Source organism: Mustela nigripes, chromosome 3 (genome assembly GCF_022355385.1).
Source record: "Mustela nigripes isolate SB6536 chromosome 3, MUSNIG.SB6536, whole genome shotgun sequence".
Lineage (NCBI taxonomy): Eukaryota > Metazoa > Chordata > Mammalia > Carnivora > Mustelidae > Mustela > Mustela nigripes.
In genome coordinates, this window is record NC_081559.1 from 179,583,674 (window position 1) to 179,655,762 (window position 72,089).

At 41.3% G+C, this 72,089-nt stretch overlaps 1 protein-coding gene, 1 non-coding gene and 1 pseudogene across 2 annotated transcripts; 2 read left to right on the forward strand and 1 right to left on the reverse strand.

Annotated features, from left to right (window-relative positions):
• The first annotated feature begins 8,683 nt into the window (after positions 1-8,683).
• On the forward strand, positions 8,684-8,864 carry LOC132014590 (ATP synthase membrane subunit K, mitochondrial-like; annotated as a pseudogene).
• Positions 8,865-13,779: 4,915 nt separating this feature from the next.
• On the reverse strand, positions 13,780-47,207 carry HAS2 (hyaluronan synthase 2). Its single transcript, XM_059392962.1, has 4 exons — positions 46,576-47,207; positions 32,299-32,925; positions 18,588-18,689; positions 13,780-16,652 (listed from the first exon to the last, which is right to left on the reverse strand). Exons 2-4 carry the CDS (start codon positions 32,923-32,925, stop codon positions 15,723-15,725), a joined length of 1,659 nt encoding a protein of 552 aa, XP_059248945.1. The 5' UTR covers positions 46,576-47,207; the 3' UTR covers positions 13,780-15,722.
• Positions 21,969-22,070, forward strand: LOC132014773 (U6 spliceosomal RNA). Its single transcript, XR_009403414.1, has one exon. It is a non-coding gene; the product is annotated as a U6 spliceosomal RNA (small nuclear RNA).
• Positions 47,208-72,089: the final 24,882 nt, after the last annotated feature.

Below are 72,089 nucleotides of genomic sequence, written 5' to 3' on the forward strand. Positions count from 1 at the left end.
CACTCTCTCTCAAAAAAAAATAAATAAATCTTTTAAAAATGCATGCATTCCTTCATTCATTCACTGAATTCTTGTTAAACACTGAGGATGCAAGGTAAATAAATCAGGCAAAATCAATATGAATAATAAAATGCTGCATACTATCTAGCCCAGGGAAGACTTTTCTTCTATCTTAAATCAAGTTCATCTTTATTCTTAGAATGACCTATGTATTCTTTTCCTAAGGCTTCTCTAACAAAGTAGCACAAGCTGGCCCCTTAGAACAAGAGAAATGTATTCTCTCAGTTCTGAAGGTTGGAAGTCTGAAATCAAGGTGATGACAAGACCATGCTCTCTCTAATGGCCAGGGTAAAGAATGCTTCTTGCCTCCTTCTAGCTTCTCATGGTTGCTGATCCTACTTAGTAGCTTTTTGGTTTGTAGCCTGCCTGTAATCTCTGCCTCTGTTGTCACATGGCCATCTTCTTCCTATGTCCCTCTTCTCTTCTTATAAGTCTACCAGTTCTACTGAACCAAGGACTCAGTCTACTCCAGAATGACGTTATCTTAATTTCATTACATCTACAATGGTCCTATTTCCAAATAACCTCATATTCTGGAATACTGAGGGTTAAGATTTCACTATAGCTTGGGGTGGGGGACACAATTCAACCCATAAGAAAACTGATTCTAAAAATTAATTACTTCCATAAAATGTGTGCCTTGGGTTTAGCTAACTTAGAAATATGACAGCTTTGCCTCAGGAACAATTTCCTTTTTCCTTTTTTTTTTTTTAAGATTTTATTTATTTCTTAGAGAGAGAGCACAAGTTGGGGGAATTCAAAGGGATAGGGAGAAGCAGGGTGCCCCCTGAGCAGGGAGTCCCATGCGGGGCTCAATCCCAGGATCCCGGGATCATGACCTGAGCCCAAGGCAGACATTTACCTGACTGAGCCACCCAGGTGCCCCAAGAAACAATTTTCTCAACCTACATTGGACTACCCAGTCTCTGAGATAAGGTCAATAGTATTTAGTCCCTATCTTTCTGTGATCAGTAAGTTCTTGTCCTAATTCACATTATTTAATCATGAAAACATATTTTTAGGGTGTTAATGATGAATCCATCTTATATTGCACAAACATTAAGTTAAAGCTTTAAAGAGCAATCTTTCAGAATTTCATTTAACAATGGATTTATACATCTGTTTAGTGTGAAGTTACCACCACACATAGGTTTCTTGGCAACTGAGCTATTTTTGCCTACAGAGAACTAAAGAGGAGCTGAAGGGTATTTAAAACAACAGATTCCCAACTGTCGGGAATTATGAGTCTGTGTCCTTGTTTAATATCTTTCTGGACAGCTGCCTCCTGCTCTAATGGCTCTGGAGCTCTGCTTTCCACTGACAAGACACTTTCTGAATGGCCCATGGCAGGGCTGGCGGAAGCCATCAGGCAGCATAGACTTTACATCAACAAGATGCTCAATAAACATTTGTCATGTGAGAGAACGTTGTGAAGTCAGGGATGTTGCTTGCCTTGGGAATGCTGTAAGGTTTATTTCAGTTAGTTTCTACCTACAGTGACTGATGTGCACTACAGCAGCATGGCACCATGGTCAAGGATGAACTGTGGCCCAGAGTTCATGGGTGTGGGTGAGGTTTCGCAGCAGGATTCATAACCTCTTTCATGCCCGAATGTCTTAATTGGTGAAATTGTAAAATAAGAGCCACCCAACAAATCTGTGGTCGCAGTCACCTAGGAGAGAGCCTGATTTGGGGAAGGAGGGCAGAGAAATTCTTGCTTTGACTCTTTTCCTTTCTTTCATCTTTCCCATCCTTTTGAAGTAACCCAGAGACAGTGGGAGCCCTTTTTTGGGGGGGGGGTGGATTTTTTTAAGACAGTAGGGCTTTCTTTCTAAAGAGGTGGAAGCTTCATTCCCTTTCCTCCCATTCAAGGGAATAAGGAACTCTACTGTCCTGGATTCCTGTCCTCAAGAAGGTGACACGTGGTTGAGGAGGACCGATTTACATTTCCTCAAACTTCGCCATTGTTAGCATCGTCACATTCCCATAACCGTCATGCTGCCGTCATCATTATCAATAATCATTAGCATTTATAAAGTGTCTACTATGGTCCAGACACTGCACTACAACCTGTTTATACAGGGCTCATTTCGTATCACCAGAACCCTTTGACTTAGGTCCTGTTCCTTTCCAGCAAAGTTGGAGAAACAATGCAGCATAGCAAGTAGGCACTGGGTCACCAGAGCTGAACTTGCTAGGTTTAAAGCCCTGTTCCCTGTATGTAAACCTGCCTCCCAAGGAGCCCTATTTAATCACACAGTGCCCTGTTATTCTCAATAAACCAGGGTGACAATGATGATAAGAGCACCTGCATTGTAGGAATATTATGAAGATGACATAAGTTGGAAGCATATCGTGCTTTGAACATAGTTCACAGGGTAAGAATTCAGCCAATGCTTGCTATTCTCATCTCTCTCTTTTAGATGGAGGAACAGACTCGACTAGACAGAGCTGATGCCATTTTTAAATAGTGGCACTGAAATCTGACCACGGGCAATGTGATTCGGCCGCTCGCATTCAAAACCTCAACGCTCCGCAGCTAAATTGAGTTTAATCATGAAAAGCCGTTGGCCATCAGAGAACTGGCACGGTGCCATGCAAACCTAAGGGCTGAGGACTGGCACAGCTGATCAAGGCTCACACCACATTCCCACAGGCTGGAGTAAAAGTGAAATATGGCTCTGTTTGGAGATTCCCATGACACCCTCCAAACAGGGTGGAGACACACTGGTTTAAAACCCTTCAAATCCTAGAGATTAAATTGCGGGAAAGGTCAGGAGCAGGGATATGGGAAACTCTCATTGGCCTTTTGAAGCCTGAACTCGGCTGCAGTTTCAAGAGGCATGCACACAAAAATTCCTCTTTGCCTTCCCTTTCCTCTTGGGTTCCGTAGACGAAGCCCGAGGACAGCCTGTTCTGAGGGTAGATTGAGAGCAGAAGTTGGGACACCCAGGGTGGCTTAAGTTACTACACTGAATGTGGAACCCGGTCTCTCGATCGGAGCCAAGGCTTGGGCTGCCCAGCCCTGTAATTAGCAGGGCTGTTGAAATCCACAGATTTGTCAGGCAAGGAAATGCCCTAGGCACAAGGATCCCATCGCAGGCACTCACCTTCCAGTTCTTTCTCAGATGCATTTAGCCGCAGCTGTGACAGAGGTCTGACACTGAAGTCTGATGATACTAAAAGCACTGACTCCATATTTTATAAGAACAAACACACAGTCTTTTCCTCTTTGCTATTTTTTGATTATAGGCCGTCTTGAGCCAAACTTTTCTGGACTAGGAGAGTGTTTTTTGTTTTGCTTTTTTTTTTTTCCTCCTTCTCCAATCTGGCACCACAAGTACTACATGACAGAGTTGAATCAGAATCAGAATCAGTCTTGAAATCTTCTACTTGGGGGGCCCAACCAGACCTAAATGAAAACCACCATCGCCAACCCTAGGGGACCCTAAAGTTTGAGCACAAGCTTTGTCATGGCGGCTGGTTGCCAGGGACCTTCCTCTTTGTTACAGGGAGCTCGGGGTACTTATGTGTTCCAGAATGCCATGTTCTCTGCTAAACTTCCAAAAAGCTGTATGCACGGCATATGGATCCTTTATTTATTCATTTATTTTAAATTTTTTTCTTTCCAAAAATGAAGGCAGAGAGCGAGGCATCTTTAAGAAACCTCTTTGTCGAAGCAGTGAGCTCTGAATAAATGAATCCCCCGTCTGCAGAAGGTAAGTCAGAAAGCATTAGTCCTTTCCTCAGACCAGATCCCCTCTCTCTCCTGGACTTCCTTTCCCCAGCTCGTAGACCAGACCGTTTGGCCTTTTATTCTGGGAACTGATGTGGTGGTAATGTTTGAACACTGCTTCTGGAGTTCTGACCCCTGACATAGAGCTCATCTTCAAAATGTACAAATCATGACTCAGACCCATAGAACAGCCAGGCACACATTGACTTCTAGAATCTCAGTATGAAAGAGGGATTTTATAGATACCTCATTCATTCATTTGGCCTTTGTTCCCAGTTCTCCATATAACTGATAAAGACCTCTGACTCCAAAACCCACTCCACAAGCCCCTTTTCTCTTGTGAGTTTCAGCTTTTCTCTCTGAGGAAGATGGGCTTGACTATGTCCGATGTTTCTTTTGATCTGTAATTACATTTCTGATTCATTTTTTAGTATCCCCCTTCTACAAAGCAGCTTCCTTAACCTCACAGAGGAAGTATTATAAATATAGAAACATAGCAGGCAAGGCCAAGTTCTTACAATTCCTGATTCCCCAACTAATGATCAATTACATAGGACTTTTTAAAATTTTAAGTATTGAAAATTAATTCTAAAATTGTGAAACCCCAATCATTAATACTGGTGTTGAGTAGTCTGTGACTCGAAGACCAAAGGTCTCTGCCTTTTTCTTCCCCTCCTTTGAGTTCCGGTCCTTCCATTGCCATCTTCAGAATAACCCCATGAAGGAGTTACATAGATGTCTGTTGTTTGCCAGACTCATGAGTTTTTTGGGTAAGAGGATTTCTGTTACCTTTTGGAGAATGACCTCCTTTTTACTGTGTATAGAATTAATGGCAATGGCTGTTGAAGAGTTCTGTCCAACCTTAGCCAAAGGGTAGTCATAGGACCTATCAGAATAGACTTGTGGACCAGTCAGAATCTCCCTTGTGAGAATTTAAACAAAGACAGAACCTGGGCTGAAGCTCACTCCATGTGGGAGGTGGGCATGGGAAAGAGTAGGAATCAGGAAGAGAATTCTTCCTTAATTATCTAGAACTACTATGTGCCTACCCTCTTCTTTACCTGACTCTCTGGGTCTTTCCTCATTAGAAACTCCAGTACATTCTTTCTCTCCTCTGATTAGCCAGTCATGTTCTATTGCATTCAAGAGAAGGATTAGTTAAAACTGAGAAAACATAGCCTCATTGAATCTGTGTAACCTATCCAGGGTTACCCATCTTATGAATGGCAGAGCAGGATTCTAATTCATGCCTTTAGCCCAATCCAGTGTTTTTAACCATTCCAATCTTAAATTCTTTTAGATTCTCTAAGCTCCGTATTGTTAGATAAACAGATATCCTTTCTTCTTTTGGTAATAGGTGCAACATAAATGGACTCTGTTATTTTAACACCTTCCAAAAATGTGTTTATTGAAATATGACTTGATGTAATGCTATTAGAATTTATGGGGGGGGGAACAATGTAAGGAGGTTATGAGAAATTGGAGAGAGCATCAAACTTGAAGGAAGCAAATCTTTTTAAAATTAATTCTGCCTCATTATAGACTTTTTAAAAGTTTTTTACACTGTTGAGTCCGACATTTTTCATCTATACAAAAGGGTTTTTATGGAAGATGAAAAAGTTGAACAGCAAATGTCATTATTCTGAGGAATATCTCTGTTGATGCCACTTAGCTTGATTTCTATTAATTAAGTTCAATAAAATACAAGTTTGGCCACGTAGCGAACAAATTCTTTTTAAGTGAGACACTTTTCTCCTTCTTAGATCTTGAAGTCGGCACTCGCTCCCTCAAACCTGTTTCTTGACATCTTCCTTACTAAAGAATGGAAGGGTATTAATATTTAATTTATAGGCTTGTTTAGTGTTAATGAAATCATATATTCAAAACTGTCATTTGGTAAGCACTCAACCAAAATTTACTTGTCATTGGCTTAAGGGTTCTGTATTTTTTGCTAAACTAAAGATAAATTACTTTTATTCACTCACTTGATCAATTATTACTCACTTCATCAGCAAATACAAAGTCTTCAGTTGATAAGCATTTCATGTTGGCAAGATATGTTTGCAAAGATGAGTAAGACATAGCCCTCCTCGTGCATATCACAGTCTGTTAGACAGAAGAAGAGAGAAACTTTTACATAACTAAATGTAGTATATTAAGGACATTATTACGGAAAATACAAGTGCCATATGGAAACAAAAAATGGAGTCACTGACTTGTTTTGTCACTACCCAAAGTCTTCACAGAGGAGGTTGTTACTTCACATAGACCTTACAGGATGACGTAATAGGTTGAGGGAACTAATCAGGACTGGTGAACTAGTCTTGGATAGGGACCAGTTGAATTAAAGTGATTATCTATGATTAAAGTGATTATCCACTGTTTTTACTGCAAATCTAAGTCTTCATCCAACTGTACCATTCACACCTGTCAACTTAGTTTAAACAGGAAAAAAATGAAAATATTTTATCAGTGGGTTTAGAGTAAAAACAAAACAAACAAAACAACTGGTCCATATGTTCTCATTCATGATAGTAGAAAGAGAATGAGGGTATAGCTGGGGCTCATATCCATCTGACTCCAGAAGTTCAGCTGGACTAGATCAACTCTGAAAAAATATTCCAGTGTTTATATATGAATTCTCACCCAGTTATATTTCTGTAGACTGCCCGTTATCTGGTCTATGAAGGAAATGACTCAGGCATAGAAAGGAAAGACAGATAATACCTATGGCATCATTGGATTTGTCCCTTGCCAGATACTATCATTCCAACAGAGATGCTTTCTTAACTGGACCTTGTCCAGCCTGGGCGTCTGTCCATGCAGTGAGATATCAGCTCTATATGCCCAGAAGTAATGTTCTGAACAGTTTGGAAAGTGGCCATCTAAGGGGGTCACAGTAACATAAGCAGCCTCAGTCAAGGTCCCAAAAGGTCAATGGAAGCTTTTAGCCCTCTTTACACTCTCTAATCTCTAGCTGTTTCTTCTGCTAAAAATATACTTGTGGAAAATTATTACTGGTTCCAAATTGCCATCCAATGCCTAGATTCTTGGCAATGCTGGGTGGGACTTTCCCTGGGTGGAGCTGAAAATTAGGCAAGAGATAGCTGTGGTCATCAATGCACACAGAATCAGTGTGTTTCCCTTTCTAAAATTATCTTCTCCAGATACCCAGACATTAAAAAAAAAAAAAATGTTGCCAGCCATCAAAGACAGTAAAAAAATGTAAAACCCTGATTTGAGTGCTTAAATACACTTTCATGCAATATTGATTAAAACATGGATAAAAACAATTTTGGATCAACAGTCTATATATAACCAAGTCACACAGTTTTAAGTATTTCCTTGGGTCTCACTTGAGTAAGTTCTTGATTTGTGGAAATGAATAGCAGAGAAGAGGAAAATCCTTTTTCAAAATTTGATTTTGGGTAGGCAGGTAAAAAATTTACAAAAGTTGAACCATTAGCCCCATTATTTTGGACCTGCATGCATTCAGTAATGTTCGTTGGGCACATTCTATCTATCAAGCACTGTTCTAGACTCTGAAATCTAGACTATTCCCCCTGCTCTCTGGATTTTATTGATACTCCAGGTGCTGAGAGAGACAACAACCAAGCAAACATAAATAAGTATTGTTGTTTCCATTAATGATAGTTGTGTTGAGAAAAATCACAGGATACTATGTTGGAAAGTGCCAGGGAATGGGGGTGTCTCTTTAGGGAACATGGTTATTAGAAATAAGGTCTCTCTGAGGAAGTGAACTACATTGCAAATAAATAGCAACAGGTAGTGATCCTGAAGTAGAAACAAGCTTGTCTTGGCTGAGGAGCAGAAAGAGTGCCAGTGTGTACTGTGTAATAAGGAAGAAAGATAGGAGTTTCACAGAGGTCATGAAAACAGAAGGCAAATCATGTGGAACCTTGTGGAGCATGGTATCCCCAAGAGAAGAAGGCACTTGAAGGCTTCTATGCAGGTGAATGACATGATCTCACACTGACCATTCCATGGAAAAATGAAGAGGAGCAAGAGTGGAGGGAAAGACGGATGTCTGTGAAACTAGGGACAAGATGGTAGGCAATGTGGCTGGGAGGTTGCAATAAGTACCCATGAAGAGTTGGGGTCCCAATCCTTCTGCCACAGTACGTAAATGAATGTCTCCTAATGCTCAGAACTCATAACAGGAACTCAAATCTGAAGGATTTTTTTGAATTTCCAATGGCCTTTCCCTTCTTTTATTTTTATTGAGCCTGTCAGCAGCCCTATGAGCTTTGTAGCAGGGGAGTTCTTAGACTTTGACAAAAGAAGAAATTGGGGTTTTCGCTAAGAGTCAACCAGAACACGGTAGAGCCAGGACTCAAACCCATCAGATGCCAACTCCATGCTCCCACTGCCCCCCCACCATGTTTTAGGCATTACAGAACATTTAATTTATCAGACACAAAATTGTATTGAGTTAAGTGCTCTTCTCGAAGACAGAACTTACTAGAAAAATTATAACAGTTTACCTGCTTTGTATCTAAAGGAAAAGAAGATCCCCTGTTCCTAGAAAAAAAAAAAAAATCTTCAGGATGTATTAGAAGGCACCAAAATGGTGATTTAAAATGCATTTTTGAGGGCACCTGGGTGGCTCAGTGGGTTAAAGCCTCTGCCTTCGGCTCCGGTCATGATCTCAGGGTCCTGGGATCGAGTTCTGCATTGGGCTCTCTACTCAGCAGGGAACCTACTTCCTCCTCTCTCTCTGCCTGCCTCTCTGCCTACTTGTGATCTTTCTCTATCAAATAAATAAATAAAATCTTTTTAAAAAATTTAAAAAATAATAAAATGCATTTTTGAGGTAGATTGAATAACACAACTGGTGGAATTGGTGCCTTTTGCAAGACTGAAATCATGGCAGGTCCAGAAACTGCTGTCCCCTTCCATTTCACTGGTATCTGAAAAAATTTAACTCTTATACTTTCGTAAGTAGAATGAATTGTGGACTGGACACATATGGGGGTATTGCTGTGATGGTCTTAGACTTCACGTTAAGTTAAGGTCTAAAAACACATTACCTGTGAAAGCAGCATAAATGGGTTTTATACCTTACTACAGCTGTTGAGTTCCCCAGGCCTGGAGAAGCTAATGGTAGCTCATCATGTGATAGTAATTTATGAACCTGGGGCAGGAGGGAGGAGTTAGGATAAAATGCATTTCTAAGAAGTAAAATTCTTCAGTATTTGAGTTAAATGTCTCAGCCCTTGGTCCAGAAATTGCTACGGAAAGAAATTTTAAGAAAGAAGGAACAAATGCAAGAAGACAAAGATGAAGACGAAAACGAAAACGAAGATGAAGATGAAGGAGAAGGAGAAAGAAACATAAATGAGGTTAGTTGCTTAGGAAGGAGGGGGAAAAGAAAATAAAATTTTATTAAACTTCTATTATGTGGCAAATATCTTTCATAGGGACATTGCATAGGCTACCCTGATTGCACAGTGACTTTGAGATGTGGCATCTCCATTATTATTCAGACGAGGAAAAGAAGGATCAAAGAAGTGGGGTAATTTCCAGTTTAAGTCAATCTCCAACCAAAGCCCAGATATAAAATAAATGAGACCTCCAAACTTGTTCTGGCCTTGTGCACTTCCAAAGTGGGTAGTATGGCAATGATTTGTTTGAGGGCAAGAACTTAGAAGATCCATTTTTGATAGGTTATGAGATTTCTTCATGGTACTGAAAATTTCAGGTATTGTTGTAGACAGCCCGGGGTGGTTTTTTATTTAAAGTCTAAATATCAAAGACCCATAAACCTGAAAAGCTTATAATTTACAACTCTTTTTGAGGGGAATGGATTTAAGCATAGCCTCAATCTGTCAGATTTAAGAGAGTAGCTGCCCAGAAATTGCTAATTTGAGGTTTTCTGCATTATAAAGCAGGCCAAAACATCTGGATAAAAGAGACTCAGATGCTAGCCTCAGGGTTTGTAGCCAGCAGTGCAACCTTGAGCTCGGTGCTAAAATCAACTGGTTTGCAGTTGATTCCTTTGAGATAAGGAGCATTCGCTCTCCCTTTCTTTCTTTAGGTCTTGACTCATTCCAGCAAGGATTTGAGGCAGCTGAGTTGGACTCCTGTGAACTTCAAAGTTCCTTTGTGCACTGATGATACTGATAGTTTCATTTAAACAGCCCTTCAACTTTGATCCCAGAAATCCTTCTTCCCAGATTTTTATTTCCTTTAAACTTTCGTCAGTGTTCTTTGGGTTTTACTGGAAGAGACATATCACGTGTTGTCTAGAAAAGTGGGATGTGTCCTTACATGACACGCTCCCGCCTCCCTTCTTTCTGAGTGAATGTGTACAATTGCGATCCTCTCCTGATCTAGTTAAAAAATGATTGTATTCGATTTTTCGACTTGACAACCCAACTCAACCCAAGATAAAGGCAACTTTTGCTTCAGTTTGTGAAACAGTGTGCTTCTTCTAGTCAGTGCCCTATCCGATGCCAAATTGTTTCAAAGGTTAGGTTCACCTAGTCTTTGCACATTTCCCCAACATACCAGGTTTGAACTCCTGATTGCCCTGAACCGCAGAGCTGAAACAAGTCACCTAGGTTTGCTGAAGCCATAGTGGGGAGAGTTTTGTGACAGCAAATGGGCAAACTGAGCTCCTTGAGAGGAGCCTGTGTCTGTGGCTCAAAGGCCCAGTGGAAGGAACCTGAAGGCTCCTCCCCCCTTCACTCCTATGGTCTCTGCACCTGGAGCTGATTACTCAAGAAATAAGGAGCTTAAGCGTTGCATGTTTTTCCTAGATTTGAGTGAAAACAATTCCAGCTTGCGGTGTCAGGAATTATATACTAGTGTTACCTACACAAATTCTGCAGGATAAAAATGTTAATCCAGATGTGACCTCACTTCCTTGTGGAACAGACACCCTAGTCGTCTAAGTGTAGAAATTTCTGTATGTGATGGGTCTTCCTTGCAGACTCATAAAACATCATCAGCATGTTGAGGTTTCTGAGAATTTCTGCAGGAAAGAAAGCTGACTAAGGTAAAGGGCAAAATGTGTGCAAGGGGGAGCAAAGCAATCTACTTTAGTAGGACTGCAAAAAAAGAGTAGGATTAACGCCTGCCAAGAAAGGGTAAAAACAGAACAATCATTAGGCTTGAAGGTTCTCGAAGAGATTGAATCGTTTTCTCTTGTTGACAGTGGGATGAAATTAAACCTTTGTGACAGTGGGATGAAATTAAACCTCTGTATTCAAAGTAAGGTCTTAGAAGGAGAATTGTAACAGAAATGTAGAGAATCCGTTGGATAGAACAGAAATGAGGAAAAGAGGTAGTTAGGAGGTATCTTCACCATTCAGGTAAGAGATGGAGATTGTCTTAACTTGGGTGAGAGAGGAATTTGAGTGTCATGGCAAGCAGGAAATCAAACAGTTGTTGCGACCAGCTGGTTACAGGGTATATAAAAGAAGCTGAAGATCGTGTTTGGGCAACTGGAGGGAGAGCTGGAGGGAATGGGATGAAAGCAGTCAAGTGCCTGGAAGAGCAAACTTGAACGAAATCATATTCGTTTTATGTGGGACACTCAAATCCAAACCTCCATCATGGAGTTTGGTTTGTGGTATTTTTAGCACAGCGTTCAAAATTATCTACCTGCCCTGTGCCCTATCAAATTGAAACATCTCATTCTAGTACTTCTCCCAGTTGGATTATGGAAGATACCCTTCAATTGGTTTGTTTTTTCTTTTTTTTAAGATTTTATTTTTAAGCAATCTCTATGCCCAATGTGGGGCACGAACTAACAATGTCGAGATCAAGAGTCACGTGCTCTACCAACTGAGCCATCCATGTGTCCCTCAAATGTACTGTCTATAGCTTAGTCTGCCCTCTTGGTTAAATACTAACCCCACCTTAATTAAACTTGTTAATTCTGTGAAAAGAACATATACCAAAATCATACCTTTATTACTTCACCCATATTCTTTTCATCTGGAAAGTCCCCATAAAATCTGTACCTCCTTAAAGAAATCACCCCCAAACCACACCACCTTGATGGCTATCTTAACAGAGCTAATCGTCCACTCCATTCCTTCCTTATATCCCCACGCCATTCTTCACACCTTTATTATTCCATTTTGCACTGAATGTTTGTATAATTATCATATTCCTCTTACTCAGTTATAAGTTCTTTGAATCTACCTTTTGATTTCTTGCTCAAGACAGGTGTTTAGTATGCTTCCTTAAAACCAGGTGTCTGTCAACATCCATATTTGAATAGCTCAAAAGGAAAATGCTAATATTTGAATGACAGTTGTCACAGAGAGGATGCTTTGTCTGAGGAAAACAGAAGATATTAGATTAGAGCAACGCTTCTCAGATTCAGGGTGAGGAAGTCATCCGGTGGATTTCATTAAACAAGTCCTGGGGGCCAGCCTGGGATTTTGATTTGGTGGGTCTGGAGTGGGGTCTTGCCTTTGCATTTCTAACAAATGCCCAGGAGATGCTGGTGTTGCTGGACCACGAATGGTACACTGAGTAATGACCTATTCAAAGGGTTAAGTCTGACATCAGAATGCCTTCCCCTAATTCCACCATCACGATTTACTAGCTGTTTGAGCTCAAGGTACCAACTTAATCTTTAAGCCTGTGATTCCTCACCCGTAAACAGCAATCATAGTAGAACCCCTTCTTCAGACTGATAGAACTAAAACGGCCAGTCTATACACGGTGCTCCTGGCGGTCCCTGATACCTGGTAGGTGCGCAAAAACTAGGTGTTGGTTTGAGTATTTAATGGTACAAATAAATCAGCAGATTCCTAAAGAACAAGGGCCATTAAGCCATGGCCAAACCTGGTTCATTGCCTTTCTGAGTAACGCAGATAAACTTGGTATGGTTTTAAAATACTTAAATGACTAAAAAATATGAAAGATTTCATAATGCATGAAAATTACAAATTCAAATTTCGATGTCCGTAAAGGGTTATTGGAACATGGGCACACACATTCGTTTGTATAATGCCTGTGGACACTTTTTGTGCTGCAGGAGCAGAGTGAGTAGACCCATGACTGACCACATGGCCAGGAAAGCCTAGAGCACACACACACTGGCCCTTTCCATGAAGTTAGCCAACCTTTTAAAAAGCACCAAGTGACTTTATCAGTCAATTGGGATTAGAACCATCACTAGATGGCAATAATATTCAGTGACTACTGTATGTGTATTCATAAACTGTTTATACATATAGTTTATATATATGTTATATACTCTTGTATGTATGTATATAATTTATATGTCTATAGACAGATAATTTAACTGTACCCAAGTAACAAGGGAGCCTTAGGAACCAAATAATAAAAGAAAATTGGAAAATAAGATGTTTGAGGGATGAGTGGCAAATTGGATTACCATGATATTCCTAAAAATAGAGATAACCAACATTTAAACATCTGTATTTTTACAAAATCGGGATGTTACTGTACAAAATGGTTATACATTTTCAGTGTAACATTTGCCCAACTTCTCGTATCTTGAGGATATTTTAATGGGTAATAATGTTCCATTGTTTGGAAATGCCCAAATTCATTTAATTATTGCTCTCTATTGGTTTTGAAGTTACTTTAAGATATTGCTATTATTTATAAATACAATTAAACAAACTTGATTATGACTTTTCTGAAAATGTATCCCCCCACTCTGATAAATTACTATAATAAAAGTTGTTGAGCTGTTTCCAAGGGAAGTAGAAGGTTAAGATTAAAGGCAAAGTTTATATGAATTGAATCTTTCTCTGTATCTGTTTTCCAGCTTTCCAAACCACACCAATTTAGGGGATTTCTGCTTCATGATTAGTAATATAAGTGACTTTTATTATCTCTGACCAGGCATGTTTGTTTGTTTTCTGCATACCCCATTCTTGAAAATCTATTCCGCTACAAATCAGGAAACAAAGCTTTTGTTTGAAATGCCCCCTTCCCTTAGAAAAAAAGGCAATGCTCTTATCAAAAATATTTTATTTACAAAAAATCAATTATACTATACATCCTATACTGGAAATACACGGAATAATTGCTAAAATAAATACAGGCAATTAATTCAATCTCTTAAAAGAATGAGAGAATTTGACATTTGAAAGTTATCAAAGCTTAACTTAGAACATAAATAGTTAAAAAGGCAAACTCAAGTTTTAGTTTCATTTATTGGCATGCTGTGCTCTGTTTCCCACAAACTCTCCCATCCGTGAGTCTGAGTTGCAGAATGGTTATGTACCTTTTTGAAGTCCAAAGGTAGAATGTGCAGCTTTTTCTTAGGCAGAATAGATGAAACAGGGCATCTGCATGGAGAGGAAGCACGTGGTTGAACACGTCTCCACATTCACACTCCACTTCATCACAACATGTTTTATGCAACGACTCATGTGTTTGATTGTTTCTAACACAAGTCTACACAGCACCAGCTACAAGGCAAGATGGATCACATCAAAAATCAAAGCAGGTAACTGAGGCCCTTAAGAGTAGTGAAATTAGCCGGGTTAAGGGAACCTAGTTCCTTCATTTGTTCATGTGCCAATTCTTGATATACTTCTTAAACCTGGGTATTATTTTGATTACGTAAACCTATTCTTGGAGGCCAGTAACAGGACAAATGGAGTGATTATCTGTATGAATTCAGAAAAAAATATCCTCCCTGGGAAGGAGGATGATGAGTTTAATGCGCCAATTTTGTAATCTATAAGCTTTTACACTTATCAATTGTAGCCAACTCACCCATGTAAAAGTCCTAGTAACATGGAAACTGAACTGGCAAGCTGAAAGAGACAGGTCGATTATGTTCAGTTTGTTGACAGGATCTGGTGAATTCAGGCCACAGAACAAACGATGAACTGCATTGTACTTGTCCAAATGACACAGGTAATTTCTTCCACTTTCCCTTTTACTCAGCCTGAGAAAACACTGCCAGAAGCTCCATATTTGCCCAGTGTTTTCTTTCAAGGACTAGCATTACCCCCCACTTTTTTAAGAATCTTATGAAAAATTGCACTTTTCTACCCCCTTTGGCCTTGATTTTCAATGATTTCCTTTTGTGTGTGTGCACCTAAGTATGCATTTCTACTCCCAAAGTGTGAAGGCCTTTTCTAAAAGAAATGAAAAAAAAAAGTTAAAATATTGAAAGTTTAAATATTTTTCACAGAAATAAACTATTCCATGTTAAAAGGTAGAGAGAGAGAGAAACATTTTATTCTTTCTATCATGAACAACATCAGTCAACCACGCTTCACATTTTGGGTAGGTTTTTTTTTTTTTTAAGTATGAATTTTTTCAGAACCTATTTTAATAATAATAAAAAAGAACAGGTGTATTTTGGCAGAGAAGTAAAATATAGAATATGCAAAATTTGTTTTAAAAATCGGCATACAAAATTTTAAAACACAGTACAATTATATAAAAATACAGCACAGCCAACGGCCTTTGAAATTTCCTTTGGCATCTCATTTGGTAGAGTTAAACAGAAAATCCTTTCTAAAAAAAAAAAAAAATTAGCTATCGACACAGTCCATAAGTTAGGTTGTATACGTTGAAAGAACTTTTCCTTGAGTTTCCAAAATCCTTTTCTTTTTTCTTCCATGATAACCCACATAAAGCATGGCTAGTGAGGTATATAGGGCAAACACTGTTAGGCAGATGTACATAAGGAAAAAGTGCATAAACAAAGAATGCTTCCCATTTTCATAGAAATAACAGGTTAAATCTGAGTTTCTTCTCATTGATGTCTTGTTTTCCTTTGGCTGAATCAAAATAAACCCATAGAGACATGTCTTGGTTCAAGTCCCAGCAGCAGTGATGTGTCTCCTTTGGTGGCATTATTGGATGCCACAATACTGTACAGTCCCAAGAGGAACTAAGGTTTTGTGTGTGTCTGCGTATGTGACAGCAAACATCAAACAACGTAAGATCATACATCGAGCACCATGTCATACTGTTGTCCCTTCTTCCTCCTGCCACATTTATTGATGAGAACCACATAAAGCGTTAAAAGCATGACCCAATAACACGCATAGAGCAACGTTCCAACAATGAGAACTGTCTGCTTGGATTCTGAGAATGGCTTTTTAGATTCCTTATAAATGGTGAAAATCACACCCCCCAGGAGGATTGTAAACCACACCGATACTGGAATGAGTCCTATGAAATTGACAACAATGGTCTTCCTTCCAGACGTTCCCCACCCAGCTTTGTTTATTGTTGCGATTGCAAACATCTTGGCAGGAAGTAAACTTGACATGTATAACACTGAGTAGAGGGACATGAAGACCATGACAATATTTCCCCTAAGGCAGCTGGCAAAGGACGATTTTATGAGACCTACCAACTGGACAGTTAACAAGAAGAGGAGGATGTTCCAAATTTTACCCCGGTAGAAGAGTTGGATGACTGTCGCAATGAGAAAGAAAGGGAAGAATCCAGTGATCACGGCCTCGTAGGTCATCCACAAGTGATGTTTATGAAACCACATAGCATTGTACAGCCACTCTCGGAAGTATGACTTGCTCCAACGGGTCTGCTGGTTTAACCATCTGAGATATTCTATCGGTGTCTCCGTAAGGCACTTGGATCGAGCTGTGTATTTTGTTGCATAGCCCAAGCTCAGCACTCGGTTCGTTAAATGCCGGTCATCACCAAAACTACACTGGCTGCCCATAAATTCCTGATTGTACCAGTCTTCCACAAATTCATGCAGCAAGGAGTTTCTGTACATCCCCAGAGGTCCACTAATGCACTGGACACACCCAAAATAAGACTGGCAGGCCCTTTCTATATTAAAAGCCATCCAGTATCTCACACTGCTGAGGAAGGAGATCCAGGAATCGTACTTGTTTAAAATCTGCAAGAAGAAAAAAACAAAACAAACAAACAAAAAAACCAAATAAATAAAACATAGGCCCCCACTAAAATACCAACAAAATCCACATCATCACGAGATTACTACCTAAAGTGAGGTTTGTTGTTTGATCCTCCTGTATCAGCATCCTTCTTATTTTTGACATGATTGTTTTTCATTTTCTCTGATTCTGTGTTACCGGATTAATCTGATAAATTGTGTGCCTGTGTTGGGACTCCTGGATGAGCAACCGTTTTTCTCCTACATGACGCTGTCCTCTTTTTTGCCCAGGGCTTTTGTTGTTGTTGTTCTTGTTATGCTGTGATATTGAGCGTGTTTTTAGGCTCTAGTTCTCAGTTCCTAAATTTTCCCACTCTTTCCTACCATCTAAGATTTGAAGGTTTTTAAGCCCTATTCTCTCCTGTTCTGGTTAATTTCCAACTCATTCAATTCCTTTAATTTTCTTTCTCCTTCTTGTCCTCCTTTATGCAATGCCAGTGATTAAACTGTTTGTTCTGGCCTCTCCCCAAAACTTAAGTCCTGAAATAATGCTCTATGTAAAGGCTATTGAAAGTTATCAGCTTTTTCTTGGCAGTATTTCTAAATTCTTTCCTCCATCTCAATTTTGCACGGTTCTCATCTGGATTTTGCATGCTTCCTCTTTTATCACCAGGCTGTTTGTCTATTCCAGGCATTGTCTTTGCCTTCATTATCTCCATGCACGTATAAAATGGGTTATATAGCAACACAATACCTAATTTTTAAAGTTAAGTTTCCATGGGCTTCTCACCTTTTGCTAAAATTTGATCACGCATTTGCAAAGCACTCATTGTAATCTTCACATGTTATCACATATTCACATATATGTGCATTTCCCATCCCACAGACTCCAAGTTGCCTTCATTAATATCAACTTCATGGTTTCTCCATTTTTAACAAATAATGGGAAATAAATAATTATAAGTGGGAAATAAGTCATAATCAGAAAACCCACTTAATTATTTGTTCCTTTGCCTTTCTTACCAGTATAAATCTAAGTTGCAATTTTTTTCTTCTTTCGTGTTCCAATTTGAATTTTTAATCAACCATATATTAATTATCTTTTAAATACATAGGTATATAGAATCCATCCTCAGCACTTCCATTTTTTTTTTTTTACCTTCACAACTAAATGAACTTTGACATCAGATTTTTTTTTTTAAGATTTTATTTATTTATTTGGCAGGCAGAGATCACAAGTAGGCAGAGAGGCAGGCAGAGAGAGAGGCGGGAAACAAGCTCTCTGCTGAGTAGAGAGCCCGATGTGGGGCTTGATCCCAGGATCCCAGGATCCCAGGATCATGACATGAGCCGAAGGCAGAGGCTTTAACCTACTGAGCCACCCAGGTGTCCTCAACATCAGATTTTACCAGAACACTAAGTTATGGTTCAAGAAGATATGGAGATCATTACACATTTAAATTAATTATATATAACTTATATAACTTATCAGCCATACCTCACAAGGGTTACATTCCAGGGTTAAACAACAACACCAAAAAAATCTTTTTTTTTTTTTTTTTCAATGTAGAAAAGAAGAGAGACGGGGTGCCTAGGTGGTTCAGTGGGTTAAGCCTCTGCCTTCGGCTCAGGTCATGATCTCAGGGTCCTGGGATCGAGCCCTACCTGGGGCTCTCTGCTCAGCAGGGGCCTGTTCCCCCCCCACCCCCACCACCTGCCTCTCTGCCTACCTGTGATCTCTGTCAAATAAATAAAATCTTTTTAAAAGAAAAGGAAAGAAAAGAGGCAATAAAGTGGGTCCAAGGCACATACTCATGTGTCTCTATCACCAAAGCAACATTTGGCAGAGAGTTTGGTGTGTAGTGAATATACATTCAAAGAATCAGTGTGTGAGCGTTATCTAAAAGGGAGGCGTATGGGAAGTGAAGCCATATGCACCTGGACATCTCCCCCGACACCTCCAACCATGGGGTCTTCTTCTAAAACTTTCACCATCTCCACAGAGGAGGCAGGGTCAAGCATGGTGTCAGAATCACAGACCTGCAAAGAAGAAAGCAGAAATGAGTTAAAGAAGAGGAAGAAGTAGGAGTGTGGTCACTACTGTCAAAACTGAGCACACAGATTAGGCCTTCAGCTTGACTGTCACAGGGCCTCAATAAGCAAGTACTGCAGGGATGACAGCTTGTTTTGCCATGACCATTACAAACAGCATGCTCAGTACTAAAGGAAATGGCATAGCTGGAAGAAACAGGCGCAGTGCTAGGTGTGCCCTGCAGGCTAAGCAGGTTGTCTTGGTTTACTACCACTATTCCTCATCTTGGCAATGAAAGTCTTATGTCCCAGGTAACATCCCAGTTTTCCAGGACTTGGTAAACATCTTAGGTTGGTCACTGAGGTCTTTTTTTTTATTGTTGTTGCTATTGTCTTAGACAAGCCCTTTATGCAACTTATCCCTCAGGTCTGAATGATGGTCAGAAGATCCTATGAAGACTATTGAAAGAGAGCATGTTTAACAATAATTTCCCCCCTATTTTAATATGATGACTAAAAGACTGGAAAGCAATTCTCTTACGTCTGGTCCGTTAAGAGCTGGACTTAGCCACTGATACAGCATCAGGAAGGGAACTAGCATGATCTGCAGACCACCTGCTTATTCTAAAACATTAAGTATTTATCTAGCCCTTTGTGTGTAATGTAAATTATCGTTAAGTCATTCTACAAATGCTAATAGTTGTTCTTAAAAACAATCTTTCTATGGGTCCAAAAAAGTAATTCTGAAACGAAACCAAACTATAGCTTCAAGAAAATTATTGGGGTTAGTCTTTACCAATGAACCTCTGAGAGCCCCTTCTGTTGGAGCTCTAAGGGCTCAGGGTTATAAATACTTTTCTTTCCAGCCTGATTTCTGAGCCTACTGGAAAATGAGACAGAAAAATAAGGGAGATGAGACCAAAATATTACCTATATAATCTTAAAGAGAATACAGAGAACAGATCTAATTACCTGTGGAATAGCAGGTTTCATAATTACACTTTCCTGTATTAGACAGACCTATCAAGTCCAAGTAACATCTAAGTGGGGTCAGCCTCCTCCTTCAAATAACCTGCATTCCCTTCTAAAAGGATGGAAGATGCCAGCTTCTTGGTGGTAGCCCACTCCCAGAAGAAAGGGGAAAGGAGGAGCCAGCAAACCCCTCTGCTATACTCACTAATCAGATGAAATCATTTGGGGAGGAAGAAGTGAGGCCACTGAGAAAGGCTACTACTGCCAGGTAGGTTACACCTGTGAACAGACCTTCTAACACATGATCAAAGAAAAGCAGAAGTAGGGAAATGCTCCCAGCTCTCTATCCCTGATTAATACCAATAAGATAGTATCCTTTTCTGGACACGGCAGCAAAGCCTAGTAGAAAAAAAATTGATCAGAGTTGACCGGTAATGAACCAGTTTCACTCACATCCCCATCCAAATAACAACATAACTGATAGGGACTGGAGAGATATCAGCAATTCCCATTATTTTGCCATCAACTCTGACTACACTGTATGGACTTAATCAAAATTTAGTTTATGAGGTGCTTGGGTGCTCAGTGGGTTAAGCCTCTGCGTTCAGCTCAGGTCATGATCTCAGGGTCCTGGGATGGAGCCCCACATCAGGCTCTCTGCTTGGCGGGGAGCCTGCCTCCCCCTCTCCCTCCACCTGCCTCTCTGCTTACTTGTGATCTCTTTGTGTCAAATAAATAAATAAAATCTTAAGAAAAAAAATTTTAATCTATTTACTTGTATCAAAAGTAATTATTTTTACAGTTCTCCATACTACTACATTAAAATAATACGGACTTGATATACTAGTTTAAAAAACAAAACAAAACTAAGAAGCATAAACTGAGTTTAAGGGGCCTCTCTCTCCCCTCCCCCCCCCCCATATACAGTATGAGTCTCTCACATAAATAACTATGGAATTTCAACATTTTATTTTATTTTTAAAGATTTTATTTATTCATCTGACAGAGAAAGAGACAGTGAAAGAGGGAACACAAGCAGGGGGGGTGAAAAAGGGAGACACAGGCATCCTGCTGATGGGGGGCTGATGGGGGACTGATGGGGGGCTGATGGGGGCTTGATCACAACCAATGCGGGGCTGATGGGGGGCTTGATCACGACCCCAGCCCGAAGGCAAGTGCCTAACAACTGAGCCACCCAGGTGCCCTAGAAATTCAACTTTTTTTTTTTTGGACAGACAGAGATCACAAGTAGGCAGAGAGGCAGATTGGAGGACGCAGGATCCCTGCTGAGCAGACAGCCCTATGCGGAGCTGGGGTGGAGCTGGATCCCAGGACCCTGGGATCATGACCTGAGCCGAAAGCAGAGGATTTAACCCACTGAGCCACCCAGGCACCCCGAAGTTCAACATTTTTAAAACTGTGTCTGTCTCCATTTTACTAACAGCTACATTTTTCTGCAAAAAAATTAACATATATTAATGAATATAATGTTGGTGAAGACAGCAATTTAAATGCATTATTGAAACTTGTAAATTAAAAGTATACAGGGTATTCAGTTATAACCTTATAAACTCTCTGGATTTAACTATCATAGTAATTTTAGGGTTAACATCTGAATTTTTTATTTTATTTTACTGGTTTAGAAGCATTTATTTTCTAAATAAAAACCGTTTCTGTTGCTTCATTTTTCAGCATTCTATTTTGGTCCGGCATGATCTCACTTAGGCAACAGCAAGGCATTAGTTTTTCACCATAGAAAATAGGATTTTACTAATGCTTGGGTTGGTATGCTAGCCTCAAGCCTTAACAAATTTCTCCAGAAGTGACTTTTTGCCTCTCGCGTGCCTTGTCTATTCACCGGTCTGTAAATGGATGGTGGCAAGCTTGTCCAGCCCTTCATGAGGGTAGAAGCTGTGAAGGCAAGAGTTCAAACCACCTTCAGCATCCAGCATCCTGAGTCTATGGCCACACCCACCTCTATTGACTCAGGCTGGGAAAGGTAAAACCGGAAAGCTAAAATAAGCCTAAAAACAACAGGAAGGGGGCAATCTAGAATTAATGTTTAAGTAACTCCGCCTTGTGAGCAGAGGCAAGCCAAGGGAACTGCCCCTTTGAAATGACTAACCGTGAACCAAACTTCTGAGGTTCTGAATATTTAAATGGGTCCTGTCCTTGCCAGTTTCCAACAGCAAAGCGCCAGCAGCTCTCTGAGAGAGACTGTTCTCATGGTGGGTTGAGCGGTGTCAGAAGGGAAAGTTCCCACAAGTCTCCTGGGCAGGGATATGCATCAGAAGGATGAAAGTGCTTTAGAGAAACTCAGTTTCTGTGACTGGCTTCCAACTTGGAACCATACAGAGAAGACACACGTGGCCCCTGGGTATGGGCGACATCCAAAGCTGTGACGCATTCCGTATTTTTAAAAAAAAAAGAAGAAGAAGAAAAAGAGAAATAAGAAGCTCAAAATCTGGGTTTCTGGATGCTCTTTGGTGACAGAATGCCGGCTGGAAAGCCATCATCTGGGACAGTCAGCATGTATGTTCACGGACCTACTAGTATGTATTCATTACTCTCTACCGAGTGCAACTTGAGCCTTTCTGAGTATCTAGTTGCCACCCCACCAATTCTAACAAGCATGTAATTTCATAAATGTTGGCCATTTAGCTCTAGGCTAGACTGTGAGGGACATACACCAGCTGACCTAGAGCTTGACCTCACCTGGGGACAAACTACAGGCCGTGATTTGCCCACAGGAAACAATTAGAGAACAAATCGAAACGTCTCTCTGTTCACACTTGAGTGTCTCCCTGTCATTGGTTTAAAACCACATGATCACAAGTCATAGGATTTCTCACTAGGAGACATGGAAATGAAGTCAGCAAAATCTCACTAAAATGAGTGGAAAATGTCAAGACAAAGACACTTCTGGGAGGAACCAGCCACCTCAGTCTCAGCCACAGAATCATCAACTGAAGTGCCCAACACTGCTCTCTTCCTCCTTCCTCCTGCCCTTTCACAGTCAAGAGGTGGCAGCCTCCCTTACCCCCACCCCCCAGCTCCCCCCACTTCCACTCCACACTCCCCACCCCTCCCCAACACCCCTCCCGGTCTAAACCAGAGTCTTCAGGCCAAGTCCAGCCTGACACCTGTTATGGTATGGTCCATGGGGTCATAGTGGTTTCTATCTTTTAAATTAACTGAAAAAAAAATTTTTAAGTACTATTTTGTAGGACATGGAAATTATGTGAAATTCAAATTTCAGTATCCGTAAATACAGTTGTACTGGAACTCAAGCATACCTATTCATTGTCATAGCATCTATGGCTACTTTCACACCAAAACAGCAAAATGGAATAGTTGTAATAGAGACCATATGGCCCGCCAAGTCTAATAGTTCCTATCAGGCCTTTTACAAGCAAAGTTTGCCAACCCTGGGACTAAAATAATTGGTTGCAGGGGGAGGGCTCTCTTTCATAAAATTAAAAAAAAAAAAAAAAAAAGAAAAAAGTTTAGATTAAGTACGTTCTAAACCCAATTTTAATTCTAGTGGATTTTTTTTTTAAACATTGCCTCCATCTTTATGTGTTGTATGAACAGGAAAGGCATAAAGGGTGCAAAACATTAGGTAAGGTAGATTTTTTTCCTTTGGCCAAGATTTGCCCATTATAAGGACAAATGCCTTCAGAGTCAAGAGGTCTTGGGGCCTGTATCTCATAATTTCTGAGAACTTTAACAAGTCATTTACCATCTGAATGGTACTGGAGTGAGCTTCTCCATATCAAAGTCCCTTGTAAACTGAAAAGGACCATAGAAAAGTACACCATTAGCACAAGGTAATAATCTTTACATTTTTGTGCTAAGTAAACCCATAACCTATGGAATCATGACAATCCTTACCACAAATGGATGGCTCAGCAGAGAATCTCTAGAATGACCGTAGGAATTGATTACATATTGATGATCTCTTATCTCAATGAACAAATTCAATGTGTCTGCAACTATCTGTAATTCAGTTACAAACTATTAGTTTGTAGTCTATTACATCCATTATTAGACTATAAATTCATTCCAACTAATCTCATTGATCTTAAATTTAACCTAACAAAACCCTCCGTTAGAAATATTACCTATTCTACCAAATGTTCAAATTCTAAGACCCAAGACTAAAGTAAAATGTTAAGTCTCTGTGTTTCACTTTTTTAAATGTTTCACTTTTTTTTAACGGGTTTCCTTTCAGACCGCCTGGTGGATCTCCCCCCCCCCACCTCCCCCCCCATACCGCTTCAAAGGGCATTGAGAGCTACACAGATTAAGAGAAAATCTTAATTACTCGGGCTGTTACTCAATGAGTTAACAGGTTGAAAGTAAATCAGGACCCCTTCTGTTGCTACTGCCTTTATCCTTTACCTACTTGCAAGGCTTGACCCTTCATCTTAACCTTGACCCAGGGAAACTATTTTTTTCTGTACTCTTGGTCATGACCCTGCTACCAGCTTTCCTGATCCAGCTTTACCATGAAGTAAATGGAGTCTCCCTCCTTCCCCTCTCCTTTCCCTCAGGGCATTTCTCTAGCGGAAAAGGGATAGGTCAGAACCACCACCAAAAATCACTACTTTTTAGTGATTTTATTTATTTACTAGTTATTTACTAGCAAACACAAGATGGTGCCCTCCTTGAACTCTTACCAGTTTAGTACCAGAAGAAACACACTACTGTAGAAGAGAAAGTACCATGCAAATACTGGAACCAAACAGATCGGTCTCAATCCACCATTCACGAAGTTTGTATAAACTTGGACTAGTTTCTTGACCGTGGTGCCCTCACCTCACCTTTCTAAGCCTTCACCACTCAGATGGAAAATACGGACCCTCACATCCCCTGAAGTTTGTTGTGTTGGTAAGTTAATTCGATAATGCATGTAAAACACTGAATAATGGCCAGGTCATAGTAAATACTCAATAAAAGGAAGACATAAAGAGATAAACCTAAACCAGAAGTGACAAACCAAAAACAGAGGACCCTAAGCTAAGGACACTCATCTAAAGAGAAAGGGTCTTTCATATCCTTACTGTGAGTACGTGAAGGCTAAGGGAAAGAGGAAACTGATGCCTACTCCAATACCCAATAAGCTGAAGTTAAGAAAACTGAATCCTGGTGCGCCTGGGTGGCTCAGTGGGTTAAAGCCTCTGCCTTCAGCTCAGGTCATGATCCCAGGATCATGCATCTGGCTCTCTGCTCAGCAGGAAGCCTGCTTCCTCCTCTCTCTCTGCCTGCCTCTCTGCCTACTTGTGATCTCTCTCCCTCTGTCAAGTAAATTTAAAAAATCTTAAAAAAAAAAAAAAAGAAAGAAAAAAAAGAAAGAAAAAAAAGAAAGAAAGAAAGAAAGAAAGAAAGAAAGAAAGAAAGAAAGAAAGAAAGAAAGAAAGAAAGAAAACTGAATCCTGGGCAGGCAATGTAAAAGATTAGGTCACTCACTAGAGAAAAGAAATTTAAATAAATAAATAAATAAATAAAGAGCAGTTTGCAGCTGATTGGTATTCATTCATAACCTTGAATGTACCCTTGGGGTGTAACGTGTGAAAGTTCATCCTTTCCCAAAGGATAGACCCTGGGCCCATTAAAACTTATAAAAGTGTTTGCTGCATCTTGACTTCATGCCTCATTGACGTTGAACCTGCTGAATGTGATACAATTTAAAAGAGGAAAATGCTCTCTGGTTTTGCAAGTATCTAAAAGTATGGGACAGAATTTTATTTTTTAAGGGGCGCCTGGGTGGCTCAGTGGGTTAAGTCTCTGCCTTTGGCTCAGGTCATGATCTCAGGGTACTGGGATCAAGTCCCGCATTGGGCTCTCTGCTCAGCAGGGAGCCTGCTTCTCCCTCTCTCCCTGCCTCTCTGCCTACTTGTGATCTCTCTGTCAAATAAATAAATAAAATCTTAAAAAAAATTTATTTTTTAAACATGGACTTAAGAATTCAATTATCTGCCAAGAAAGAGCACATAATTTGGTTGGGAACACAGACATGCAGGAGATGGGGGAACTAAACAATAAGAATGGAAAATAACCTTTACAAAAAAACAGAATATTGCACACAATTTAAAATTTCTCATATAACCAAAAAGGTTATTCAAAAGTTCATAGTATATGGTAATTAATTTTATTATAACAAACTTCTAGGACCTTATCAATATTGCATGATACTTTCAACTTTTAAAAAATCTTGATTTTCTATTTATTTGGATTCTGGATAAATGGAACTTACAGGTAAGCTATAGCTAAATTTACTAGCCTCAGATTAAAGTGGCAAATACAAAATCATAAAATCTAAAAATTTTAGAGCTTAAAAAGACACTTTGAAATTCATTAGTAAAACCATTCCAGAAAAAAAAAAAAAAATACCCTCAAAGAAAAAAAAGATAAGGGGTACCTGGGTGGGTCAGTGGGTTAAAGCCTCTGCCTTCGGCTCAAGTCATGATCTCAGGGTCCTGGGATCGAGCCCCACATCGGGCTCTCTGCTCAGCAGGGAGCCTGCTTCCCCCTTTCTCTCGGCCTGCCTCTCTGCCTACTTGTGATCTCTCTATCTGTTAAATAAATAAATAAGTGAAATAAAAAATAAAATAAAGATAATCTTTTGTGAGAGGAAGGAAGATAAGGAAGACCACCTTTTCTTACATCAATTGAGATTACGAAAAGGGGTTCAAATCTAGTCAATGAACATCTAAGACCATCATGAACACCTAAGACAATCATAGACATCTAAGCAATTTGGCCCTTCTCTGTTGCTTTAAAAAAAAAAAAAATAGGAAGATATATGCCTTTCTTGGTAGAATGAATTATCCAAACTATTGTAAAATAATTACTGACTTTGGTCAACCTAGAATCTCTTCAAAACATGAAGGTTAAAAAAGGAGTCATTGGTCATTCTCTTTTTAGGAAGGCTTACACATGAGTGAAAAAAGTCACAGAAGGTGCCAAAAAAAAAAAAAAAAAAAAAAGTGACAAGCCAGCTGGGAACATGGGAAACCAAATGTTATCACCTTTAAGGCTTAAGCCATTGAAACACCCTTATTCCAAATGGTTGGAATTCTCATTCTAAAGAAGGAAGTCAGGAAATCCCATTATGGTGCCACTTAACACAGGGCTTACATTCAAGAATCCAAATTTGGGGCAAAGGGCAGATTAAAAATGAAAGTGAGGGGAAGCTGACTGGCTCAGCCAGTCGAGTGTGCAAATCTTGATCTCAGGGTTGTGAATTTGAGCCCCATATTGGGTACAGGGATTACTCAAAAATAAAATCTTAAAAAAGAGAATACAATAAAAATGACAAAATAAAAATGAAAGTGGAAAAACGGGACAGTAACTGCTAAATGAAAAGTAAATTCTGGTAACCCCCTCCCCCCATTTTTTGGCTTTGTTTTTTGATTATACTCATGCAAAGTCTAGGTGTATTGCCAGAAAGAAATTAAAATGTCAGAGGAATTAAAATTATCCTGGAAAATTTTTTAAAAAGAAGAAGAAGAAGGGGGCACCTGGGTGGCTCAGTAGGTTAAAGCCTCTGCCTTCAGTTCAGGTCATGATCTCAGGGTCCTGGATTGAGTCCCCCATCAGGCTCTCTGCACAGCAGGTTGTCTGCTTCCCCCCTCCCCAACCCCTGCCTGCCCACTTGTGATCTTTCTGTCTCTGTCAAATAAAAAAAAGTCTTTAAAGAAGAAGATGAAGAAGAGAAAGAAGAAGAACCAACTATACTGAGTTAAAGCTCTGAGCTCAGGATGTATCTCAAAGATCATTTGTTCTACCATAGCAAGAAAACAAGAGTCAGGTCTAGAACTCAGATTGCCCCATTCCCATTCATATTTCAACATATTCTAATCTCACCCCCTAGTATGAACAATACAAGAAGACACAACATTCTCAACATTGGCCCTCGGAGTATTTGAATTCCTTAGGTTTCCCATAGAGAACAAGAACCAAGGCAATATGACATCGGGTGATTCTCACAATCCTTGACAGTTATGTCCTACAAAGTTTCCACGAACACCACTTAGAGAACACTGAAACAATTGCCTCTGGCACAAATATGGGGTTCAGTTCCTCTGAGCCTCTGACTGCAAATTTTTGTCTATGGATCAATACCGAATCCTGTTTTATTTGCATTTCTGTTTAAATACATCTTAAAATGTGAATTTGAGTCATTAACATTGAATTCAAGGCCAACAGCACTTTACTGACCTCTGAATGAAGCCCCCCAACAAATCCAGCTCCTCCGTGAGGCAGTCCCACTAGCCAGCACTCAGCACTACACTTGGGGAGCACTTTAAACAGCCGTATCACCCACAGAAGGCACAACAATGTGAGAAACATGATACGAAACAGATTATGAAGCTCCTTGTTTACGCTGTGCTGTACCATGTACAGGACAGTTGAGAGCACAGTCTTCTCTGACCTCAGTTGGGAACATGCACGTCAGGTGACTCAAATTGTATGCTGTTCTCCACGTCTGCAAATGATCCCCACGGCACTGCAAGTACTGATTTGGGGCTTACAAGTACATCTTAGTGAGTGGGGTCATTTACAAATACAGACTCCATGAATAATGAAGGTCAGCTCTACAATTTTGAATAATTCAGTCTTACTTTTTTCCTGCTAAAGGAAACATGGATACCTAGGATACTGTCAAGAGCAATTAATCAGGGCGCCTGGGTGGCTCAGGTCATGATCTCAGGGTCCTGGGATCAAGCCCTACATCGGGCTCTGTGCTCAGCAGGGAGCCTGCTTCCCCCCCACCCCACCCCCGCCTGCCTCTCTCCCTACTTGTGATCTGTCAAATAAATAGATAAAATCTTAAAAAAAAAATTAATTAATCATAAAATTGTCTCCTCTAATCTTCCCCAGTAGAAAATGTTTATGCTTAGTATGTTATTTTGTGCCTGGACAATCCCTAATACACACATCAGGGGATGATGATAGTTACACCTCGGTCACATGGTTACCAGTGGCCACTTAGGTTGGAAAATCCATGTTCGGTAAAAAGACATAAGAATAAAGAAATTACATAATCTAGATATCAAAGTACAACTAAAAAGTCTTCTGAAATTGTTAATAAGTAATAAACAACATAAAAAGGAACTACAATATAATCTGAAAACTATTTCAAAATAGGGAAAATTAGAAAGGTCTATGCTGGGGGCGCCTGGGTGGCTCAGTGGGTTAAGCCGCTGCCTTCGGCTCAGGTCATGATCTCAGGGTCCTGGGATCGAGTCCCGCATCGGGCTCTCTGCTCAGCAGGGAGCCTGCTTCCTCCTCTCTCTCTCTCTGCCTGCCTCTCTGCCTACTTGTGATCTCTCTCTGTCAAATAAATAAATAAAATCTTTAAAAAAAAAAAAAAAGAAAGGTCTATGCTGTCAAGTATCAAATTTGAGAATCTATAGGTCAAGTATTTGCTGCGGAGGATTTTAACTTTGCTCATTGTGCTTTTCCATATTTTTAAATACACCGCCATGTGTTACTATACTAAATTAAAAAGCTAATAGAAGTACTATTTTGCAAAAGTAAGACAGACTTTGCCCTACCTTACTTAAGCCATATGAGACAGATCTGTCTCTCTTTGGAAGAAAAAAAAGTTCTTTCCAGAAAACACTTTGATTCGAAATTCAGAAAATCTTCCCCATTCTCCTCTTTTATTTCTCATTTCCTTCTTTTCTCACTTCATTATTTATGTTTTTCTGTATTCTTTATCTCAGAAAGCAGCCACTAGCATCCTAGGTGAATTTGCTACTACACTGGCTTTCTCCCAGCTAAAGCTTCTCTCTCTGTATTCTAGGTTGGTGTTAATTATTTGAAAGGCTTTAGGCGGAGACGACCAGACAGGAGAGCTGAGACAGGTGGAGGGACAGGCAGTAGAGCCTTGCAGTGGTGGAGATCAGAGGGAACTGCTCCAGAGTACCCAGGCACATATGCAGAAAGGTTCACCTTGAGACAGGAGGTGAAGCTGGGAACCCTTGCGACTGTGAACAAGGAAGAGAGAAGATGACCTTGACAGCATTGAGAAGCAGTACCTTTGATTTTCTCTTGTAGGAGGCAGGGCTATGTGTTAATAGCTAAGGAGGAAGTTTGGGTAGGTGCTGGGAGGGCGGTGAAGGAATGAAATAATAGGTCATGAGAGCAATAGGCGGGACAACTACTCAAGGTCAAGTGGAAAGAGAGCTAACCAGTGCCCAAGACCCAGCTGCAACCAGAGGAGACCAATCACCTTGGCTGCGTCTGCACAGCTAAGCAGTGTCTTCAGCCACATTAGCAAGCCTGTGTGTGCTGCCCCAACCCTGTGTTCTCTTGTGTGTGAGCACCTGCTCTTCCCATTCAGTCACTTAAATGCTTAGTAGCCAACCTCCTTTAACCCCCTCTCCTTTGTCTTTCTGCTTCGGCTTTGCAACGCTGGGACCCTGGGTCACTCAGAATGGATGGTGAGAATGTGCTGGTTTGAACCATAGGACATTTCCATTTTTATAGGACACACACGATTAAATATCCAGGGATGGAATGAGGGATGACAGCATGGAATCACCTGGATTCCGAATGCCAGAAGGTTTTCAAATACCCTTGTTTGAGAGCATAGAACGGGCTGAGAATTCCAGCAGGATTCAGGGTCCAAGGGAACAGCTGCTGCTTGGGTCAGTCTCTCTGGAGGCCTCAGCCTGATGGAAGGAAAGTTCTCGAACCTGATTAGGGCTCTAGCAAGAAGCCTACTCTAACATTTCACAGTTTGTCCTGGTCAGGCACAATGTCAAGTTGTCAAGGATACAAACAAAATTCAAAACAAGAATGAAGGGAGAAGGGATTTGGGAAGAACAGGCTTAAAGAAAGAAAGAAAGAAAGAAAGAAAGAACTCACAATGACATCTTGATTAGAAATGACAAACATAGCAATGGTTTTAACTAGAATTAAAGGCAAAATATCAAAACATGCTTCTTCATTTTAGGCCCAGAGCTTCAGTCTTCAAACCCTCTATAAATTCCCCAGCCATCCCATCACTTCCTTTAAAAGGGTCATTTTAGGGACCCTGGCTGGCTCAAGGCAGTTAAGCTTCTGCCTTCAGTTCGGGTCATGCTCCCAGGGTCCTGGGATCGAGTCCCATGTCTGGCTCCCCCTCCTTCTCCCTCTCTCTCTCTGCCTGCTGCTCCCCCTACTTGTGGGTGCGCGCTCTCTCTCTCTCTCTCTCTATCAAATAAATAAATAAAACCTTAAAAAATATTTATTAAGATAAGTTAAATAAAAGGATAATTGCCTCCCGTCTCTGGGCCTGACGTTGCATTATGAAAATACATAAAAATGTCCCGAGTTAACTAAAAAGTACCTCAACTGTGACCATTCCAGAAATTAGGAGACTAGGAGAAACTAGAGAATGAAACTATATCAACTCCCCAGAAGATGGTAATACACAGACTGGTATGAACTGAAGGGAAAAAAAAAAGGTACCTCAAAACTCTTCAGCTATTAACCAAAATTTACCCCCATGGTAATCCCAAACCCCTTATGAGATTGGTTTATTCTATGCAGGAAACTGAGGCTTGGGGAGGTGGTCGGTCCCAGTCGAGGTCGTCCAGCTAGCATCAACAGATTCTGAAGGCAGTGTCCATTCCCAACCCATGACACAGAACCTGTCATCCCACTGTCCATGACTTTGTGGAATCAAGGCCCCTGAAGTATATGACAGTTCTTCTGAAAAGTAGAATTTCACCTATTAGAGGATGAGAAGGGCGTCCCAACGGATTTTCTTAAGTCAGAGATAGGTCTCCCTTTTCCATATCATCATGGCCAAAAACCTAACAAAGTATCTGCAAGACAGTTGCAACGAGCAAATTCACAGGGACCCTACCAACATTCTAAAGAAAACTACAGTGAGAACCAAGAGGGGAGAAACCCAAGGGCGAGCAGTCAGGGAATTAATGACAGACACAGCCTGTCTCATTTTCATGAGAGCAAACACCATCACAAATGCTTTCAAAGGTCAAGTGCAGTGAGTGAGGTAATGCTGTTTGGGGAATGAAATAAACATTACTTTGGTTTTGCTCTGGGAAGGTTTTTTTTTTTTCTTTGTCTGTTTGTTTTTCTCTTTTTTCCTTTTCTTTCTGTCTCTCAGTTTTGAATTCTTTACCCTTTTAAATCAAAATCATTCTCACCACCCCCATTTTGCCCGGTCTCTGTGAAAAACGTTTTTATAGCCATCTCAAGCCTGCAGATTTTCTCAAGACCCTTCTGCTCGGCAGACACTATTTTCTTACCAGGCTGGAGATTTTAAGACTGTGGAAAATGACGTTGGATTTGTCTTGGCAGAACCGAGGGGGCAGAGAAGGTGAGAGAGGGAGGGAGTAGGAAGGAAGGGTCTCCTGTTCAAAATAATCTTGATTTCCAACCCATAACACTGCATAAGTTAAGCATTTTCGTAGATAGTCTTAACAGTTACACAAGATTTTTTTTTTTTTTTCCCCTCTCTTTCAAAATGTGCTTTCAACAGTCAGGCTGTTTTCAAATGAACTGAAAGAAGTACTGTGTTCAGAGAGACAAGGATGGGCTATATAGCACATGCCTGGAGAGATACAAAAGCTGCTTTATTTAAATGTATGTTTGCCCTGGCAGGAATTCGGAAACCCACCTGTACATAATCCACACTGCGTCCCAGCGCTCTGAAGGCCGTGTACATGACTTCTCTTTTTCCACCCCATTTTTGCATGATGCAAATACTTTTGTTGGACAGGACCAACTGGGTGACATGTTGCGAGCTTTCTTTATGCGACTCCTCCGTCTCACCAGGACCTTTCTCGTGGAAGTTGTTCTTCCAGATGTAGGTGGCTGATTTGTCCCTGCCCATGACTTCACTAAAGATGTCCATCATATAGAGGTCGTCTTCCGAGTTCCCGTCTATGACCATGACTACTTTAATCCCCGGGTAGGTCAGCCTCTTCACCGACTGCAAGCATTTTCGTAAGTAGTCTGGATCTTCTTGATACGCGGCGATGCAAAGAGCAACACTTTTGTTCAATTTAATGGGTGTTTCTAGGGATTTTTTCATTTTTCGGTGCTCCAAAAAGGCAAACAGGCTTTGGATGATGAGGTGGGACGCTAAAAAGGCACCGTACAGTCCAAAAGAGAAATAGTAATTATCTGTTTGGATAAATTGGTAGCCGACGATATAAGCAGCGGTGATTCCGAGGAGGAGAGACACTCCGAACAGCGTGGTTCCAATTATTCTCAGGATACACAGAAACCTCTCACAATGCATCTGGAAGAAAATCAAATGATACTGCTGGTTAACCACTCTTGTCCCCTACTTGTTGTAAACATGGCATCATGGGGAGTATTGGGCTAGAAGCACCCGAGAGCTCTAAGCTCACTTTCCTCACTTAATCAGCTGTGTGACTTTCTACCGCCTCAGTTTTCTCATCTACAAAATAGGGATAAAGATGCCCTTCTGGTAGACCCCAGAGGGCTGTTTCAAGAATCAATGGAGGTGATGGTGGCAAGGTGCTACTGGAAACCATAACATGTCAAAAAAAAATATGTCAAAGTATTCTTTTTAGCATGTTAGATCACTTACCTAAGGATACACTCTACATAGGAGGCCACAGCTAGGTGTAGAACCTAATTGTTCTAGAGAGCAAGGCATTCTTTCTTCCTATACCACAGGTCCCCCCTACCCCCCAACACTGACCAGTGAAAAATGCATTGGAGATTTTGCTAAATTTCATCTCCTCTCCAATGCAAATCCCTCAGCTCACACCCTCTCCATGCAGCCATCCAAGTTTGGAGATCTGGATTCTAGTACTAACTCTTCCAACAATTAGCTGTGTGTGACCTTGAGTCACTTTACCTCTCTGAGCCTCAGGTTTTTAATCCGTTACATGAGGGAATTTAGACTCCAAATCTCTGCTGACATTGAAAGTTCTTTAAGCCTGGGCACCCGGCAGATACATCTCTCAAGCCCCTGTAATTCTGATTTGCACTCCCCAGAGGCCGGGGGGGGTGGGATTAGATGCTCCAATCCTCTAATCAGAAGTCTGTTTCCTCCAACCACCAGCACAAAAAATCCTGAGGATCAGAAATCTTACTGTAACACAGTCAGCACACAGTAAGTGTTTATAGAAACCATTCATAAATTAAGGAACAAACAGCAACACGCTGTAATATATTAGACTTGAAACACATTTCAGCTTTTAATGGTAGCCGGTTGTGTATTCCTCTCTATAGTTTGTGTTATCTCCTAATAAGACTTTGAACAACCAAAGTATAAGAGGACATTTTTTTTTTTTAATTTCCTTTTATATCTACAAAGTTAAACATACAAGAGTTACCTGGCATGTGATGGCAAGGTTTCCCACGTACCCAACAATTCTCCGGGCAACAGTGGTTGTCCCATGATTTAATTCAATTCTGACACCATCCCCCCCAATAGCATCAGACCCCACAGGACTGCCTGCATCTCCACAACTTCAGAAACCAGTCCCAAACCCAGGGGGTGACCTGTACTTCTGATCTACCAGTTCTAAATAAGAGGTTCCCAAGACCCACCCACCTTGGGTTTGTTTAGTTTGCCAGAGCGGCTCACAGAGAACTCAGGAAACCAGTTTATTCACTAGATTCCTGGTTTATTTTACGAGGAGCAGCAGCCAGCAAAAAAGGTCTGAAGGAAGGGCACGGAGCTTCCATGCCTCTCCAAGAGCACCACTCCCCCCAAATCTCATTGTGTTCACCAGCCCAGAAGCCCTCTTAATTCTCCTCTTCTGCGTGTCTACGGAGGCTTCATTATACAGGCGTATCTGATTAAATCACCGGCCATTGGCAACTGAACTCAATCTCCAGCCCTTAAAAACTCCCCAGAGGCCTGGAGGGTGGGACTAGATGCTCCAATCCTCTAATCAAATGGTTGGCTCCACTGGCAGTGAGTCCCCACCCTTAGACTGTCTAAAAGTCACCCCATTAACATAATAAAAGACACCTCTATCTTCTCACTTCAAAATACCAAGGGTTTGGGGCACCTGGGTGACTCAGTGGGTTAAAGCCTCTGCCTTCGCCTCAGTTCATGATCTCAGGGTCCTGGGATCGAGCCCTGCATCTGCTCAGCAGGGAGCCTGCTTCTCCCTGCCTACTTATGATCTCTTCTCTCTCTCTGTCAAATAAATAAATAAATAAAATCTTAAAACAAAACAAAAACAAAAAAAACACAAGGGTTTTAGAAGCTCTGTGCCAGGAATAAGATGAAAACCAAATATATATTATCTTACTATAAGCCATGATAACAATCCCTCACCCCGAAGTTCATGTCTTCCTCTTCCAATAATGAACTATAATGAAAGATGTCACTGGTGTTTGTAAACATGGCATCCCCATCTTCAATCATTCACTCTGACTTCGGGGTTTTTGTCATATCTATATATAATTAATACTTGACCTTTTTCTTGAATTCAACCAGCTTTTGAAAGCAAAATAAATCTATTTTAAGTGGAAACTTAAGGTAAGCAATGATCTCTTCAAAGTCTCTGTTTTCCCACTCCACGTTGACTTAAAATTGAATCCCCACCCAGCACCTGGTATGATGTTGGTTGCTACCCGTTGTGTGGCCAACACGTCTCCCAGATCCAAGAGGCATCATTTATAGTCCAGTGCCTGTCATTACACACTGAGGTGGTCCTGAGTGGAAACACATTGTGCTTTGAGGAAACTGTATGACTTCTCCATCAACCGTGTTCCCCCTCCTAAGCACAAGATGGCTTGGGGTGGCTGGCTCTGGTGTTCCAGCTTTTGGAACCCTGACATGGGTCACTTCCCATAGGGACTTGAGGGCGGATCTCCTGCCCTCTCTCTTTTCCTTCCACAGGCTCAATGCGCATACTGACAAGGTCCCCGGGGTTTGCAGAGCCCAAAGATCAAGGAATCTTGGTTTTTGAACAGCCACATGAAAGGGAGCGAGACACCAATCAGGAAGACCTGCCTTGGACGCTCTGTTAGCAAGAATGAATTGCTGAGTTTTGTTTTTTTGCTTACCCACTACGAATTTTGAGTTCACTTCACTCTAACTAATAAAACCCAGGTAATGCAAAGCAGCCTGGAGGGCCAGGATGCTAGCTTGTGGACATTATATTCTTTAGTCAAGAGGAGATAATAGTATTTGTCAAGGCCCCTTCACAGAGCTGCAGTGAGAAGCCAAATCAAAACCAACCCTTATGAAAGGGTGTTAAAAAACCCAAACCATGACAGTTTCAAGTATTGGCTAACAATTAGGAAGCTAAAACAACATACACAGATGCTTGTTCCCCTTCCGGCACTTAACTCAGGACATCAGAGGCTGATAAAGGTAATCTGAACACAACGGAAAATTCTCAGAGCTGGGGAGCGGTGAAACGGTGAGTTCCCAGTGGAAGGCAAGAGAGCACAGCATCCCTTGTTAATTAAAACAGCTGACAGGATGCTGAAAACTCCCACCGGGCACCTTAACTAATGCTAAAGGTGCACGGAGCCCCAGACTTGGAACTTGTCATCTCCAAGATGTGAGTCATTCTCACAAGAGTGAAGAATTTTAAGGGGACTACAACACTCTGCCAGGGAGAAGCTGAAGTGTGTGTTTCGCTTGTGTTTAACATCGCCAGAGCCAGCAAAAGAACTGCCTGCCATTCTTTCCCATTATTCACAGTTTCCTTGCTTTTATCAGCACACGCGGACAAAGAGCGTTTGCAGAGCATCTGCTGGCCACAGCTGAAGTGGGAACACCCTCTTACATCAGAGGAGTCTCCAGAAGGTCCCTTTGAAGCCTGGGAAAAGTTGCTAGTAAACTGCAGCAACACAGTTAAAAATCGAACCTTTCTATTTCTGCAACATATTGTACTGCTGCCCGTTATGACACATGCAGCATGTCGGTCCGGGCCAGAGGGCACAAGGCACATTTCAGAGCCAGCTTTACTGAGATGCATTGATCTCCAGGAGGGACACACAGTGTGTGTTGCTTTATAACCCCCCCACCCCGCCGCCCCCCAGGGCAATTTCATAGATATGGGCACCATATGTGTGAGACTTACTGAGTCGGAGACAATCCTCAATTCATATACTCTGTTTCATAAGCAAAGTCTCCTTGTCAGACATATGGCTTTATTGTTAAATCGGAAAATATGGTTAGTTCCATCCTGGATCGTAAGAGTTTATTGCTACACCTTCTGTAAGCATTTAAAGCATAAAACTTAAATTATTATTATTATTATTATTATTATTATTTGCTCAAATCAAACTTTAATTGATTTTTAGGCTGCTATTAGACCTGATACCAGTTAATTCACTGAGTACTAGTCTTCACAGTAAATTCTAAGCTAAGCCAAGTGTTAACGAATTATCTTGATGTACCATAAGGTAAGTTCCGCAAAGTCAACAGATTTTTTTTTAACCTATTTTCACTAATGTGCCCCAAGGCCATAAAACACTGTCTGGCTTATAGGTGGTATGTAGTAAATATTTGCTGAGTGAATGGTTGTAACTTGACCCATCAATATTGTCACTGGCATCATTTTTCTACCAGCTAACATTCCCCATTCACTCTTTGCAGGCACCAGGGCAAGTCTTATCTGTTTTGTTGAGTAGCATAATCCTATTTACTCTTTCTTTTTTTTTTAAGATTTTATTTATTTATTTGCCAGAGAGAGCGAGCGAGCACAGGCAGGCAGAGTGGCAGCAGAGGCAGAGGGAGAAGCAGGCTCCCTGCCGAGCAAGGAGCCCGATGTGGGACTCGATTCCAGGACGCCGGGACCATGACCTGAGCCGAAGGCAGTCACTCAACCAACTGAGCCACCCAGGCGTCCCGATCCTATTTCATCTTAACAGCTTTAAATGGTAAATGTATTCTCAATCTCATGTTACAAATAACATCTACAAAGGACGAGGAAACCCAGGACTCTCCAGTACAGAAGTAACTTGTCCACAGTCCCAAAACCAGGGATAGGATCCGCAGGGTAGCGTAATGCCAGATTCAAGAGTTCTCCATCAATATTTGCTGCATAGATTTGACTCCTCATGATGCAACAGTCACCATCCCTTTGTCTCTGGCTAATATAACATGCTGTGAAAAGAAATTTTAGCGATGAACCTCAAAAACTCTTTTCCTGCTGTTATGGAAAATGGGGAACTGACAGGTGCAGATACACGATCAACCAATACTCCAGGAGGATTTCAGGGCTCCTGTACTCTTCTATGTGGATGCAGCCAAAAGTGACATAGAAGTTCGTTATCCCAAAGCAAGCAGCCCAAATCCTGCTTTCCCATGAGAAAGGCACTCCTCCATTCACTGTTCCATCTGTAGAGCAGAGAGCAGCTTTGCTGTTAGCTCACATACCCCGAGCTGGACTCCACACGTCATTGGGTATCAGAACCTTTCTCCCCCTTAACCTGTTATTAACCAGAAAGTAACATGGGATGAGCTAGAATGACAGCTGCTCCCACAGCACTAGCGCCGTGGCAAGAACTGTGTTCCCATAGCTTCACAAAGGGGTCCTTATGTGGGGGATGCGGGAGAAGAGGAAGTGAGTTCAATGATTCGTCAGCATCTGGGAAAGGCTACAGAGATAAACGCCAAGGGATTCCTCTTCCCAGAGGTCTGAGCTTACCACTTCCTTCTAAAATGATTCCTCTCTCTCTTCACTCCCTGTTCCACTCCCCAGATTCTACCTGATTTTCTAACGAGCCCTGTGTACACTCTGGCCACGGGGCCTTGATGATCTGTCAACTGTGTGTTCTTGTACTCAAAACAGGGTCCGCCACGTAGTAGGCATGCTGAGTAAATGAGTAAGTCCTTTTGGAGTCAGACGGTCAATGCAGAATAAGAACAGGTTCCTTTCCAATCTTCGCTGCAGGGGCGATGGGTATATGCTGAACCCTTAAGGGTACCCCTCATCCGGCAGGATTTTTTTTCTTTACTTTTGAATGATTTTTTTTGCCCAGCTATCTAAATGTAATGGTTTTAAGGAGTACCAGACCAGCTGTAGAAGCCCTTATGATAATAAAGTTAGAAAAGGGCAAATGGCCTTCTGAAAGCATTTCCAGAAATTGCGAGTTACAGTCTGAAGAACTTACGAATTCAGGGGTCAAGTCTGGGGCACGGGGCATACTGGTACTCTTACACTCCTTACTATCCGTTGATCCATATACCGTTTTGAGTTTGGTTCTAATGATGTGTGTGTGTGTGTGTGTGTGTGTGTACTTGTGTGTTGCACACATGCCTACACATCTCTGGAACCAGACTGAACTGGGCCAGATTCAGGGCTCTTCCTTTTAATGGCAGGGTACACACTGAACCAGTTACGTAATACCTGACATCGTAAGTTCCTCCATGTAAGATAAAAAGGAAATACTCATGTTGACTTCACAGATTTTTAAATTAATAAGAGAACACATTTAAGCACATTAAAAAAAAAAAATGACCAACAGAGCTCAGCGAGGTTAGCCCTCTGCCACTACTAACTACCCCATCAGCCTGACTCTCCTTCCCTCCGATCCACTGTTAGTTAATAAAGGATAAGCATGGCCCAGTGAGCACAGCTGGACTGGGAAGAAATGGACTGAAGCCCAAGTTCTGCCTCGTATTAGCTCTCTGATCACCTGAGGGTTCCTGTGAATGAGCCATGTGTCCTTAGACAATCAATACCCCTGAACTTCAAATTCTGGGGACAGGGTTGAAACTTTATTTTCCTATCACAACTGCCCACAGCAGAGTGTCGAGGTGGATGAACGTATGTTGCAAAGGGGACGTGCTCTTCACCTGGGAGGAGTACAGAGAGTAAATTCCTTTTGGTATCGGTCTACTCCCTGTGCCTAATGGAACTTTTTGTGGGCTTGCTGTAAGCAGGCAAGGAATATATATCTATATCTATATATACATGTATATGGATATATATATATATGGATATACATGTATATGGAGATATATATATATATATCCATCCATCCCAGCTTCTGTGAGATACTAATAGCTTTAATGTCCTAATGTAAAGAAAGAGTAACTTAAATCATAAAGTACACCTGCCCCTCTTTCTCATCATATTCCAAAACCCACGGAAGACTAGATTGCTGTCTTTTTAATTTGTAGCCAGTATCTACACCTATAGAGCCCAAAAGGAGATCCGTAAGGAATATTTCTTTAGCGGGGGCGCCTGGGTGGCTCAGAGGGTTAAAGCCTCTGCCTTCGGCTCAGGTCATGATCCCAGACTCCTGGGATCGAGCCCCGCATCAGGCTCTCTGCTCCCTCCCGTCTTTCGCTCTCTGCCTACCTGTGATCTCTGTCTGTTGAATAAATAAATAAAATCTTAAAAAAAAAATATTTCTTTAGCAAATGCACTGCTCAAAATCACATCTCATAAACAGCTGAACTGGCTCTGGAACACAGGTTTTCTTAACCCTTAACTTGTTGTATTGCAGGGGGTGGGGGCGGCCAGGCCTGCAGTCATAGGTAGAACAATTAGAATTGTGGTGAAAAAATAATGAATACTGTTATGCTAAAAATAAATAAATTTAATTTTTAAAAAAAAGAATATTAACTTGGGTGGGAGATCCTAGCAAGGAGCGTGGAAACCTGCTTCTTTGTCATGTAAGACATACTCTGCTTTTAGCCATTTGCTTGCTAAGGGTGGGTTAGGAAGGCATGGTGAGCAGAGAAAAAGCAGGGGTTCCCAAATTTTCCTGTACATCCACATTACTTGGGGGGTCTGTAAAATCTACCCATGTGCGCCTTCCACAACAACCTGTGTTCATTGGTATGGAGTGCTGAAAGGGCATCAGTAATTTTCAAATCTCCTTAAGTGATTCTTATTGCAACAAAGTTTGGCAATCACTGGGTTAAAGTCTAAGAAATCTTCAATGATTTGTTTGCATCCATCCACATCCCTCCAGTACTGCCTCGGCCACTGTCCTCAACCAGAAATCTGAGGAAAAAGTGCCCAAATAGAGCCTCTCAACAGACTTCATATTACAGCACATTCCCCTCTGGGACATATTAGAGCACATGATCCTCATCTTGTCCCCTTCTGACCTCCTCTCCCTCTCTGGCTTTGAAGTTGGCCTTTGTCTCTCCAGTCCCACTGCACTGATCCTAGCAGAGACCCTGGAGCCACGCTTGTAAGGTTAGGCAATGGGCCTCTCCAAGGCCTTGACACTCCATCTGTGTCTGGATCCAGAGCTCCGGGTTTCAGATTTCTCTCTGTTGGTACCATCAGTACTGATAGATCACTCCCAGGATGCTCGTTCTCCCAACTGCCCTATTGGTTCCTGAATTTCACCATCATAAACTTCATCCTGAAATTCAACATGGCAAAGGGGAAAGTTTGCAGAAAGACTTGGCATGAAATCTTCCTTCTCTGTGTTCCTCCTCCATTGGCTCTTGGGCACAATCTTCACGGGTCAGAGCCCCAAGCAGCCACAGGCACCACAAATGCCAAGAATCCTAGAGAAATCTTTTCTCATCTCTCTCAGATGTGGCTTCTCCTCAACGCTGGCCCCCATAAAATTCGACTAGTCCAGCTGCAGCATAGACCAGTTCAGGGGGCCTTATATTCAAGAATTATTGGATTTTTTTTTGTTTAAAGATTTTATTTACTTGAGAAGAGTGTGAGAAAGTGCATGAGAGGGAAGAAGGTCAGAGGGAGAAGCAGATTCCCCATGGAGCTGGGAGCCCAATGCAGGACTTGATACCCGAACTCTGGGTTCATGACCTGAGCCGAAGGCAGCCGCTTAGCCAACTGAGCCACCCAGGAACCCAAGAATTAGTGGGTTCAATGACATTCACACTCCTCTCTAAACACTGTGACTTTGACTGAGTTGCTTCATCATTCTTAGGCAAGGTTCCTTTAATTACAGAATCTTCTTTATGGGGGGTTGGGATTAGACATAATGTATATAAAGTATCTAATTCAGTGCCTGATACATATTAGATGTGATAAATAGCAGTTATTTTTTTTAAAGATTTTATTTATTTATTTGACAGAGAGAAATCACAAGCAGACGGAGAGGCAGGTAGAGAGAGAGGAAGGGAAGCAGGCTCCCTGCTGAGCAGAGAGCCCGATGCGGGACTCGATCCCAAGACCCTGAAATCATGACCTGAGCCGAAGGCAGCGGCTCAACCCACTGAGCCACCCAGGCGCCCAATAGCAGTTATTATTTTACTTTTTTATGGGCCCCATTATATTTTGCCTTACACTACGGTTATTTATGAAGACTTCTCTGAGTATATTTTTTGTCTGACAAATTCCATTAAAATGCAAACTGCATCTTATTTGTTTTTTAGAACTTTCCAGTAAAAATTATGCAGTTAAGAGGCAGTCTTTTCTATTTTGTTATTTAAGTTAAAAAAAATATACTTAAGGGGCACCCGGGTGGCTCAGTGGTTTAGAGCCTCTGCCTTCAGCTCAGGTCATGGTCCCAGGGTCCTGGGATCGAGCCCCAAATCAGGCTCTCTGCTCAGCAGGGAGCCTGCTTCCCTTCCTCTCTCTCTACTTGCTTCTCTGCCTACTTGTGATCTCTGTCTGTCAAATGAATAAATAATATCTTTAAAATATATATATATATATATATATATATATATATATATATATATATTTATTTTTTTTTTTTTAAGATGGGCACCTGGGTGGCTCAGTCAGTTAAGTTGTCTGTCTGCCTTCAGGTCAGGTCATGATCCCGGGGTCCTGGGATTGAGCTGACATCTGGCTCCTTACTCGGTGGGAAGCCTGCTTCTCCGCACCCTCTGCCCCTCCCCTGCTCACTCGTGCTCACTCTCTCCCCTGAATAAATAAATCTTAAAAAAAAAAAAAAAAAAGTAACTGCATTATATTTAATGTTGAGTCCTGTATCAGTAACATCTTCCTAGATTGTGAGGGGCACCCGGCTGGCTCTGCCAACAAAGCATGCAACTCTTGATCTCCGGGTCATGAGTTCAAGTCCCACCTTGGGAGTAACTTGGAAAGACAGATTGTAGACAAGGCTATACACACACACACACACACACACACACAGAAACTCTATACATCTGTATACACTGATGACATTCAAAATATACTTGAATAATTTAATGTCTATGCACCGGGATGATACTTATTCTATGCAGATCACTGCTAGAGAGGAAAGGATTAAAACCAAGTTAGGGAGGAAATGACTTTTCTGCAGGGAGCTGTCTCCCCATTCAGCTGTCACACCTGCCACTGGCTTGGTCCTTGCATCCTCTTAGTGGGACACAACCAGAGTGAATTTGAATTAAAAAAAAAAACAGAAGCCAGAAAGGGACAGTGGAGTTTATGTTCTGTTCTCCAATTACATTAACTCAGCAATCCCACATTACGCAAAAGCTGAGAAGCTAATAATTCAACAAACCACTTGTTCTTAGATTGAAAAAAATGTAACTGTGTAAAGAAGTCAAGCGGTAAAAGGCACAGCATAGGGAAAACGGTCCATGGTACTGTAATACTGTCCGATGATGGGGGGTTGGGTAGTTACACCGGTGGAGAGCATAGCGAGAAGAACAAACTTGTTCCATCACTGTGTTACACACCTGAGACTAATGTAACGTTGTGTGTGAACCACACTTCAATTAAAAAAAATGTAACACTGTAATATAACTTGGCCAAAGGGGCCAAGTGACCCATAAGGGCTTTCCCCACAGTTCTAATAATAGATAATAAATAAATCCATGAGCAGTCTGTGCCTAAAATTTCAAGAAAAAAATTGTCTTAGGGGCACCTTCGTAGCTCAGTTGGTTAAATGTCTGCCTTCGGCTCAGGTCATGATCTTAGGGTCCTGGGACTGATTCCCACTTGAGGCTCTCGGCTCAGAGGGGAGTCTGTTTCTCTGTCCCTCTACCCCTCCCCCACCCCAGCTCATGCTCGCGAACTCACTTTACGTGAGATCTTTATTTTTTTTTATTTTTTTTAAAGATTTTATTTATTTATTTGACAGAGAGAGATCACAAGTAGGCAGAGAGGCAGGCAGAGAGAGAGAGAGGAGGAAGCAGGCTCCCTGCTGAGCAGAGAGCCCCATGCGGGACTCGATCCCAGGACCCTGAGATCATGACCTGAGCCGAAGGCAGCGGCTTAACCCACTGAGCCACCCAGGCGCCCACGTGAGAGCTTTTAAAAAAAAAAAAAATTTTTTTTTTAAAGTTTTAAAAGAAAGCTGGTACAGAAACCATGTATAAAAGTGTTTACGAAATTCAAAACTATGAGGCTCTTCTATAAACCTAACAAGAACAGTTAGTTTCAATCTGACTTACTTTCTAGGAAGTTTCTTATTCATTTGTTGCTCAATTCCTGTGTTCTAGGATGGCAGCTACTTCCTTTGCTTTGGAGAGTGACATTCAAATTTGCGACTAATCACCAACTTAAGACCTTAATTTATCAAAGATGCAGATCTTTCTCTGGTAAAGATTCAGCTCTAGGTATAATACCAGGTAATACATTGGCCCATATATCTACATTTTCCCACTCTCCCACCTCAGGAAATACGTAAGAAAAAGTGAGTAGGAGTGTTGATATTCTAATTCCAATGCTATCATTGAAAAATGTGTTGACCTAGAATTCTGAATACTAGTTCCAAAACTGCAAACTTACACATGACATAATATAAATACTATTACAGGCAACTTTAAAGAGTTAACCTTTTATTGAAAATGTAAAATAGCCAAGGAGTGAAAAAACCTGCAATGAACATGATGGGTATTACAAATGCAGTACCAATCAATCAATAGTAAATAATAAAATAAAAGTAAACATAAAAAGGCTGTACCTCAGTAGTTTGAGTAATCTTATCTATCATCTAGAAAAACGCAGCGAAAATATAATGAATGAGTCAATTTGCACACACTGGAATGAAAAGAAAATGTTTAGAACTTAAGTATTCCTTTCAATCCTAGTCTCAAAACTTAAAACCGTATCTACAACAGTTTAACAGGCATAAATATTTGTCCTAACCAAATCTATATAAATACACCTTTTAATTTTTAAGCCTTTCATCACTGAATGTGTCTGAATACGTGCTGACCTTTTAAAAAATTGCCTTTCTAAAAAATCATAATCCCGTTTAACGCTTTCCCAAAATACATGATCCTACTCCTTCACTGCAATGAAAAAATCTGCGAGGAGAAATGCTTGAAATCTACAAAAGGCAGTGAAATCTACCCCCCTCTTAATCATCACCCTCACTTCCCCAGCAAAATCCAACTACCAATACCCTTCTCTCCACTCCTAACCCTGAGCTGAGAGTCTATATATACTCAGGCTGCCAGGTCGGGGAAGCCCTTTGTAGCCAATCAGAGCTCCCCGATCTATTGCGTCACACCTCCCCCCAGGGTGTGACGTCAAAGGCAATCCCAGGCCAGCCACGTGGGTTGGAGTGCAGGCGTTCTGGGCAGCTGCTCGGGAGACACCCGGCTGCAACGGTCCCCAGGCGGGGGGACGCGGCCAGGGAGGAGCCGCCAGGACTCCGACACGCACCTTCGGGGCGCACGGTTGTAGCTGCTCGCGCGCCCGGAGGCGCGCAGGGCCGCTGAGTCCAAATACACCGCGAGGGCGGGTGGGGGGTTGGGGGGGATGCAGGGAGAGGCGCGGGCACCTAAGCCGGTGTAACAGGACCCGGGTCTCGTCAACCCTCCTCCCCAGGCACCGCCTCTCCGCTCCCAGCCCCTCTTTCCAGCCTTAATTATTCTTTCAGCGCCGCTTCCCCTCCGCTGAGTCTCCCTGGCCGGAGGGAAGAGGCTCTGTCGCCAGCCCGTCCCGCCCGCACACAGGCCCTCCCGCTCGCAGGGACCCACTTCGGAGCCCTCGCTCACGCTGGGCGGGAACCGGCGTGACGAATTCCGCCCAAGGTGTTGATTATCCATCCCGACCCAACCTCTGGCTCGCCTCCCACTTCGCCCCGGCTCCCGCGGGCCCCCGGGCTCCCACCTCCCGGCCGGGCGCTAGGGACGGCACCCCCAGGCCCCCCACCCTCCCGGCCCCGCGCTGCAGCTGCGGAAAGAAGCGCCAGCGTGCTCGGTGCCACGTCGGAGTTGGCTCCCGGGACGTTGCAGCTGCCTGCGCAGCAGCGCCGGGTCCCCACGCACGCCCTGCCCCCGGGCGGCGGGGAGAGGGACGCGCGCCCTCCTCCCTCTGGGGACCCTGAGTGCCACCGCCCGCGTCGGGGACCCCCGGCCCCGAGTCAGGCTTCCGGAGCCGAGCAGAGCCGGGGCAGACCCAGCCTGACACTTTTCTGGGGTCGGAGGAGAGCAAAGGAAGGGAAGCCCGGGAAAGTGGGAGTGGCCGAGCGAGGCCGGTAGCCGCGAGGAGGTGGCAAAGGACCCTCCTTCTCGGGGGTCCCGGCTCTCCGGAGCTGGGAGCCCGGATCGCTTTAACCCTTTGCTTTCCAAGTAAGAAGCGGGTTTCCCACTTGAAAGTAAAAGGCTCTGGGCTGTTGCAGGATTTTCCTCCCCAGGTACAGTGCGGGGGGCGGGAGTGGGTAGAAAGGATAGGGGCAAAGCGGGGGGGGGGGTGGGGGTGCTGTGCGGAATGCATTTTCCTTGCACAGTGGAAATCCCTGTTTCCCAACTTGGGAGCCCCTCTGCGGCTCCGCAAGAGGAGGAGTGGAAAAGTACATCCCGGGACACGCAGTCTTCCCAGGCAGAGAGGTTACCTGTGTTCCCAGAAAGGCAGCGGATTTCTGGCGAGCGCCGCAGGGATGAGAAAGGGCAGGGATCTATTGCCAGGCCTGACACTGATCTGAAGTAGCCCCTGGTTTTCAGTCTGTTGGAAATTGGCCGACCTCAAACTTATCTGTCGAAAACCAGCTTTACCATTTTTTAACACTTCGTGGATAATTTCTTCCCTCTCCCTGGCCTAGTCGGGGGCGCCCTCCTGGTTCACCATATCGCGCCAGGGTAACGTACCTTGTTCAGCTCTTGGTCATAAAGTTGTCCTCAGGCTGTCTGTGTGGTCCCGGAGGGTTGGTGGCGGGCAGTTTCCAAAATTGAGGTAATAAGAGATCAGATGAATTTGAGACGACCAGCCAAAAAAAATAAAAAATTTAAAAACAACATTTAAAAAGGATTGGGGAGTCTTAAATGTTTGCTTCTCCCCCACTTTTAAAAAGGAAATATCACTACTATTCTGTTTACTATCTCCGTTGCACTTCAGTCTAATTCTTAAAAAGAAAAATTTGTGCTTTAAAAATAAATTAACTTTTTTATTTTATTTTATTTTATTTTTTGCTCCAGTTCCCCCTCCCCTGATATCGGATAGTCTCTTTTCTTATTCGGGTCAAGAAAAGCCCGGTGAAGACTCCGAAGAACCCAGGAAGCGCAGAATCAGGAGAAAGTCTTTGGCTGGGGCTGGTTCAAGTCCCTGGTTCAATGGGCTGCTGGAAGCCAGGACTGGGTAATTCTTTCCAGACGTCTTGACTTCTCCTTCCTCGCTGTTGTTGCCTTTCTGCCTCCTCCAACTTAAGGGGGTCTTAACAAGCGAGCTGGTGGGTGTTTTAATAGGGCGGAGGAGGGAGTGGGGGGTGAGGGGAGTGGAGAAGGGAGGTGCGGACTGGGGAACCCGGAGGGGAGGGAACTGGGAGCGCGGGCGGGCGGGCGGGCGGGAGGCGGGGAGGGGGAGAGGAAGACGAGAAATGGGCCATTCAAAGCCCTCTCTGAGCTAGAGGCCGGTTCTAAACTCCAATGAATTCAATTAACTTGATTGCTAACGTGTGCAGAGAAATTCACTGCACAGATGCTGGTCACCACCTGATTCCTTCCTTCCCTCCAGCGGCGGAGCGGGGAGGTCGCGCTTTGCAGACATCCGTGAACTCCAGCGTGAGTTACAAGGATTCCCTCTTCGCGAAATAACTCCCCACACTGTTCCGCTAATTCACTTTAAGGCCAAATGGTGCCCTTAGGCTAAGGAACAGCCAAGGGGAGGGATATCTGGGAGGTGTGTGTGTGCGTGTGAGTGCGTGTGTATACACACACCTGGAAATTCGAAAGCCGCCTGCGACGCTAAATGAAGTAAAATCAGCTACAAGTCTACTGCATGTTAACTCTTTCTTCCCAGGACCTCAAAAGTTTCTGAGCAGATGTCAAGTGTCAGAGCTTCCTTACACAGACGTTTCCGTATTGGGTAACGGAAAAAGTGAAAATATGATCATATATATTTTTTTCCCCTAACTTGAACCCCTCATGTAAAAATACGCAAGCAGCACGCATTATAAACAACGCATAAAATAAAAACCGTGCTCTGGAGAACTCGGAGGCAGCGCCATGAGAAAAAAAAGCCATTTCCAAGAGAATGGCTTGAATGAATGGCTTTTGCTTCTTGCGAGTCTTCTAAGAAGCTGACGAGTCAATGCTTCCATTTGCTCCCAGGCGCTCGTTTCTCAATCTTTTTTTTTTTTTTTTTTTTTTTTCCAATGCCCTAAAGCTGGGAAGAGTTACTTTTCCCGGTTAATCTCCCCTTTATTTGTTTGGTCCTCGCCAACACGGCTCCTGATGACTTAAAATGGACAGTAGGTGGCACTGTTTAGGAAAAAATGGGAGTGAGTTTACAGATGCACCGCTTTGGCCATTGAAGGCTCCGCTGGAATTATTACAGGGGAACAAGAGATTTCTTTTTTCTTTCTTTCTTTTTTCTTTGTTTTTTTTTTTTTTTCCCCCTTCTCTTCCAAGGTTTCTCTGAAGTGTGGACTTCTTTGGAACTCGGCTAGGCCTTGAAAAGTGGGGTTTTGCTCCTTATCACATATTTTGGATAGTAATGAACAAGTCAAAACAAAAGTCGAGTGAAATTTGAAACGTTGCTTTTCAAGGAGTCGCGCAAGGTGTGGTGGTAGGGGATGTGCTTGGAGGTCAAGAATTTTATGGCAATACCAGGTAGGCAGCCAACCCAGTCCCCAGGGGCAGACCTGCAAAGTACCACGCATTTCCGCTAACACCTCCCCACCCCCCACCTCCCACGAGGTTACACCTCTGGGAAGCATTACCCTGGCCTGATGACTTCACACCGCTCTGGGGAAACCCACTTACTAATTTTCCCCTACACACCCTCAAGGCTTCAGCCTTTGTTTGAACACTGCCTTAGGTGTGATTCAGCTCTTGAGGAACTGGCTTAAGTTTCAAGAGCTCAATTTCATCCCACTTAGACTCCTTTTTCTTGAATTTTAGTTGGATGATAGCTTTTAAATGCTAAGTTGTAATTTAAAATATATTATCTAACTTATGCACTCTTACATATACTATAGATTAACCTTATTTAGGGGTAAGGTGAAAATCGTGGGTGTCAGGTGTCTAGCTGTGGGACCCCACAGGAACACTTAACCTTGGCTCTGAATTTCCATGGTATTATGTGATGCAGGATGGCCGATTCTTGCTTAGTAGCATTTAGCTGTCCCTGTGCTAATAGTTTCAGCAATGAGAACATTTAGTGAAACGGGGTTTCTTTATTAAACAGAAACACATCTGCTGTTTGTCCCCTTGTGCTTGTAATTCATGGCCCATAAAGAAAAAAGTAAAATGTTAAAAAAAAAAAAATAGAATGTTGCCTATGGACGACTATAAAAGCTCATTACACATCCATGGATTTCTATCAGCTCTCTCACCTCAGGAGAACAGGGAAGAGGCTAGTGTAATTTAAAGCCAGACATGAAAGTTCCTGAAGGTAGATATTATATATACATACATATATATGTATGATTATTATATATGCAAATATTATATATAAATATATAAACATACAAACATATGTTTATATATTTTATTCACATATATTTTAAATATATATGTAGTTACTTACATTTATATATGATTTTCTTAGAGAGGATCCAGGATAAGAGACACCTGAAATTCAAACCCTGTCTTTGACATGGCATTATGTGATGATGTGGAATCCATTTGTGTGATCCTGGAATTGTACTCACCCTCAAGACCTGTATTTCCTAGTTGATAGACGAAGAAGAAAATACCTGCTTTCCACAGTTATGATGATATAGTTTGTTCAATACTCGTAGGAGATTAGCATAGAGTCCAACAGCTTCTCTGAGGTAATGTGAGCCGCTGGTTCCTCATGTAACCCCGTGGTTTCTCATACAACCATTAGGTGTATTCAAAAAACATTAGCACCCTTCTCTTGGCTTTCTATTCATTCTATTTTTTTGAAAAACATTCGCTGAGGTTTTGTCCCATGTTCATTTATTTGACCAACTTCAGCTTTCCGCTGTCCCCTCTGTGACTCTCTTGGACTAAATTATTCTGTGTGCCTGTGGATATACCCAAACCTTCACATTTAACCAGAATTCCTTTCTGAGTCCCAGGCCTGAATTAACGGCCACCAGCCATCCAATACTGATTCCCAAGCAAAAGGTTAGGGGACATGAGATCGAGTTTCACAAATAACCTACGACACCAACCAATTGAATAACATTTGATAATCTAAATTTTAATTTCTATTTTAAACATGAGCCATTTGGATGGATCAGAAGATGACAGATGTTTCAGGATGTTTGACATCCTAACTCCTACCTCATCCAACGTTTTCAGCTTTACAAGACAATGAATGTGGCAAAGAGCTAGGGAGGTAAGAGTTTTACTTCAGTTAACATAAGGTCGCAGTAAATGTTGCCAATCTCCTCCCTTCCGCATCACAAAGGAAGTGCTCATCATCTGAGAGGCAGTTTCCAGAAAAAGGATTTAGTACCTTCACAATTCTATATATTCTAAGTGGTTCTCAAACTTATTGGTGTCAAGGGCCTCTACATTCCTAAAAATTATTGAGGACTTCACAAAACTTTGTGTGGGTTATAGCCATCAATATTTACATTAGAAATAAAAGCTGACTGAAAAGTTTAAAAACATTTATTAGTTCATTTAAAACAATAACAAACACAATAGCCTGTCATGTGAAATGTAACATTGTTTTCCATTTTTGCAAATCTCTACTAGCTGGCTTAATAGAAGACAGCAGGATTCTCACATTTTCTTTATCATCCAGTTGTTTTGACTGAAGTATAAAAAAAAAAAAAATTCTGACTTCAAACAGATATGTAATGGGAAAATGGAGAAGTATCTTCCTAGTCTTTTATTTATTTATTTTTCTTCCTAGTCTTTTTAGATAGGACAAGTTTGCTACTATGTCAAACCTGACAAACTAATTTTTTTTAAAGTAAACTCTACCTTCAATATGGGGCTCAAACTCATGATTCTGAGAGTCGCTGAGCCAGCCAGTTGCCCCAACACAGTAATTTTATAAAGGCGAGTTGCAGTGTTATATCTAAAACAACAGGAATGAACTGTGTGTACTCTGTTACCTTAAAATCTCTCGGTTTATCTTAAACCTTAAACGCATCTTTACAACCACTCATGAGTTTATATCCTGAATTGATTCCTTGGAAAATACCATTTCACTGAGTTATGCAGATTTTCCGAATGTTGATATATTTCATTATTCCATGTACATGTGAGATGTAGCATTTCTCTAAACCCTAAGGCTGTACTCCTGTGGGGATTAAAACACAACATTTTTTCAGCTTTACAAGAAATAGAACTCTGTGAGTCTCAGTTGTGCAAAGATGGAAGGAGATTGACCTGAAATTTTGTTTTCTAGATCCCTGTTTGGAATATGTGAAGGAGTTTCCAGTAATCGCGTAGAAATTAGACTTCTTACTTTTAGTGTTAATTCCAGGCTAAACTCTTGAGACTCTAGTATTAATTCAGACCACATTTTGAAGAAGGTATGGCTCTCTGCGCTAATGACTAAATTTGGAAAATGTGGATAGAAAGAGATACGGAGTCAAGGTTTTAGAGTGAACACGTTGGAAGAGATCAAAATGCTTATTGATTATTGATATAGAAGAGGATACTTTATTTCTTATTATGATTATAGCTTTTGACTATCTCACCAATCAGAGTAGTAAATTATCAATTGTTGGTGATTTCAGATTAAATACTGAATTATTATTAGAAGTATGCCTTAGGGATTACTCAAATGAAAGAAAAGGGACAAATATATCTCATCAGACACTATAATTGTCTTCTAGCATTTCTTTCCACGGGTGAGGAAACTGGCTTTAAAATACTATATGACTGGGGCGCCTGGGTGGTTCAGTGGGTTAAGCCTCTGCCTTTGGCTCAGGTCATGATCTCAGGGTCCTGGGATGGAGCCCCACATCGGGCTCTCTGCTCAGCAGGGAGCCTGCTTCCCCCCACCCCCTGCCTGCCTCTCCTACTTGTGATCTCTCTCTGTCAAATAAATAAATAACATCTTTTAAAAAAAATAAAATATTATATGACTTACTCTACACTTTGAAAGGTGGCTACTTGAAAGTACTTGAGATTAGTGATTGTCAATTTGATTGACAACAAAATCCCCCAAATACAACCATCTGGATGATTTATTAAGGAAGGAAGAGAGGTAGGAAGGGAGAGAGGAAGGCAGGCAGGGAGGAAGGAAGAAATGAGGAGAAAAGAAAAAAGGAGGGAGAGGAAGGAAAAAGAAAAGAAAAGAAAGAGGGGTGCCGGGCAGTCTCTGTCAGTAGAGCACACAACTTCTAACTTAATATATGTTTACATATACATTTTTTTTAATTAAAAAGAAAGCTTTATATTTTGGAACTTCACCTTAAATCTCTGGATATGGGGGAGCTTTACTTTCATATTATTAGACTATTTCAATTTTTAAAATTACAGCCAGACTTCTATGTATTTCAGATTAGAGGGGGAGCAAATTCTTTTCCACAGCCTAAAGGATACTTTTATCACTTGCATTTTTCTGACTCAGGTTAAAGAAAAGGACAACACTATTTAACCTCCTGGATGTAAATGATTTCTGTCAACAGGGGTTTATAATTTACATGACAAATCAATAAAAGCAGAAAGTGCCACACAAGGCAAACCTGTGGTCTAATTGTCCTTTGATATTTTAGTAGCCTTTTTTTTTTAGAGGATGTAGGGTTTTTTTTTTTTTTTTCAGATTTTACTTATTTGACACACAGAGAGAGATCACAAGTAGGTAGAGAAAGGCAGACAGAGGCGGGAGGGGGAAACAGGCTCCCCTCTGAACAGAGAGCCCGATGCGGGGCTCCATCCCAGGACCCCAAAATCATGACCTGGACTGAAGGCAGAGGCTTAACCCTCTGAGCCACCCAGGCGCCCCAATATTTTAGTAGTCTTAATCAGAATGACTAACGAGAAGATGTTACCTTGTCTATATCCACAAGCAGTTGCTAATAGTCTAAATTGTGGAATTAGAGTAAGTCATCGCAATATTTAAATTATCTGCCTTGGAGATTTCAACTTATTCCTGAAAAGATTAAAAAACTTCCAGCCTTTTAAAAAAAATCTTAAAAAGGATATGCTCAATTTCTAGAAACTAATTTATTTCTTATTCTTTATTTATTATAAACTAATTTATTTCTTACTAGTTGTTAAAGTTAAAAAGGGATTCTGTTCCCAGAAAAGTGAATATTCACTTAAAAATTTTCATACTAGTTCAGGGGATTCCTAGATTACTTTCCCCAAAACCTGTTCACGGAGGAACTGAAAATCCCCTTCTTCCAGCGAAGTATTATTCAGTCTTTGGAAATAAATTTTCCTAGTTCATTGTAAACCACACCATATACTTAAAGGTTGAAAAAGAAGACAAAGGTGGAAGAAAACTAAGCAAACTTTGTTTTCTCTAATGATTCACACTGATTTTCTTTTTAAATCATAAATTGCGGGAAGAGGAAGTCTCAAGTTAAAGGAATCTTGGGGCATTCGGGAGAAAGCCCTTCAAAGGGAATAGGAACCTGGACATACAAAGGGTTTCAAGAATCCATCACATCTAGCCTTCCTCAGGCACTGAGACCTGATTTTGCATTTTTAGGAAAACAACAACATCCCAAAAGTGATTGCAGACTTTCCTGGTAAGAAGCCTGCCTTCCAGTAGAGGTGCTGGAATCTTTGGGAGGAAAACCCCTGAACCCACTTACTTAGTGAAGTGAGACTTCCTACCTTTCTCCAAGAGAGGTGTTAGCTCCAAGACCCAATTAGCCGAATTACCATCCCAATGGCACCTGAGGGCTGGTCCTGCCACTATCAGGCCTAAACACACCATTAAGAGGTGTGACTCCACGCCTGGCCTTAGTCACTTCCTGCTTACAGTAGGTATCCGACAATTGGGGGATAAAACCAAGCCACGGAGCCGCTACTCTGAAAGAATTACGTTTTTCTGAAAGATGCAAATGTTTTCACCCATAGAATTTTCTCTCTGTTACGGCATTCAGCCTAGATCTTAAGGTTTTGAGAACTTAATAGGCCATGGTTCCATCTGCGTATTCCCCTGAGTCCAAGAATCAGGGCACACACTTTGATTCCGGTCCTGACTCACTTCTTGCAGAGAGCACCTGGTGTTTGTTCGCACCGAATTTGTCAAGCTTCTAATTAAGCAATTTGGGAAGTAGCCTTATTGTTTGTTTTGAAAAGGCAGGTGTCTCCAAGAGTCTGAGGTGACAAAGAATTTTTTAAAACTCTCTGCACGTGTGGTTAGAGGGTGGCTTCCATGGCAGTTAGCTGGCTGCTTTTAAAGTATCTGTAGATTCCATGTCCAAATCCCAGGCCTCCTTCATCCGAATCTATAGCAGCGAGTGCTGGGAACGTGCCTTATTTGAAAAACGGCAAAGGTGATCGCAAAAAGTCTTGGCACCATCTGACACTTGGAAGCTTCTGCTTTAGAGATGAGGTTGGTGTGGAGATCATTTCCTGGGCTTTGTACACGTAGCTCTTTAAGATTCGGATTTTTGTCTCCAACTCTCCTTGGATAACTAAAGAGTGAAAATGCCTCTTGCAGAATACAACTGAATTGTGAACACCAAAGAATTTCTTTTTGAATGGCAGCATCTTGACTTTCAAGAGGTTTGTATCATCCGTACATCGTCCACTCACGTCTGAATCCAGTGAGTTCTACCACAATCAAGGCAGTTATGGAGTATAAAAGGGAGGGTTCTAACCTCAAACTACCTGTCTGGGGCAAAACTCTCTAGTCTAGAGCCAACTGCTTAATGGCTCTAGGCCTCAGTTTCTCTCTATGTCAAACAGGCATAGTAGTAAAACTTGACTTTAGAAGTTCATGTGGGAAGTAAATAAAATTAACCATCTTAAGCTCTAATATGTGTTAAGCCTTTTTTTCTTTTTAAGACTTTATTTATTTGACAGACAGATCACAAGTAGGCAGAGAGGCAGGCAGAGAGAGAGAGGAAGAAGCAGACTCCCTGCTGAGCAGAGAGCCCGATTTGGGGTTCGATCCCAGGACCCTGAGATCATGACCTGAGCCCACGGCAGAGGCTTTAACCCACTGAGCCACCCAGGTGCCCCGGCAATTTTTTTTTTTAAGATTTTTTATTTCTTTATTTAACAGAGAGAAAGATCACAAGTAGGCAGAGAGGCAGGCAGAGAGAAAGGAGGAAGTAGGCTCTCTGCTCAGCCCCAATGTGGGGCTCAATCCCAAGACCCTGAGATCATGACCTGAACCCAAGGCAGAGGCTTAACCCACTGAGCCACCCGAGCGCCCCAGTGTGCAGGCAATTTTAACCATGATTATTGGTTATCACAGAAAACAGTTTTAAGCTGAAAGACAAGTAGCCAAGAATCTGTCTCTTCATTGGTATGGAAATACCCCTCCTGGTAGGCTTCCTGCTCCTGTATTATTTCTAGATTTGCTCAGAATTCAAAACATTTAAAAACTGGTAAAATCTTGAAGATTTCAAAGCTGCAGATTTGGTTTTTAATTGCTGAAGAAGATCCTTTTAAGGGACTGAGAGCCAGAAGGAAGTACGCAGTTCATAAGGCATTTGCTAGGCAAGTATTAACCAAATCCACCTACATTATCTGAAGCCCCACATTTAAGAATTGAAAGCCAAATTTAAAATACTTCTGTGAAAGAATTGAATGTTTTTTCCCCCATGACATATTTACCAAAAGAAGCCGGTTTAGAGGGAGCATCTGGTTTTCAGCACACCCTTGCTTTACATCTATGTTTCCAGCGGAATGTTCTGTGGTGCTGAGAGGTCAAGTGACTTGCCCCAGGTCGCACACACAATAAGTCAGTGATTCAGGCCTGATTGAATCAAGGATTTTTATCCCCCAGTTTCTGGTAAATTTCTTTGGTAGGAGTGTCCACAAATAAATGGTTAACTGAGACAAATATTTACGCTTCTGTTTTTAGAGCAAAGAAAAGGAATACATTTGCTATTTTTTGCATCTTTATTAAATTTAAATTTCTAAATAAAATTAAAAAAATATATTTCTAAATATAATAATTCAAACATGGCTTAGCAGCCGTCTTCCAAATAACTAAATTTATGCTGTTGGACTACACTGAGTTGAAAGTATAGCAGAAGCGTTTGTCTTGGAAATTCTGGCCAATTTGGTCTAATTTGGTCTAACTCCTCAGTTTGAGTTACTGTGATCATTGTTGCTGAGTATTCATTACCCGAAAGTGTCTGGATTATCTGCTATGGGCTATTGTAAAGTCTTGCCTCTAACATTTGCAAGACTCAGCGCGAGGGTACTAAGGCAGGTTTACATGCCAGACGTCTGACTGCCTAATATTTGTAAGTCAAAGTGACTTCTTTTTTCCCACTCTAGGCTGCATTCTGTAATGTGATGTGGAACCGAACCCATGTGAGTTCATTCTTTAATGAGTCAGAAACTGCCCTGGGTTGAATTGTACAAAGAAAACTTCTATTTGCAGTAAATAAGGAGATCGCAGAATGGCTTCCAAAGCCAAGGGTTCCCAAGAGAGGAGGAATGGGTTCCTTTTGTTTAGGCGGAGGATGAATATTTAGATAGGGAAGCCTTGTCCTTGCAGATAGAGGTGGCAAAAGTTCCCCCGTGCACCTTAGGAAAACGTGCCTATGCCTACGTTCTTTATTATGTAAATGAGACGGAGGATTCTCCTTGGGTGGAGATTTTAGTATTATAATGAAGTAAAGGTAAGGGTGGGTCATTCCAGAGGTCACTCCATGGTCCTTCTGCTCCGGTGCTAGTGGGGTATAGCTAAGAAGGGGTGGGGGGTCGGATGGAGATCTTGTCAGGACGGTCAGCATCACCTGAGGGGGGGTGGTTGGGGTTTCATTTGCCCGAGTTCAGAGGTAGGTTGTCAAGGAGATCTGAAGGAAAAAGGCAGGACAAATGTTAGTGGCTACAAGCAGGTGGACAGTAAGTGTCAGGTCCTGGAGACTAGATGGTGACAGTGGCCTTGGACACATGCATTGGACACCAGCTTACACACCCAAGTGCATCCACAGTTCCCAGTATCAGGCATCCCTGCATCATTCTTTTGACCCCTGTCCTTCTCCCTAAGGGAATGTGAGCTTGCCAGGAACAATCCTTTCTTTCCCTACCAACTTCTCTCCCCAGCCTCTTTCCTATACTGTACACCTCCCCAGGTCTCCCCTCCCTTTGCTGGTGGGATGCTGCCCCATTTCACGAATCACTTAATAAAACCGATTAGATCTTTAAATGGACTCATTGACTTTTTGATCTTTAACACCAGTGGACTCATGGTAAACGAGTTAGAGCATGTTTCCATGGCGGTGACTCAACGGTCTTTGTCCTTCTGCCTGCTTTTACCATCTCTGCCTGGCTTGATACGCACACTCGTCCCTCCTTATCCCTGAGGGGGCTCCAAGCTATTCTCTCCTCCAGACAGCCCTTACTAAGGCTCTAGTTGTGTGCTTCAACTAGTTTTGGCTGTGAAGTCTTACCGACTAGTCCAGTACTGTTCACTTTCTTTCAGTTCTTTGAAAAGAGCTTCTTTTGTTTTTGTACAAATTATGTTTATTTGTTGTAAATAAATCACACCACAATAGAGGGCATAAAGAGAATAAAAACCTGGAAATGTTGCCAGTTTTTTTCATGTCGAATCATGGATTGAGGTATAGAAGTTATACAGAGAGGAACAGGGATCTTTTGTATCTTTTCTTTTCTATTGATAGAGATCTACATAGTCTATTTAAATGACTATTATTCTATGCTAGCATTACTTTAGAATTGATTTAACAATCTCTCTTGCTTCACTGTTTATTTATGCTCTGTTATCTATTATAAAATAAATTATAAGACGTGTTCTTCATTTTGAACAGGTCCAGTCATGTACAATTATCCCCTTGGGAGAAATTCTTAAAACTAGAGTTTCTATCCTGTCAAAGCAATTCTGCCATTCATTTTTGTATCTCTTGGAGCACCCAATGTGAAGCCTAAAAAATAATGAATATTAAATAAATATTGGCTACATGAATAAATTCATTAGTAAATTGTGATTGGTTACTTAATATATCTATTTATGTAACTGACCTAATACAGTACTATAATTGGATATTCCGGGAAGAACCATCTGGATTTATGCTACTTGTTTACACAGACAGAAATTGAATGAAAGAAAAGAAAGGAAATAGTAAGTCTTAAAACCGAAAGAGCAAGGTAACTTTGCAGTGATACACTTCATTACCTGTAGGCTGTTTTTTGGGTTTTGTTTTTTTAAGATTTATTTATTTATTTGGGGTGGTGGTGGGGGAGAGCACGCAAGCCAGGGGGAAGCGGGGGGGGGGGGGGGGGGGGGGGGGGGGGGGGGGTTAGGGTCAGGGGTAAGGAAAGCGAGAGAAGCAGACTCCCGCTCAGGGTTCGGTCTCACGAACCTGAGATCACGACCTGAGCTGAAACCAAGAGTCGTGACACGCAGCTGCCTGAGCCACCCAGGTGACCCCATTACTTGTGTTTATTTGCTTTTCCTACCAATGCTATGAAAAGATTAAGCTGATCTCATTGCCTCTATTTTGCAGATGAAGAACTTGAATTCAGATAGAAGACAGGATTTGCCCAAGATGACCTGCCTGACTTGCCCAACACTGTTTTCCCTCCAGTCTAGTGTTTTCTCAAATACACCCCTTTGCCTTTTAACTAAATAATGGTTTTCCACCATTGCATCTTAATGAAGAACAGCCACTGGCTTCTTAGAATCACTGTTTCTGGCACTCTTTTTGCCAGTGGGGAAACACAGATTGGAGAACAACCTTCTGTATCTTCGATGGCCTCTGACATAACCAGCCACACCTGAGGGCTACTCCTTTTTTCAGTGGGTGAAGGTTGCAAGATTGTCGAAAATCTTGTCACTTGTTCAGATGAGGAAGCAATGTGCGCTGCCTAACTAGGAGTTTTGTGTTTTTTGGGTTTTTTTTTTCTTCTTTAAGATTTTATTTACTTACTTGACAGAGAGAGAGAGAGAGAGAGAGACAGCAAGAGAGAGGAAACCCAAGAGGAGTGGGGGAGTGGGAGAGGGAGAAGCAGGCTTCCTGCCAAACCGGGAGCTGGATGAGGGACTCCATCCCAGAACTCTGGATCATGACCTCAGCTGAAGGCAGACACTTAACAACTGAGCCACCCAGGTGCACCCCCGCCCCAAACTAGTTATTAAGTAAAACCATGTAATTCATTTTAGACGGGGACAGATTCTGCCCTATTCTTTGACTAATCCCTAGCATCTAGCATACTGCCCTGTATGTGTTAGATCCTAAAAATATACATATTTATATAAAAGGAGGGAAGGAGCAAAGAAGAAAGGAAGTCTAATGCTGATATCTTCTACAAAATATTCTTTACAATAACTGTCATTGGCTTATTTTTATTTTTATAGATGAAATTTTCATCATCCCAAATATCCACAGTAACTGACCCAAGTAAGATTAGATCGGTCTTCAAAGGTTCTTTGTTCTTTTCTCTCTCTTCAAATACTCCTATTTATATTTTGAAATATGGGGCTCTAATCTAAAAGACTAAGAGTTTTTATTTTGGGGGAAATGGTGACATTAGGTTCAGTGGGAGGAAATGATTGTGGTTTAAAAATGATTGTTTAAGCAAATTGGTATAAATTGTGCTGCTTCTGACTTTCACAAATATTTCTATTCTTTGTAGAGACTAACACAAAAAATGTTTTCTATTGCTATAAAAATAATATCAAGTTGAAATAAATATAATTATATAATAATATATAGTATAAATTTGTATAACAATATAAACATAATATATAAAGAAATATGTACAGATATATATAGATTTTTTTCTCCCCAACCACACACAGATCCACGTTCTTGAACTAAATTGACCATAGAGGGAGAATTGACTAGGCAGTCCCCATTTCAAATACTCTAAACCTTGATTCACTTACTGTAGTCCATGCAAGTCTTGAGTCTAGGAGAAAAGTGGTGTCAGTACCTACAGCTGATAGAAATGACAGGCTCTGACAGGAAAATAAGGAAACTCATTTGCACATATCAGTCCCCTGAGACTAAGTTATAGTACAGTACAAAACACGACCCCAAATCACAAGAAACTTGTGAAAACCAAGGTTTATTTCTCTCTGTATTTGTGTGATTGACTGAGGCTCTGCTTCTTGGCTTTTTAGTTTGGTGTCTAGGCTGAGAGAAATACTCCTGCCTGGGACATTCAAAGGAAAAAGAGAAGGTGGCAGAGGAGGCTGGATTCTGGAAGCTTCTGCTCATAATTCACTGGTCTAGACAAGTCACATGGACAAAACTGACATCAGATGGATGGAAAGTATAATTCTCCCACAGGGAGGGGGCTTCCCAAAGGACAGGACCTCTAAGGAGAGGAATGGCACGTTTGGTGCAAGTATACTCCAGTGATCCTGTCTGGTACGTCCTCCTAGCTAGAGTTTACAAAGTCATCTTTTTCTCTGCTACTTCCCTCATTCAGTGAATACTCAAGTTATTTTCATTTCATACATTTCCCTTCTAGACATTTCTCAGATCTAATCTCCCCTCTATACACCTACCAGTCCTTTGTTCAGGTTCTCTGATCTTTGTTCAGGTCTTCCGATCATAGATGAATTCCTTGTAGAGCCACCAGTGTGAAGCATGCAAAGTGCACAGATCTAAAATGTCATTTTTCTGGGGCACCTGGCTGGCTCACTAGAGCTTGCGGCTCTTGATCGTGGAGTCATGAGTTCAAGCCTCATAGTGGACATAGAGTTTGCTTAAAAAAAATCAACTGGATTCAGTAAAAACTTCTTTAAAAAGTCAGTGTTAGGGGCACCTGGGTGGCTCAGTGGGCTAAAGCCTCTGCCTTTGGCTCAGGTCATGATCCCAGGGTCCTGGGATCGAGCCCCGCATTGGGCTCTCTGCTCCGCAGGGAGCCTGCTTCCTCCTCTCTCTCTCTGCTTGCCTCTCTGCCTACTTGTAATATCTGTCAAATAAATAAATAAAATCTTAAAAAAAAAAAGTCAGTGTTATAAAAATGGGTCTTTTATTTTCACAGATAAAATTGTATGACAAATAGAACATATGGGGACACCTGGGTGGCTCAGTTGGTTAAGCGGCTGCCTACGGCTCAGGTCATGATCCCAGCGTCCTGGGATAGAGTCCCACATCGGGCTCCTTGCTCAGCAGGGAGCCTGCTTCTCCCGCTGCCTCTGCCCGACATTCTGTCTGCCTGTGCTCGCTCTCTCTCTCACGCTCTCTCTGACAAATAAATAAAAATCTTAAAAAAAAAATTTTTAAGAACATATAAAACCAGAGGTAAAAATAAGTCCAATTATATTTTTAAATGTCCAATTATAATGGCAATATAATACACATAAAGGTATTAGATTTACTTGGATAAAAAGCCAGATTTCCATTTTGCCTATCACACACACACACACACACACACACAGAACTCTACCACTTTTTTCCTGAAACAGACATATTTTCAGTGACACCAAAAAAAGCCAACCCAAAAAAGAAAGAAAACTAATAGAAATTTGGAAATGATGGATAATACACACCAAATGATACACACCACATACTACACACCACAATAGCAATTCAATATCAGTTGCTACTTTATTCTATTTAGTGGTAAAATTGTAGCTACTTCTATATTTCCTATATTTTTTATTTGTTATTTATTGTGGCAATTAACAATATCCTTTTTGTCTCTTAGTCATACAAATTTGTAAATCAGTAACAATAGTAAAATAAATTAGCAACTGGTGGGATTTTAAGAACATACAAATGAATCTAAGTTAATATATAAGAATTTTTTTCAAGATTTTCTCTCATACTTATTTAGGTATTTCTTCTTTTCTAAAGCAGGCATGTAGAACTATAAATTTCCCTCTCAACACTGTTTTAACTACTCCCCACATGCTTTGATGTGCTGTATTTTTATTTTCATTCCATTTGGTATATTTTCTTATTTACTTTGAAAGTTCCTCTTTGACCCATGGCTTATTTAAAAGTATGTGGTTTAGTTTCCACATGTTTGGTGATTTTCTTCCCTTTCTGTTATCAATTTCTAGTTTGATTCTACTGTGGCAGAAAAACGCAGTCTGTATGATTTCATTTCTTTTAAATGGCCCGTGATATGATCCACCTAGCAATACTTTTTGTAGACGCTCAAATACATTCCACTCTTGCTGAATGGAGTGTGAATGGTGCCGGCTGATGGTGGTGTTGTGTTATACTGTTTCTCTGACTTTCTGTCTGGTTCTCCCAGTTGTTGGAAGTTTCTGTGTGAATTTGTCTGTTTCTCCTTTCAATGCTATTATTTCTTCCTTCACAGATTTGAAAGCTCTGTTGTTTGATGCATGCACATTTAGAATTAAATTTTTTGTGTAGGTTGATCTATTTATCATTATCATTAAAAATTTATTTTTATTTGCATTCAATTAACATGTAATGTACTATTGGTTTCAGAGGTAGATGTCAGTGATTCATCAGTCTTATAGAATACCTAGTACTCATTGCATCACACGCCCTCCTTAATGTCCGTCACCAGGATACCCCATCCCCCCATGCATCTCCCCTCCAACAACCCGAATTTGTTTCCTATGGCTCTTATGGTTCGCCTCCCTCTCTGATTTCATCTGGTTTTATTTTTTCCTCTCTTCTTTTATGATCCTATCATTATATAATATACCTCTTACTACATGGTAATTTTTGTTTCTTTGAAATCTACTTTAGTTGATATCTATACAGCTATTTCTGCTTTCTTTCCATTTTTTTTTAAGTTTTTTTTTGTTTTGTTTTGTTTTTTTAAGTAATCTCTACCCAGTGTGGGGCTCATAGACAATGCCAAGATCCAGAGTTGCATGCTCCACCAATCTGAGCCAGCCAGGTGCCCATGCTTTCTTTTACTATTTTTAAGATTTATCTTTTTCCATCCATTTAATTTTAGCCTACCCATATCATTATATTAGAAGTAAGTTTCTTATACAGTGCATACACTTGCACCATGTTTTTTTAACCTACTCTGCTTGTTTGCATCTTATAATTCATGTATTTAAACCATTTTCATTTAATGTTATTACTAATATTTTGGAGCTAAAAGTCCACCATTTGAAATTTTTTTATCTTCCTGTTCTATTTTTCACTTCTATCTTCCTTTCCTTCCTATGGGGTTGCTTAAACATTTTTTTAAAATTCCATTTTGATTCATTTATAGTTGTTTCAGTTTATATCTTTTTTAAAAGGATTTTATTTATTTATTTGAGAGAGAGAGAGCACAAGCAGGAGGTGTCGCAGTCAGAGGGAGAGGGAGAAGCCAACACTCCACTGAGCAAGGAGCCCCATGTGGGGCTTGGATCCCAGGACCCGGGGATCACGACCTGAGCTGAAAGCAGACACTTAATCGACTGAGCCACTGAGGTGCCCTGGTTCATATCTTCATATGGTTGTTGTAGATACTGGAATTTATTTATATTTATATATATATATAATTACATATGTGATATGTAATTTTATCACAGAATACTGGTGTTGAAATTTTATCAGCTTGAGTAAAATGTAAAAGCTTTACCTCCATTTTGTGTCCCTTTAACTTCCACATTTTAGAATTGTCATAAACATTTCCTCTTCACATGATAGTCCCACAGGTTGCTATCACAAATGTATCCCTTTCAGTTGGCCGGACTGAAAAAGTGAAGTTGTCCCTTAGAAAATTTAGATTTGTCCTACGAGACCTAGATCATTCTTGACTGAAAGGTAAATGGCTTTGACAGGTAACTGAGAAAAATCCACCCAAAGAGCAATTTTATTCTGTTCTTTTTATTTTTTTCTGTCTATATTCCCTCTGTTTTCCAGAAACAGACTTTTCAAGGTCTTCTTTTGCTTGTCTTCCATATAATTTCAGTGGTTTTTAGTTGTACATTGTAGGAGAAATGAATAGATAAACTTATCTACTCTATCTTTTTAGAAGTAGAAGCTTACCCTATTTTGGCAGTTATGATTGTGGTTACTTTAATAAATCATACATAAATTACAGACTATTGTGTATGTCAGGGATAATAAATGGATCTATAAAAACTAACATTGTTTGGGCGCCTGGGTGGCTCAGTGGTTTAAGCCGCTGCCTTCGGCTCAGGTCATGATCTCAGGGTCCTGGGATCGAGTCCCGCATGGGGCTCTCTGCTTGGCGGGGAGCCTGCTTCCTCCTCTCTCTCTCTCTGCCTGCCTCTCCAACTACTTGTGATTTCTCTCTGTCAAATAAATAAATAAAATCTTTAAAAAAAAATAAAATAAAAAAATAAAAACTAACATTGTTTGAAATAATGGCCATCAAATTAGGTATGGATGAGAAGCTACTAAAAATTTTGAAGGTTTCTGCATTGAGATCATGTTCCAAGTATTACTAGAGTTCTTGCTCTGCCTATGGAAACCAAAACTGAAATTATAGAAGTTGCATCACTGTTATGGCTTGTAAAAGATAGATGGTAAAGATGAGTTGACTGACTTTTCTCCTCTTCTCCAAAATGCCATAGCTATACATCAAAAGACTGACAAATTAAAGTGCATTTACATGCAAAGTTAAACTAAAATATAATATTTATTTAATTTTTTAATACTTTAACTTTTTAAATCTTGAATGGGAAGGAGACGTGAGATAAGAATTCTCTATTTGCTGCTCAAATTTGATTTCCCACTTCAAATGTATCCCTTTCAGTTAGCCGGACTGAAAAAGTGAAGTTGTTCCTTAGAAAATTTAGATTTGTCCTACAAGACCTAGATCATTCTTGACTGAAAGGTAAATGGCTTTGACAGGTAACTGAGAAAAATCCACCCAAAGAGCAATTTTAACTTAATATGAATGTATCTGTAATTTACTTTTTAAAATAGTCCTTTTATGAGACGTGGTCCTTATGTTGCACAGGGGTGCACATACACATGCACGTATGCACACACACATCACACACACGGATATGCTTCATAAAACAAAGCTAGCTATATCCTTTTGCACCTGCAACTTCTGGGTGGTAATAACTTGAATTACATTGAAACCCATGTGATGGAGATGTTAACTTCTCTACTCTTTGGACAGTGGAACAGATGCGGTCTTAAACTTCAAAGGGCCTTGACTACTTTCTGAGTTTCATTAATGAACAACAACTTTTCACAGCTTGGCTTAAAAAAAAAAAAAAATCTAACAAAACATACAAAGGAAAAAGACCAATGAGGAATCCATCAGTATTTTCCTTCTGAAATGTTTTTTAGGGATAGAAAGGAAGTCAAACTCAAAACATTTGATCTTTCCCAGGAAACTGGACTGTCCTGTATTTATTGCTTTTCAAATCTGACAGTTCATCCTGTGGCCTCACATCATGGTAAGGGACCCAGTTGTATGAGGCGAAGATGGGCTTGGGGAGATAATTTGTGTAAAAGTTGGATAAAAAAAAGAAAACCCAATTGGTGATAAATGTTTTTAATTTTTTTTTTCTGTACTATCTTCTTTAATTCTGGCTGTTGAGGTTAGCACAGTTTGAAGACAGTAGACAAAGTAAAGAATACAGACTCAGTAGTTTTGAGTATTCTAATAGAGTCTCTAGGTTCTGAAAAGAAGAAAGTAGGTTGAAAACTGTTCTAACCAAAAAAATTAAGAAAATCTTCAACTCTTAGAAAAATTTTAGATCTCCATAACATTGACTGATTTATTACAGGAGTTTTTTTTTTTTTTTTTTAAATCAAGAGATTACTTTTTTGTTAGCTTTGTGCACACAGTTACAAATTTCTTCAAGAGAAGCAGATGAAGGTTTGGGTTCCAAGTTTACTAGAAACAAATTGGAATACCAGCTCCACCATGTAGCTGTGTCATCTTGGGCAAGTAACTTAACATTAACAACCTTTTGTTTTTGTAAAACTGATATGGTGATAATGGCTTATAATCTTTTAACCAAAACTCAGGATCAGCTGTGAATTTAGGAGTAAAATATATAGTTTTTATGTATAAACTTCTTTTAAAAATATTTTATTTATTCGACAGAGAGAGAGGGAGAGCACAAGCAAGGGGAGGAGAGGGAGAGAGAGAAGCATTCTCCCTGCTGAGCACTACAGGGACTAGATCCGAGATCATGACGGCCTGAGCCACTCAGGCACCCCTTTATGTATAGACTTTTATTGAGGAAGTGGTTCAATATAATTCAGATATTCATTAGACTCCTAGTTAAGCATTTTTTATGCACCATGAGTAATACAAAAATGGATGAAACTGTCCTCGCTGTCTAGGGGTTTAGGATTCTGTATAACAAATGCAGATGGACTAGAATGCATGATTAAGTTTCCTTATAAAGTCATAAAAGTCTCCGGAAGCTCAGAGGGAGAAAATGAATTCTGATGGAATGTGGTGATTCAAGAGAATTTATAAAAAGAGGTTGTATTTGGACTTATTCTTCAATTTCATTAACTTTTCATTAATTAGTTGTACTACTCAAGTTCATTTTCTGTATGTGCGTGTGGTTTCCTTCTCTTTAGCAAAAACTGCTACACTATTCACTCACATGTCATTACAGATTTAAATCCTGTGTAAATAGCACTCAAGTACTTTTTAGCAGCTAGATCCTGCTTCAGTCTAAAACCCCAAACACCAGGTCAGCTGTTACAGGTGTTCCTTAATTAACTTTCTTATTCCTAGTAACGATACATGTTTTTCTTTTCATAATGGCCTTGTGAACATATCTTTATGAAGGTATGATTTATATATTATATACATTGGTCTGTTTTATGTGCACAATGCAATGATTTTTTTTCAGCTTTTATTTTTAAGTAATCTCTACACCCAACATTGTGCTCAAATTTAAAACCCCGAGACCAGTAGTTGCATGCTCTACTGACTGAGCCAGCCAGGCGTACCCAAGTCAATGATTTTTTAAGGAAGTTGACAGAATTGTATAACTGTCCTCACAATCCAGCTATAACACATTTCCATCATCCTAGAAAGATACAATTTAGAAGTTTTGAATAATAAAATGTAATGCAGTGCAAACACTATATATTATCTAACAACCTAATAATGTATATTAACAGCCTCAGGGGAATTGAGACAGCACTCCATTATAAAAAATATTAAATTTCTATAGTGAATCATACTCATGCTCACACTAAATAGAATAAAGCCTATTCATAGCTTTATGTCAATTCAAGTCAGATTTTTGCCTCTAAAGCAGTTCACGTCGAGTCACCCAGTGATTAATGAAACACTTTCAGTTCATTTTGGAATTGCAGGAAAGGTACTGCTGACTGAAAACGCTCATCTTATAGGATTGCTGTGAGAAATGAAGAGAAAATGTAGTAAGGTGCTTAGCACAGCACAGAATACACAGTGAGCTCAGTCTCTGTGCGTGTGTGGGTAGTTCATTCAAGCACTCTGTTAGACAGCACGTGGTACTGTGTAAAATGTGCAGTTTGTGTGCCCAGAGACTTGGGTTCCTAGACCCCCTGTTCTGTTAACTGGTGTGAGATGTTGGGTAAGGGTGGGAACTGACCTTTAATACTTCCAATGAGTCGGGCACTGCTCTTAGCACTTTACATATGCCAACTAATAAATCTTTATATCAACCTTGTCTCATAGATATCATCATCTTCCACTTTACAGATAAGAAGCACCGAACGTTTCAACAACTTGCCTAAAACCACAGAGCCAGCAATCGGTGAAAGTGATAGTCAAAACGAGGCATTCCATCCCAAGAACCCATCCTTTGAAACAGCATGCTCTGTTTCCTAAATACCATGAAGAGTGCTAACACTCTGAGCTCTGCTAAAAGTCGGGGTGGCTGGCTAGCTCAGACAGTAGAGCATCTAACTTTTGATCTCAGGGTCATGAGTTCAAGCCCCATGTTGGACCTAGAGCTACTTTAAAAATAATTAATTAAATGAAATAATGGGAGAACAAAACTGCATGTTTCAATTTACATGATGTTACAATTACAAACTCAGAATTTGGGACCCGAAAAAGAACTTTGTAGTTACTGTTGGGTCCCCCAATAATGGGTCCATGGTCAAAGGAGTGAGACTGATACAAAGCAAAGGTCAAGCAAAGCCTTATTTCACGCCAAGCATCAAGAATCAAACTGACCGTCAAACAGACCGGTTGGGCCGCCCCTTACAGAGAGGGTGACCCCTCCCAGCCTCACAGACTAATTTTTATAGAGCAAAGACCATGTGGTTGAGCCTGGCTACACACAGGTGGCCAAGGAGATTGCAACACACAGAGAAAGCTGCACAGTCATGCTAGGTCACACACGGGTGGCCAACTGAATTATAATTCACCCCATAGTAGCTATTTGAACTAGCCTATCACCTTGGTCAGAATTGGTGCCCAAAAGGTGGGGCCCACACTCCTTGGTAGCTAGGGAGACAGTATGTGCGCTTTACCGATTGGATGTCTCCACCTGACCTGACCCACCCTTATATTTGGGCTTTGTTACCCCCGGGACTGGTTTCCTGGACTTGCTTTTAAGTAAGTTCCGGGAGGGGGGTGGGGCACAGCAGTGTCAATTTAAGTTTTACTGCATAAATGCTGAGGTGGGAACGCTCTGGCTAAATAGGCCCTTACAGTTACATAGTCAAATTAGCATTCTATAGCTAAAGAAACAAAATTCTAGAGATTAAGCAACATACTCCGGGTCACATAATTAGTGAAAGACCTAAAATCTAGTCCTTGGGTTCCTTAAGAGGCAATCCTTACAACATGTGTAATCAGGATACACGTATTAATATAGGTAGACATGATACCCTAAATTGCATATTTACAGAACAAACAAGTAACACATTAATCTTTAATTACTTTAATTTTATTTTATTTTTAAAGATTTTATTTTTTATTTGACAGAGAAAGATACAGTGAGAGAGGGAATACAAGAAGGGGGAGCGGGAGAGGGAGGAGGCTCTCCACTGAGCAGGAAGCCCAGTGCGGGGTTTGATCCCAGGACTCTGGGATCGTTACCTGAGCTGAAGGCAGAGGTTTGTTTTTTTTTTTTTAAAGAGTGTATTTATTTACTTGACAGAGTGAGAAAGAGCACAGAGTGGGAAAGAGAGGGGATCCCTGCTGAGCAGAGAGCCCTATGTAGGGCTGGATCCCAGGACCCTAAGATCCTGAACAGAGCTGAAGGGTGACACCTAACCAACTGAGCCATCCAGGGGTCCCTTATGATTATTTTTTTTTCATAAAAAAAATTTTTTTTTAAGGTTTTATTTATTTATGCATGAGAGAGAGCACAAGCAGGTGGAGAGACCAAGGGAGAGGGAGAAACAGACTCACTCCTGAGTAAGGAACCTGATGCGGAGCTCGATCCCAGGACCCTGGGATCATGATCTGGGCTGAAGATAGATGCTCAACTGACTGAGCCACCCAGGCATGGCCCACTCTCCTGCTTCTTTTAATTGTAAAAGTAATCTCTACACCCAACATGGAGCTTGAACTCCAAAACCCGACATCAAGAAATGCACATGCCTCCAAATGCACCAGCCAGGCACCCCTTCCTAAGCTTTTAATCATTAAGCATTTTCCTTTTAAGTATTCTTTTACAAAAAATGATTATGTTCTTAAGATCTCCTTTATAAAATCCTTTAAAAAAAAAAAACACACATTTAAGCTCACATAAACTCAAACACATGTGAACAATACAGCTTTCTGGTCCTCCCTCTTGTTTTCAAAACCAGACCTATGGATAAGGCTGGGCTCTCCCAGAAGACACTTTCATAATTTAAACTCATCCAAAGAGTTAGGGAATTCACACATGTTTCCCGTCCGCTTGTTGTTAGACTGACCCTTGTGCTCAACGCACCAGATTGATTCCTCCCTAAAGAAAAGTCTAGAAACTGCAAAACTCTGAGAATAAAGTGGGGTGGGTTCTTATTTGCATGTCTCCACAGTACGGCTTTCAAATCCTTTCTAATCACCCTGAAGGCAGCCCCACCCCCTTGGATCCTGTTTGTTGTTTTAATTTCCCATCTCAAGAAACCAAACGGACAATCTCGTTCCCATAAGAGGTAATTAGAGTAAACCATCCAGAAGGACTTAAGAAGCTTCAGTGGCGAATGATTTCACAAACGGCCGTCAGTTCCAACTAATTCAATCTAATATGATCCCATCGAATGCGACAGAGGCCTGCCAGGTTCCCTACTCTGGGAGATAAACAATGAAGTCAACGCTGTTGGCCAGAAGTTCACAATCTTATAGAGATAAGCCGTGGAGGCCAATCTGGCAAGTCCCGGCAGCGCCGTGAGGGAGGTGGGTGTGGGTTGCTGGGAGTGATGGAGGATGGGGAGCCCCGTGACCTATTACATTTGGAAGGAATAGGTGCCAGGGACGTGGTAGGCAGCTGGTCGGGAAAGACAGCCTGCGGGTCTCTGCACGCAGGTTCGTCTGTTGAAAGGGGGATACAATGTCTAAAAGCTGGAAAGGAAGAGGCATTCACAATGGAGCGAAGGACACGAACAAAGCTAATGTCATGGCAGCAGGAAGGGCACCCTGCGGGGACAGAGAAGAAGGGCCGGGGTGCCCTTCGATAAAAGCGTCAAAGGTCCCCAAGACTTTTGATCATCCTAACGCTCGGTCTACAGGTTAAATAATACCAAATTACCTGTGGATTGCCAGTTATTTGATCTTCATGTACTATTTTAATAGTTATTTAATTATAACTGTCAATAAAGAGGTAAAATGTATTGAACACATAAACTAGGCATTTTACTTAAAAAAAAATATTTTATTTATTTATTTGACAGAGATCACAAGCAGGCAGAGAGTCAGGCAGAGAAAGGAGGGGAAGCAGGCTCCCTGCTGAGCAGAGAACCTGATGTGGGGCTCGATCCCAGGACCCGGGGATCATGACCCGAGCCGAAGGCAGAGGCTTTAACCCACTGAGCCACCCAGGTACCACAGCATTTTACATTTTATCCTCAACAGAACACAAAGGAGAGTGCTACTGTTATCTCCACTTTCCCGGTGAAGAAACGAGAAGAGACAAAGGTTAAGTGACTTGCTTCAAGTCCAAGGGTAGCAAGGAAAGCTCAGGATTGCAAATTCAGTTTCTAGAGCCACAGGCCGACTCCCGACACAGACGGGAGTGCCCACTGTATACCGAACCGTTGTCTCAGCTTTTGAGTTAAACGTAAATGACTAAGGGACATAGTCCATGCTCTCTGGGACCGCCTCTTGCTCATCAAAGGATTTCAACAGCTTCAATTAGATAGAGCAAAAAATCCAGGAATAAAAAGCCAGTTATAAAAGGCCCCTTAGGGGTGCCTGGGTGGCTCAATGGGTTGAAGCCTCTGCCTTCCGCTCGGATCGTGGTCCCAGGGTCCTGGCATGGAGCCCCACATCGGGCTCTCTGCTCCGTGGGGAGCCTGCTTCCCTCTCTCCCTGCCTGCCTCTCTGCCTACTGGTGATCTCTGCCTGTCAAATAAATAAAAAAATAAAAAAATAAAAGGCCCCTTATTCCTTGCTACAGTTACATGTAATTCCGCCGTTCAAAAGAAGGGGAGGCATAACCACTTGAGAGGAGAGTAGAAGAAAGAGGGAAAGATGTCTGTGTGCCAAGGGCAGTTTTGCCTACCAGACCGGTAGGACTGTCATCTTTACAATGGGACAGCCTGGGGATAAAGAATAAACACACAGATATGTTGCAAGCTACATGTTTCCACATGCATTTTTCCGTGTAATTCCTACAGCCAACTTGTGAAATAGGTACAGTGATTTCATTTTATAAAAAAGGAAAACACGAGGATGTACCGGTAATTTGAGACCACATCGTATGGAATAACGTAAAAAGTGTGACATGACCTTTGCCTGTTGCCTCTTTCCTACCTTAAATGGTAACCTCTTGGTTCAGACATTCGGCTGCAGATTAGAAATGAGTATTAGAAACCATGGCAACCGCAGAAATATTCGGAGCACAACACACATATGTGGGATGGAAGTATATCCAAGAACACGGCGTAATTTAGGACAAGAAGGTTGGAGGGGTAGCCCCCTCCCGGGATTTAGGGGCTTAAGTGGAGGTTTCCTATGAACTGCCGGGTGAAAAAGCTAAGGCTTTTAATAAACAGAAAAAAGTTTCTTGGCAAAAGCTGGCAACGAGTCGTTGGACTCTTTGTAGAGAGATGATTCAATAAGCTGGCCTCTCACCTTCA

Excerpts from the sequence above, each read along its gene's own strand:
- HAS2 (XM_059392962.1), bottom strand. The coding sequence starts at position 32,925 with ATGCATTGTGAGAGGTTTCTGTGTATCCTGAGAATAATTGGAACCACG. Across the intron at positions 18,690-32,298 it reads GCAGTGTGGATTATGTACAG|GTCTGTGATTCTGACACCAT; the intron begins GTGGGTTTCCGA and ends TCTTCTTTGCAG. Across the intron at positions 16,653-18,587 it reads GTGTCGGGGGAGATGTCCAG|ATTTTAAACAAGTACGATTC; the intron begins GTGCATATGGCT and ends TTCTTCTTGCAG.